At 33.6% G+C, this 51192-nt stretch overlaps 4 protein-coding genes and 1 long non-coding RNA gene across 5 annotated transcripts; 1 reads left to right on the top strand and 4 right to left on the bottom strand.

Moving 5' to 3' along the window:
* LOC109727783 (probable BRI1 kinase inhibitor 1) lies at positions 4068-6897 on the top strand. The gene is made up of 2 exons (XM_020257961.1): positions 4068-4072; positions 5539-6897. The coding sequence occupies exons 1-2, from the start codon at positions 4068-4070 to the stop codon at positions 6392-6394; spliced, it is 861 nt and encodes a 286-aa protein (XP_020113550.1). The 3' UTR covers positions 6395-6897.
* On the bottom strand, positions 10468-11042 carry LOC109726279. Its single transcript, XR_002220477.1, has 3 exons — positions 10970-11042; positions 10703-10790; positions 10468-10605 (listed from the first exon to the last, which is right to left on the bottom strand). It is a non-coding gene; the product is annotated as an uncharacterized LOC109726279 (long non-coding RNA).
* LOC109724032 lies at positions 14253-15435 on the bottom strand. The gene is made up of 2 exons (XM_020252642.1): positions 14894-15435; positions 14253-14708 (listed from the first exon to the last, which is right to left on the bottom strand). The coding sequence occupies exons 1-2, from the start codon at positions 15332-15334 to the stop codon at positions 14682-14684; spliced, it is 468 nt and encodes a 155-aa protein (XP_020108231.1). The 5' UTR covers positions 15335-15435; the 3' UTR covers positions 14253-14681.
* LOC109724647 (probable calcium-binding protein CML18) lies at positions 26979-27717 on the bottom strand. The gene has a single exon (XM_020253531.1). It carries the CDS (start codon positions 27635-27637, stop codon positions 27347-27349), a length of 291 nt encoding a protein of 96 aa, XP_020109120.1. The 5' UTR covers positions 27638-27717; the 3' UTR covers positions 26979-27346.
* Positions 30745-31659, bottom strand: LOC109706737 (probable calcium-binding protein CML18). Its single transcript, XM_020227711.1, has one exon. It carries the CDS (start codon positions 31262-31264, stop codon positions 30974-30976), a length of 291 nt encoding a protein of 96 aa, XP_020083300.1. The 5' UTR covers positions 31265-31659; the 3' UTR covers positions 30745-30973.

The raw sequence follows: 51192 nt of genomic DNA, 5'->3' as shown, positions 1-51192 counted from the left end.
CATACAAAAATCGGGAACCTACCTCTCTACACTCCAACTCTACTACCACCATCCACCACCATCCACCACCATCCACCTTATCACAAATTAGGTTCCCGATAATTATTAGTTTTTCATCTAGGTTACCGAATTTTGAATTATCGTAGTACTACCACTATGAATATTTTCATAGTATCGAGTTGAGAGAGAGAGAGAGAGAGAGAGAGAGAGAGAGATATATATATATATATCTCAGGCCGATGATATTTGCCCTCGAGGGCATGATATCACAACAAAAGCTAGAAGTCCGTAAGTTTAGTTGCTAGGTGTGGCAATTTTGACTAGATCCGATAAATTTCAAAAATCTTTATTTTAAAATATAAAAAAGCTGTAGCAAATGAAATACTAGTTTTGTAAAGTTTTAACAGTTAAAAGTTATCGATAATACTGCTCAAACCTCAAATTGCCACATCTTCTTAGATTTAAAGAAGTTTAAAACTATCTTTTATGAAATTTGATATATCTAATTCTAATTGTAAGAACTAGAACTTAAATTTTTAGGATACGAATTTAAAATTTCTCATAAGTTAAGGGTGGCAGGTAAAACTGTATTAAATAAATGATTCATTTGCTATAACTTTTTTTGATTTTAAAATAAGGATTCTTGAAGTATATGGGATCTAGTATAAATTGCCACAGCTAGCAACTAAACTTACGGGATTCTAGCTTTTGTTGTGATATCATGCCCTCGAGGGCATGATATCTATCATATCATCGGATTAAGATATATATATATATATATATATATATATATATATATATATATCTCACTCCGATGATACGATAGCCTTCATGCCTCGGAAGGCACGAAGGTAGAGCAAAAGCTAGAACGCTGAAAGCTTAGCAGCTAGCCAAGGCAATTTGAACTAGATCTCATAAATCTCATGGGTCTTTTATTTAAAATAATAAAAAACTATAGTAAACGGATCGCTAATTTACCCGAGTTTTAGTTGTTTAAAGTTACCGGCATCACTCGGCAAACGTTCAAATTGCCACATCTATATAGGTTTAGTGCACTTTAAAACTATCTTTTAAAAAATATGATATATTTTGTTCTAGTTATAAAAACTAAATTTTAAAATTACAGTATAATAATGTAAAACATTCTATAAATAAAAGTCGGCAACTAAAACTCGGGGAAGCAAGTGATCCGTTTACTATAGCATTTTAGTATTTTAAATAAAAGATCCATGAAGTTTATGAGATCTAGTTCAAATTGTCTCGGCTAGCTGCTAAGCTTTTAGCGTTGTAGCTTTTGCTCGACCTTCATGCCTTCCGAGGCACGAAGATTATCGTATCATCGGAGTGAGATATATATATATATATATATATATATATATATATATTGATCCAATGATATGATAGCCATCGTGCCTCCCGAGGTACGATGGTTTAACAAAAGCTACTACGCCGAAAGTTTAGCTGCTAGCCGAGGTAATCTGAACTAGATATGATAACTTTCATAAATCTTTAATTTAAAGTATTAAAAAGCTATAGTAAATGGATAGTTTGTTCATCAGATTTTAACTTACCGACTTTTATTTTTAGAGTATTTTTTACTACTATTTTCTAAATTTAAGTTCTAGTTTATATGACTAGAATGAGATTTATCACTTTTCTTAAAAGATATTTTAAAAGTAGCGTAAACCTAACAAAATGTGGCAATTTGAGTTTTGTGTGGTGTAGCCGGTAATTTTAACAGTTAAAACTCTAGAAAACTAGTGATCAGTTTACTATAGCTTTTTTAGACTTTAAATCAAAGGTTTATGAAAGTTATCACATCTAGTTCAAATTGCCTCGACTAGCAGCTAAACCTTCGGCGTAGTAGCTTTTGTTGAAACATCGTGCTTCGCGAGGTACGATAGCTATCGTATCATCGGCCTGAGATTATATCGTTTATTTTTATTATGTTTTCATTTTATATCATTTCACATTAAGTTTAAAAAAAGGGGGGTTCCATGTACTATATAGAAGTAACGAAGTTAAAAAAATCCGAGTTTATATCTTTTGAGGGACGTGAAATGGAGAACATAATTAACGGGATACGTATTCTCTTTTATAACGTAATTTATAGAATGATATAAAACATGAGAGTTTATCCGATCAATAAACCCTATCTGAAATCGTTATTTTAAAACATTTTTATTTATATTTCTGTTTCAATGGATATTTATTACATTATCTTAATATATATGCTTTATCTAACGAGTTATTCGATAGTCTCACTCCGACTATACGAAGGCTTTCCTGTCTCAGGAAGCATAAAAATTCAGCAAAAGCTATAACCCTAAAAGCTTAGCTGTTAGCCGAGGTAATCTGAACTAGATCTCATAAACTTCCTAGATCTTTTATTTAAAACACTAAAAAGCTATAGTAAACGGAACACTAGTTTCCTTTAGTTTTAGTTACCGATTTTTATTTTTAAAATGTTTTACACTGCTATCCTGTAATTTTAAAGACTAGTTTCTATAATTAGAACAAAATATATCATATTTTTTAAAAGATAGTTTTAAAGTGTACTAAACTTATAAAGATATAGCAATTTTAACGTTTGCCGAGTGATGCTGGTAATTTTAATAACTAAAACTCGGGGAAGCTAGTGATCGGCTTACTATAGTTTTTTAGTGTTTAAAAAGTATCACCCCCATGATACTTTTACAAGTATTCTAGCCCTACTCTATATATATATATATATATATGCGAATATAGTTTCATCAAATATCAAATAATATTAGACTGATTGCACTCCTAGCTCTACAAGTTTAAGCCCTGCGCTTCCGCCGTAGACCTCTAGAAAGTTTTTCGCTCGACTCAGAAAATAAAAATTAGGAACTCCAAAGTAAACATTTGTTGAATTAAACAATCTCATTATTTAAAAAAAAAAAAATTTTCTTCAACAGTGTTTTTTTTGTCAAATTCCTTTGCAGCAGCTATCCGAAGTGCTTTCTCTCTTTTTCTCTCGCAATCACACGCACGTGCGCACGAGCACATATGCTCTTGTGATAATTCGATTTTGGATTTGTCCATATTCAAATGCGTGTCAAGTGTCTTTTTTTATGCTTTTTTTTCTTTTTTTTTTTCCAAAAGGAGTAGTATCAAATACTAAGCGTTACCTGATTAAATAGAGAAACATGTATTTTTTAAAAACATAATAATAATAAATTGGAGAGAACCATCAAAGTTAATTATATTTTGTTAGAACGAAAATAAGTAAATAAAAACTATAAAAGACAATATAAACAATTTTTGTTTATATTTTTTACAAGCTATAAATCACTTTGGTAATAACAGAAAAAATATATATATAAACCTTGGTGTTTTTTTTTTTTATCTCTTTTTTGTTTTTTGAGAAACACCTTATTTTGTATCAGACAAGAACGCATTATAAGCTAATCAGTAATTAAACAAATAATAAAAAAGCACATATACCTTGTTAATTAATTAATTAATGGGAATTAAGCTAATTAAACAGGGGAGGGACCATGGGACATGCATTATGTGCTAAGGAACAAAAAAATGGTCGTACCATGGAAGGAGAATATCTCGTTCCCATGTGGACGTGGGGACGGCTTAGATTTAGTTCATGTTCATTTCTTTTTTTCCCTTTTTCTCAAAGAAATTAAATAAACAAATAATTAAATAATAAAACTTCTCTTTTAGAAGATCATCTTTAGCTAATTAATTAACACACTCGTGCTACTAATTAACTTGTCTTAATTAGATGCATAGATTAAAAAGTTTATCATGTGATTTCGTAATAATTAGATAAGTTTTAAACATAACCATAAATAATAAAAATAAGCTAGAGAAAAAGTTTTCGCCACAAAATCAACAAAAAAGCAATATGGCATGCATTTCGTTTGGGTGTTTTCTATATTAATAGTTTTATGCGTAGTTCTCAATAATGTGGAAAGTTCGAATCAAATTCACAACCTAACAGAATCGTCAGTACAGAATACGTTCTTATACTAAATTTATTAGAGAGATTAATTTGATAGAAAAAAACTAAAAAAGTTGTCGACTAGGCAATGACGTTGATTTTATGCGAGAAAAAAAAGGGGCAAAAATGAGAGGAAAAAAAAAAAAAGAAAGAACCCCACCACGGTTGTCTCACCAACCTGGCTTGATAATGGCTCGGGTGGTATGCGATTAAATAAATTTGAGGAAATATTATAAACCATGCATGAACATGAGGAAATTTAAACAATTAATTAAATTTTGGAAGTAAAACCATGCATGAATCTTTGGGTGCAAAACCATTTAGTACCAAGCAAAATTTACAAGCAAGCAAAAAAAATGTTTCTTTTTTTTTTTTGAGAGAGAGAGAAAGGCTAGCTATTTCATTCATTAGGTAAATGAACTTAGTTATATAGAATGAAGCAGCTAGGGCCTCAGAAAGACAAAACGAAGAAGAATGGGGTTAGAAAAAAAAGAGCGAAAAAGAAGAAGCAAAAACATTTGTCCGAACCAAAGGGAGTAGCAGAACCAACGTCACCCTACTCTGCAAAAATCGGTCCACTCTTTCGCCAGACCTTGAATATGGTGAGCAGTAGAGATAGCATTCATGGATATGTTTGGAAAACAAAATGTTTCTTGTAAATACAAAAAGTCAATAAGCAAAGAGATTGAGTGCACATTTTTAATTAGCATTGAGCGAGAATTAATTAAGTAAAAATAATTTGATTTTCCAATTGAAGTCCAATAGGCTGACTTTTGGGAACTTGAAACTAATTGGTTTGTAACTCTTCCTAGCTCCAATGAGATCACTTAAACACAACTGGGTCAATTAATTAATATATAAAAGCAAGGGGGGATTGGATTTGGAGAGTTCTTTTGTCATCATCTTTTTAAGCACAATTGTTAATTGTGCCTACATTGGGTTAGACTCAAGGGATCAGGAAATTATTCTTTTTAAGAGTACTTAATTTCTCTCTAAATTTGAACTAAATCCCTCCCACCATATCTCTCTCTCTATAGTAAAATTATGGCCTACACTCTGATGCATCTGTTGATTAGTGTAACACACCACGAGAGCAATATATACCCCCCTCCGCGAGCCCAAAACACAACACCAACACCAACACCAACACCAACACCACCAGAGAAGAAAGAGAGAGGGAATCAACCTCGAACACATTCAGGTACCTCTCCCTCTCCCTCTCCCTCTCCCTTCCCCTTCCTATTTTGTTCTCATTCCAAAGCAACATCTCTCTCAAATGTCCCTTGAATCATAATCGGGAACGTACACGAGCAACGCAACACGCTAAATCCTACTACGATACGATTAGTACTTCTCCACAAACCCGGCTCTATTCCTCTAACCTAAAATCACTTACTTTACATCTCTCTCTCTCTCTCTCTCTCTCTCTCTCTCTCATCCCTTTCTCTCACAACTACGAATGTACGTGGTTGGCATAAGGATGTGGACACATGATATTTAGATTAAGCAAAAAATAAAATAAAATTTATAAGCTTGATTAAAAATAATACTCTAACTAGATCATCCGATATNAGGGAGAGAGAAAGAAGAGACCACCACAACCACAACCACAACACAAAACCCGAGCGCCTCCCCCCTCCACCCCCTCCCCCTTCCTCCACCACCTCCCCCTCCCACGACTTCTCCTTCACCATCTCCCTCATCCCCTCACCTCCTTCTCCTCCTCCTCCTCCTCCTCCTCCTCCTCTCTCCGCCGCCACCACCGCATCCCTCGACTTATTCCCCGCCGACGACATCTTCCTCCACGGCCACCTCCTCCCCCTCCAATACTCCCTCCCCTCCACCCACACCGCCACCACCACTGCCACTACAATTACAACGGCTACTACAACAATAACGACGACGACGACGACAACAACCCACAACAACAACGTCGACGCCGTCGACAACAAAGAGAAGCCCTCCAAGCCCAAGTCCCTGTCCTCCTTGTTCGGCCTCGGCAAGCCGAAGAAGCTGGGCGAGGAGGAGGCGGACAAAAGCAAGAAGGACAGGAAACACAAGGTGTTCGACGTGGGCCGGCTGCTGAGGAAGTGCATGGTGGAGCCCATACGCGTGTTCATGTCCGGGGACAAGGACCGGAGGCGCGACCTGCGCCGCGGGCAGCGCCCGCACTCCTTCTCCGGGCACCTGAACCCGAGGGACAAGGAGCACTCGTGGCGCAAGAAGAGGCGCCCCGGCGGCCAGCTCTCGGCGCCCGCGTCGATGCGGACGTCGCCCACCAACAGCGGCCACCTCTCAGCCACGTCGCTGAACATGTCGTCGTCCGACGAGAGCACCATGGAGGAGCTCCAGAGCGCCATCCAGGCCGCCATCGCCCACTGTAAGAACTCCATCGCCGCCGCAAAAAAAGCATGAGAAATTAAAAATAAAAAAAATATACATATATTTATTTATATTTATACATATATGCAGGTGTTTTGGATTGACGTAATTACAGCTCGGTCGTAAATCGAATATATATTGTTCTCGTATTCTAAATGTATACTTAATTTTTTTTTTTTTGAAGATATTTTCGTTCCAAATTTTGGTACTTCGATTTACGACCGAATTGCAGCTGCGGCAATTCAAATGCCAATTACGGTGATGAGGAGATCGGAGTTTACTGGGGATTTGTTTTGGTGTGTAGAAATTCGGGAGATTTATATCATGTGGTATAATTGTTAACAATTAAGTGTGAATTAATTAAACGGTGTGCAGAATGAGTTTTGTATTTCCAAGTTTCATTTACGTTTTGCAGAGACATATATACTTTATTTTTTCTCGGAGTTTCATAGTTAATGGAAACTGTGAAGAACATCAACTCAAAAAAGCAAAAAAAAAAAGGCTATGAAAAATATGTTGTAACTTCAATTAAGTTTAAAGAATTAATTCTTCATTTTCCTTTTTTTTTATTACTATAATCTAGAGGGATTTTGCTGCTATGATATGTGGAATTTTTGGCACACATTGTTTTTTTTTTGTTCTCTTATAACTTTTGCCAACATGTTACATATTGAGTCAGGAAGATGGAAGTATAAATTTCACATGAAAAAAAAATTACTTTTAAGCTTGCCCAAAGTAGATATAAGTTTATTTTGGCGTCCTATTAGATATATTCTGTAATAGTGCGATTAGAAGAAACACTATTTGATAATCTTTTTAGTAGTTACTCTATGCATTATAATTAGAAATACGAAATTGAAACTTCTACTTGTAATAATCGAAATCTCATTTTTAGGGTCACACTAAAAGATAGAAGGTTCCAAATTTTCTTCTATTGAGTACGTACTTTAATTATTTACTAGAGACACTTAACTCTTGTTGCAAGCTAAAGCAACTGGGCCCACGTGACAGCAACGAGCCATAAAGCTGAGGAACTCCTTTAATTGGAGTGTATTGCAAAATCAATCCAATCCAAAGAAAGAACCAAATCTGCTTGTGTTGGATCAATCACTAAAACTAATGATTGATCCAACACAAGCTATATATTTTATATTTGGAATCACAAGCTTTTACTTATCAAGTCACTTAGGTTGCGATCGATGTTGTTAGAACTAGTATATTCTTATTAATGAGTTGCCAATGATTCAAATCAAGTATGAAACTAACAATATTTTCTAATCTATAATAATTTAGAACATGTATCACCTACGAATCTACAATGATTTTATTATTTCATTAATACCTTTTACAGCTACGAACTTGAGTTGAAAAATAATAATTTGAATATTTTCAATAGATAATATTGAGGATTTATTATCGAAATATTACAAGCCGTGGACCAAAATGACCCCCCTAATGGTAAACGAGAAGCTTATTAATCTGATAAGTGATAACATTGGATCAGATGGCGAAGTAAATTGGTCTAAGTTCAGAGGCCCATAGATCCATGAATTTAATTGCTTTAGACTATGAAAACCAAGAAAGCATTATTTATAGCTCATTGATTAGTACTGTGCACAGCTAAATGGAATATGTGGCTTTGGAATTTACAGGCAATTTGCATCACTTTAATAAGTATATCTTAACCACCTTTTTATGTAAGCTTTATGCAGAACATTATTAGTTATATATTATCATCACTGGTGAAACTTAATTACTATATAATATTTTCAATCAAAGATTTCGTATTCATGTAGATGGGCTTAAATGTCAAATCACTTAGAAAGTCAAAGATACAGGGCATCTTAACTGTTCACTTTTGGGGATCTAATCCTCCTAAGATTCATTAGTGGTCACAATTGAGTACCATGTTTGATCATGTCCACCCAAAATTAACCTGTCTCACAAAAGAAGGATGCTTCACCTACACATCTGTAGCATTTTGGGATCCATTCTCCCGGATTGAATTAGTGTACACTTCATATGCTTTTTAGTTTTAAGTAAAACAAAAGGCACCCACCATGGACATAAAAATAACCTGTAGAAGGAGCTCATTTTTCAGCTTAAAAACAACAAGGAAATTTGTCCAAATACTCTGTTTTCGTGTTCTGATTGAATAAATATGATAAATATAAGAACTTATTTGGATGCATGAATATCTTGTAAGTGAAAATGAAAGATATTTATAATAAATCACCTTGAAGATCTTCTATGCTGAGAATAAGAATTATGAGGACTTCACAGTTGGAAAACATTAAACTCCCCTGAAAAAACATGAAAAGATTCCAAACGAACAAAAGATATCACCAGATACTTTGTTCTGACAACCAACGGATCCGAAGGATCTTCACTAAATCCTGCAATAATGACCATAGAATGTACCGGTGGCAATTTCGAAATTACTTAAGCCATTTTTGGATGTATGAATATTTTATTTGGTATATTCTTTTGATTTATTCAAGAAGCATGTAATATTTAGTAGATAAGGAGAGTGATCGAATGTTTTGAATAAATACTGTATTCCACTTGCAAATTATTCATTTGAAATAAGATGAATTACTTCCTAAGTGAAATATACCATCCGACTAAATCATTAATACTATTTTTTTTTAAGGAGCAAAAACCAAACAACTAACTTTCAATTACACAGGAAAACTTTTATTAGGAATAAACTATCATTGGATATCTTATTTTGACAAAACAAACAGGGCCTTAGTATGCACCAGCGAGGTATAACAACACGAAAGAAAGATGCGAATGAGAGAAGGGTTTAGCACATGAAGATTTATGTGGTTCGGCATAGTGGACTAGAGTCACTAGATTATTATTAAAGATAACAATTATTGCTCACTCAGTTCATTTTCATTCCTCTCTCATGATATCGAAGAACTCGATATCTTCGCAACTGTTACCTGATTGCCTTCTTCAAATCGTATGCCATGATTATAAATAGATCTACTATTAAAACATGTTATTTAGTTATATGCTGCGCATCAAACTCGAAAGCAGTAACCTGATGCAAGGTTTATAATCAACATCTAACCTGACCCACTCAAAAACCTGTACACACCTTGAATGAGCTAAAGAACCAACATATGCCTTGGCATTATCAGGACAAAAATAATTGAATACCCCCCACAATGTACATATCCTCCTAATAAATGCCCTGTGCACAGAATAGTAGCAAACATTGGCATTGAAAAGCTATGCAACAGTTGGCACTGCAGGTGAAGATAACATATCTGGGGCCTCCTGCAATAAACTCAATTTGTGGGAGTAATTAATGGCTAAAGAGCCACCCCATCCCCTCCACAACCAACCATTGATTGCAACTACTCGTCAGAATTCAATCATGAAGCCATACACTGCTGCATCTGGACCTACTCATCAGAGCCGTCCGTTTCAGGAATACGATATGTTCAATGCACCGGATCCTTCCGGATGGAGGCCCTTCATACTGGAGCATGAGAGGTTAAGGATGTAAGCATGCTTCTTTCCGAAGCTAATGCAGAGGAAGTTTGTATTAGTAAGAAGTTAGGTGGAGTGTTACATTTAGTTCCTGAAATTAAGAAGTGTCATGGGGGAATGGTGCAGTAGAGTTTAGTTCAGAGTGGATGATAATCAGAGGATATTGGATTTGATCATAAGGTGAATTATTAGTTAATTACCACTGACTAATCTGTTTGGTGATTCCACAAGAATGAGTTCACTAAATAATTAAATTGACTATGATTCAACAAAAATTGAGCATGGCTCCAAAGAAAAGGAACCTTATGATCATGACAAACACCGTGAAGTAAGATGTTTCTATACTGTTTATTTACAATTACTCTGTGATATTATAATTAGTTGTACATCAGAAAGAACTCAAGTATGCAAGAGTTTGTATTATGATTTGCCAAACAATTGAATTTTTTTTTTTTTTCAATTGATCAAATAGCGCGCTTTTTTTTGACGCACTGATATTCCAGCGTAAACACTTTATTTAATCTGCAGAATCGATAAAAGTTAATATTGAAAATCTACAAACAATGGAAATTGAAATGCACAAGATAAACGATGTAGAATACAGTAGGAATAAAATAACATTTTAAGTTTGTTAATTTTCCATTTTTCAGTGCAAAAACCATCTAATACATTTTACGCAGGAATTATCACTTTCTTCATTATTTAGGCTACCCATCCAGCAGCAGAAATCTCTAGTCCTACAATAAGACAGACAGTGGTCTTCGCGTTAAATTGAGATGTTATCATGTCTAATGCAAAACAAATTTTCAATTTGGGGGATAAATTGATGATTACGCCGTCCATTTTAAGGTGCAATACTACAGTGGTCCTTGTGTTCATTGTGCTTTTCTTTTATAAATGTACTTGAAACCCCTTGTAACACCTGCAAATTCCGAGTTCAAAGCAATCAATTGACTAGAAAATTCATTATTTGGGACACTAAACAAAAACTATTAACAACTCTATCCTACAGAAAATCTTTACTGCTTGCGTCATGGCAAATCAGGAATTTAGCTGCAACAGTCATGATTCTTATGACAGGAAATCAAATTAACCACTTACATCAATAAGGAAACAGCAGATCTTCTGTCATATGACTTGTAGCAGCTAATCCGAATTCATTGTTACAAATGTACAACGTAGGTAGTTGATCTTAATGAAGGGTATAGGACTAAACAATGCTTCCTCATACTAGTTTGTTTACCTTTGTGTCCTTAACTTTCGACAAGTAATTCGATAGATCAATCTTCTTGTACATACCTTCCTTGCATTTACGTACTCTTCGATTTAATTAGTTGTCTTTAGTGTCTACTTGACCGCCACTCAATCGAGAGTATTTGATCTACCATCATTCCCAATTTAAATTGACCCTTTACTTCTTTTCATCAGAACCTGTTGTCGCCAATGTTAATGCCATCATATTGTCTCTATACGAGTTTCCTTTCCTTATTTGTCCGATTGAGCGAATCTCCTATATGAGGAAAATCAGACACTGGGTTAAGTCGGCACGCATTCATGTTTAATTTGTTACAAGCTACAAGAGGGAGAAGATTTGATCCTATTACTTGAGACACGCCTAATCCATGAGTTTCACAAAGAAAATAAGCACTTTCAGAGATAAGAATGGAAAAACCAAGTACTGTAGAGCTTAAAATTTGCTGTTATACGGATGAAAACTCGAAGAATAGCTATACTTAAAGCTGTGTAGTTAAAAAAAAGAAAAAATGGAAGGAAAAAAAGGCGGAAAAACAATAGCAAGACATGAAAGTAATCAGAATGCAATTTCAAAGGAAAAGGGAATTTCCAGGACACACTTAAAGTGACAGAATGAAAGGATACCCAATGTTACGTTCGAAGCGACAGTAAATATTGAATAACAAATATCTACAAAAGATACTAGAGTTTATAATGAAATTGCATTCACATACAACATCTCTGAAATTATGCCTTGCACTCGGTACCTCTCAGCAACGAAAAATAAGAGATTAAGCAACCCAAAAATTCCAGTTGCCTTTAGACACTGACATACAGAAGTATCCAAAGTTCTGAATCTTGCTCACAGATTAACATGACTGAAAATAAGATACTCGCAAAGATGGTTACATCAACATTTGCTTCCCTGCTTAACTAACTTCTGCAGCTAACTAGTATAATTCATCTTAAACTATGAGTTATGTGGAAGCTATACGAAATAAGCCGAAGCTGTTCTAAAATCAGAAACATCCTAAGTGTATCACAACAGATAATTTCACTCAACATGCATTTTTCTTTCTTGGATCAGCAAAACAGACACTGAACCAAATTGGCCAGTCGGAGAGGGTCCTACTGAAATAGAAAATTCAGCCGCTTAGGAAACGAAGTTTTCGTACACAAACATTGTTCTTCGCTTGCAAGATTCAGCAACCGTAGTGGAGATATAGTACAAGATCTGTTAGTACTACGATGGAGATCTCTGCTCTTCTGTATTTGTTCTTTAAGTCAAAGAACTTGTTTTTTACTTTGATCTGAATGACTAATTACTGTTTTTTGTCCAAACTTTTCAGAATTCTGCCATGAAAAACACCAAACAAGTTTTGTAATTGAGTTTTCTGAAATCCAAGAGAGAAAATGAGAACATTTATACCGAACTTGAATTTAAATGTGGCAGCTTATAGTTCATAGTGTAATTCTTATCTTCATATCAGAAACCATCAAAAGCAACTAGAGTTGAGTTCTCATTACACGCGCACACACACACGAACACAAAAAATAAAAAAATAAAAAAAGTAAAAAATAAAAATATCTCAAGAAGGATATCGACTGGTAGGAGTACACTTGTCCATAGTATAATTAAATAATTCTAGTGGACCACATATTATAGCATCTGCTCATCATAATATCGACTAAAACTTCAGAAACAAACAAATATATATGTCGGGCCTTCTCAATCCATTATGCCATTGTCACAAAAATTAAATTTTATTATGAAATTTCTGAAAATTTTGTTGGAAATTAATCTCCTCCTCAAAAGAAAAAAAAAAAGAAAGAAAGAAAAAAGAATGAAAAATACTTGGCAACACTAAAATCGCAAAGTAACATCGGATATAATTTTTCAGAAAATAGATTTGGAGAAATTGAGAAAACTTAAAAACAGGATAAATACTCAAACTTCAGTACGCTCGATCGGCATTGTACATTAATTTCACTCAAACCTTACATAGTTCCTAAATTTTTTTAGCAGTTTGATTTCTAACATTTTATAACAAATTAGAATTTCATTATTAAAATGATATATACCTTGAAACTGTTTTGAGTAAACTAAATGAATATAACAATTATATTTTTTGCAGACATAATATATTTTAATAATTAAGAACTACAAAATAATAAGATATAAAAGTGTTTTGTACTAATGTGTTAAGTGAAAATACGATGAACAAACGACATTTTTGTGGCTGATACAAAAAATTTTCCCAGAAATTTTAGAAGGCTGGGCATGATTAGAAAGATGTTGCTACTTGAAACATTTTATTTGTCAAATGGTTTATTGTTACAATAGATAAGTTTTTTCGTTTTTTGTTTTTTTTTTAAAATGGATTTTATAATAGTTCATGTGATTGTTTGATAGTTAAGTATTGAGGCATTAATTAGGGCCCATAAAATAAATTATTCTTGGTTCCTTGTTGCTTAAATAAATACACATATGAATTAAGACTTTGACTAGTCCAACCTATGGCGTACTAAGCTTGTCCTATGCAAGCTAACTGATAGCATAATAAACAAATTTGTTGTCCTTTAACAAAATTTATTGCTCTCAAAAGACAACCTAAAATTAGGATGGTCATCATATAAAAAGACCCTAATTAAACCTAATTAATGTAGAGTAAAAGAAGTGGTAGCTAGTTTCTAGTGCAAAATGTATAGCCACTAAGCCGAAGTTTCCGTAAATCCCGTAAAAGGAGGTGAAAGTTTTACATTTTGAATTCACATTATCATCATTTTTTCTTTTTTTTTTTAAGAAAAAAAAAGCTTTGGATTGATCGTTTTATTTGTCCTTTTCGGAGAGGAGTGGAGAGGAGGAGGAAAGAGAGGGACAATAACTGAGTAGAGCATAAATGAGCCCTTGCATTGATGATGAGAAACACCAAAGATCAAAATGTACAAAACTCCCTCACACACTGTCCCTTTGTCTCTCTCCCTTTTCCCCACCTCTCAAGTCTCAGCCATGAAATATAAAAGGAGCACTGTTCCCTACCACAAAAAGCCCAATTCAACATTGATGATCTCATAAAAGTACTCTCTCTCTCTCTCTCTCTCTCTCTCTCTCTCTACACATCTGTATAGAAGAGTTATCATACCATATTAATTTCCCAGCCCCAACCAGTATAATTATTACTATCATTATTGCATTAATTATATGAGGAGGAGAAACCACATGGGAAGAAGCTCAAATACAAAATCCACCCTGTGGGAAAAATACAATTAATTGGTCTTCATTACAGAGAGAGAGAGAGAGAGAGAGAGAGAGAGAGTTAATAGTACCACCATCTACCAACATCCAAGCATCCTTAACTCCAAAAAAGAAAAAAAAAGAAAGAGAGAGAGAGAGAGAGCTTTCCCTTTAGTTCCAGTCCCTACACACCCCATTCACTTCCTCCAACCACATACAAACATCAACAAGTAGATGATGAACAACAAAAAGGAAGCATCACTACCACCATTACTATGCCTTGTCCTTTCATTGCTAACTTAACTGAGTATCATGTGCCATGTTCTTGTCATGGCACCTTCGTTCTCACATCCCTCCATCACTTGGTACCTCCTGCATTAATTAATATTTTAGAAATTAGAGTAAATCACCTAAACTACTCAATATAAATTAAGTGATCATAATGCATGTCTGCGTCTTTTCAGGCATCAGAGTAAATAGCACTTTGAAAATGCACATATATATGCCAGTACATCAGCGGCCTTTTAATTAAATTAGCTTTTAGGAGAAGAACAGACCTCCTCGATGTACTTGGCAGGATAATTCTCGGGCACGCTGGCACCGCCCTTCTTGTACAGCGTGGAATGATGGGCCGGCTTCTTGAACCCGAGGAGCTCCTTCCAGCGGACGGAGCCCTTGGGGCCGGGCCGGCAGTCGTCGTCGTGGGCCTGCAGCTCCTCGCGCAGCGTCGTCATCGGCCTCGGAGCCATGGATCCGCTTTGCGGGCTCTCCTTGAGGGGGAGGATCCGGCCCTTGAAGAAGAGCTGGTCGGCGGCCATCATCGGGTGGCTGCCGACGGAGAATTCGAAGTCCGGATCGGCCGGCCCTGCCGGCGCCCGGTTCGAAGGCGGCGGTTCCACCGCAAAGTCACTGGAGAAGGAAATTCGCGGGCTGATCGGCGGCAGCGGCGGCGGGCACAGGCCCTGGTGGTCCGGGTTGAACATGTTGATGCACGCCATTCGCTAAATTCTACCTCTTTGGTGGATGAATGGGGCTTGTGTGTGTGTGTGTGTGTGTGTCTCTGTGTGTGTGTGTTTGTTTTTTCCTATGGCGAGGAGGGGTTAGTTCGTGTATATATAAAGAAGGGGGAGAGGAGGTGAGAGGAGGATTAAAAAGGGTGGTGAGAGATGCATGGCATGTAGTGGTTGAGTGTGGGTTTGAGTAGCGGGAACAATTCACTGGACCTGGTGCATCCATACAACTGAGCCATCTTTTTATCCTATCATTGGGGTCCTCTATTGCAGTGGTGATTGTTAATTAGCCACAAACGATATATATGCTGTCACAAATTTCGACGAAAATCAATTGTAACAAAAAGCTTCAGAAAAATATTTCTTGTCATTGTAATTGTGTACGTTGAGCCCCGCAGATCCCCACGCTTAACCAAATTATTACATTCTAATGCTTCTACTTAGATCTGCCATTGAATTTAAGGATCCATATATGCTGTTAATTAAATCCGGCCCCCAAGAAGCCTGTATCGGAGCACGCGCGTATTCAATTTCCCAAACTTTAGCCTAAATTACACGATTGAATTTCAAAATGATGAAAAGATGGCAGAACCGCCGAATCGTAGAATGAGCAGTGGTGCATGGCACCGGGTGCAGGCAATAACGCCTTACGACTGTGCCGGGGCATCTAGATCTGTCGTATATTGTTACTAATAATATGTATGCATTTGTTTATTAAATATCGTAACATTGAATATAGCTTGTGTGCGTCACAGTGTGCTGGATAAATGTGGATTAAAATCATGTAGAGGAAGAGGAGTCAAATTGGATTGGATCAACTCAGCGTGTGCACAGTGGTCCCCAAACACAGGAAAGAGTGAGGTGTCGGTGCAAATTAATTATGTGTTGTAGTAATATTCAGATGTGCGTGGCTTATGGATCAATTAATGCCAGTTAATAATTTGTTAAAACAATTAATTAATGATGTTTAAAGATCCAATATGATCATTCATCCTGTTTTAGGCAAAATCTATAGCTAATTTTTATTCCATATCGGATTATCTCTAAAATTATTAGAGTACGTAGAATGAGCAGTTCAAAGTGAGCTTCTGATTACGACCATTGATCTCACTAGCGTCTCTTCTATTGAGGCAAAATGTACACTATTCAAATAATAATTGATCTTAATTAGTTAGAGTGTATTTTATCGAATAAACAATTAGATATAGAGCTGCAGCATACATTGAATCTCAAACCAAATCAATATAAATATGGTTAGAGCAATATTCATATAAATGATTCATTTGGATTCACCATAAATGCGAGCTGGCCAGGTTAAATTGTTAATGAACTTTTCTTATCAATTAGAGCGGCATTGTCACTAATGATTGATCAATTGTACCATAATTTTTTTGCGATTACTAACTTAAACTTGATTTGGTAATTACATTTTCGATCATTAAATGCCTCCATTATTATTTCGGATATATGTTTCGTAGAATTAATTGTACGACTCCTCCCCAGTAATAACAATGTCTCCTATGCGAAAGTAAATACAAATAGAATTGATTCATGTTGGAGCCAGTGCACACACGTGCGTAGGGGGGTTGTATTTTGGTACAAGTGGAGTCTGAGACGGTGACACGTGTCTCGCACGGGGATGCGTACACGGTGGTGGGTTTTCCTGTTTCGTGTAGCAGGGATTTGCACATGATTTGGGCCCTTTGTGGGGAATGCAATTACACGTACGTACAAGGAAATTGAGAACTTTGTTGGGTACGTAGTAGCTTTCGTGGCGTAGATTCGGGACTTATTATAAGCTTCTGGATCTGCTAACGCTATGTTAATGGAGCGTACGTGCATGGAAATAGAGCTAGAGAGAGAGAGAGAGAGAGAGAGAGAGGTAGGTGACATGTATTGGAATAGAGAGAGAGAGAGATGTGACATGTTGGAATAGAGTTGTAAGNAGGGACACGTATTAGAATAGAGTTAGAGAGAGATGTGACATGTTGGAATAGAGTTGTAAGCTGAAACAGTTCCAGCATCTTGTCCCGTAAGTGGCGGAGATTAAATCGAATCGAACCACAGTTAAATTCGTAAGCATCGTGCTTTTATATATTTAAAGTGTGATAAATACATCATCTTCTTCTGATTGGCCTTATAGAGTTTTTTTTTTTTTTTTTGAGAAATAGGTAGCAAACTATCCGTTTCGTTTATTTCATTTAGAAATAAACTTAGCTAGAAATGTGAATCAATTAGGATTCGAACTTGGGTCTCGGGTACCAACCACCAAGCCCTTTGCTACTTACTCTAGAGACGGTCGGTTGGCTTTATAGTGTTCATTAGCGTTTACGATTCATAGTAATGTAGATTAAAAAACTTTCTTTAAAAAGCAGCCCACGTGTATATATATATATATATAAGAAATTTATAAGGAGAAATTACTGTGTAGACTAGGTCTACTATGTTATAATGGCCTAGAAATGAGTCTGGTTCAGTCATTGTTTTTACTCATAGTTGTAGCCGTCTCTAGTAAAACTAGCCATGAACATAAAATAAGATGGCTTTAATTATTGTCGCAAAAGTAGATATAAAATTTTACGTTTGACTGTGACATCCAAAAATAATTGGGATCAATGATTTAACCATAATGCTTTTCTTAATAGTTCTATGTACTCATGGAGTATTTCGCTAAACATGCAATAGCAAACTTGTGAGGACTAGTCTTAGCACTATATCCAGTTGTAAAACTTAAATATGTTTAGTACTGCATGTACTTTTTTGGGGACAATTAATCATTCGTTCTCTTTTAGGAACCCCTGAAAATTAAAGATGGACGAACTTTTTTTTATAGGTTCCTCTAAGTTCGCTCTACCAATTCGCTGTTAAAAATCAAACGTAGCGTAAATCATTTACGATTTATTAAATTATACTAATGAGAACTCGCTGAGAAGCTCGAAGCCACGCTCTCTTGAGCCATTTAAGCCATGCAATGTCGACGAGTCAGGTACAGGGATGGGGTGATAGACCCGGTCTAGGAGATAGAGAGATGGTTTTCTAAAAAATCACTTGTGACCAAATTAATTCTCATGGACCGTTGACCGGACGTTGACTGGCTTTAGGGTTTGTTATTCATGAGCAGTGTACGTAAGCGCGAAGAGGACGGGGACGGGCGCATGAGCTGGCGAACGCGACAGCTCGATAAGACCACGTGATCCCGAGAGATCCTCCCCCTTTAATTATTTACTCTTATTAGAAAAGATACAGCCAAAAAAGACAGAAAAGAACGCAGAACCCCTCAACTTTAGGCATTTTTCTGAAATAGGCCCTTCTCTTTACTTTTCAGTAATGTATTGGTATACTCTAGCATGATATTTTAGAGTGCCATTAAAATCTTTTATATTAATCAGCTACGGCAGACTGTCGGCATATTGACAATATATACAGGGTAATATTACCGACAAGTGGCAAAAGGCTTGATGGTTGGTATTCGAGACCCAAGTTCGAATCCTAATTGCTTCACATTTCCAGCTAAGTTTATTTTTAAATGAAATAAATGAAGCGGGTAGCGTGCTATCTATCTCTCAAAAGAAAAATGTTGGGAGAGAAGTATACTTCAAATACCACCCCCTGTGGTTTTATACTTTTTTATTTTAGTACCCTTTGGTTTAAAGTGTATCAATTTAGTACACAGTGGTTTCATTTTTCTCTTTTTATTATCTCCTTTACTAATTTTTTTCGTTAAATCAGTGACAGAGTTAAAACTAAAAGGTATTAAAGTGAATATTCGATAAACTTAGGTAGGATATTTGAAGTATTTTGTATATAATTTAACAAAATGTTAACGAAAAAGCTGACGAAAAGAGAAAAGTGAAACCACAGGATATTAAACTGATACATTTTAAACCACATAATACTAAAGTAAGAAAGTGCGAAACCACACTAGTAATATTTGAAGTTTATCCTTTCTTTTAAGTTAAAAATTTTTTTTATGGCTCAATTAGTTAATAGTTGTTAAATATATCAATTTTAATTATTCCCCCTAAAATAATTTAATAATATTAGATTTGATGAGATTATCGATAAATTTGATAAAATTTCTAATTTATTTGGGTAAAGTTACTTAATTTTAAAAAATCCAAAGTTAAAACAAGTTAATTAAAAAGAAGGACCAATTTCAAAGTAATGTATAGTAAGGGGCCGCCATGCGTGTTTATTTAAATAGTGTTTTTGCTAGCTCCTTTGTTTTCTTTGTTAAATAAATAAATAAAAGAAAACAATTTTTTTTTCTTTAAAAAGTAAATAGAAAAGTGACCTCGGTTTTGGACGGTGTGGAGCTTCCATGTGGCCTCATGAACGGCGCCCCTCTCCTCTCCTAGTCCTAACTTTTATTAACTGCGCATGTGAGGGGTTGTGACACTTTTGATTCGAATTTACAATTTTGCCCCCAATGTCTCTAAAGTTTGTCGTTTTTTGTGTGGGTGTTTTTTTTTTTTTCCGAAAAAAATATAATAAGCTATCTGTTTCATTCATTAATAAGATGAATCAGAACCGCCGTCCCTAGAGCAAATGGTAAAGAATTTGGTGGTTGATATCTAAGACCCAAGTTCGAATCCTAATTTATTCACATTTCCAGCTAAGTTTATTTCTAAATGAAATAAACGAACCAGGTAGCATGTTACCTATCTCTCTCTCAAAAAAAAAAAAAAAGAGTTAAATTAAAAAGATAAAGCAAGAAAAGCCTCATTTGGGACGTATCATCCAAAAAAAAACAATCACATTTTGATGTAGTAAAAGATAAACCATCTTCAGTTGTCTATAATCTATCTTATTATACACTTTTACTAAAAATAAAAAATAAAAAATCTTTTTTTTTTTTTTAAATTCTCGATACATAGTTGTTGTAGTTCGCTAAGCATATCTTTTAACAACACTTCGATATTAAGCACTTCTAAATTTACTAAGCATTTCTAAGGATTCTAGTTGATATTGAAAATTATTTAATATTATTGGATAAAACAGTATTAATATATATATATATATTTGCTTTTCAATGAGACTGCAAAAAATTTAGAGTAAATGAGATTTATTGTAGCACGTGAATGTAATATTACAACACAAAACAAATATAATATTTTTCGGATTTTTTCATTACATGTAATGCATTTCTTGAGGCTTCGTTTGGTTTTGGTATAAGTAAGAATTATTTATTCCAGTGATAGATACAGGTTTAGGTATAAGCGAGAACTAAATTAATTTTGTATTTGGATGAAAATTAGGTTGTTGTTGGAAATAAAAAAAAAGCATTTGAATAGAAAAGATGCAATAAGAAAAATAGTAGATAGATGAATAAAAAATTCTTACTTATACTTTCTCATTATATTTGAATTTATATTTTTAAATTTTATATTTAAATTTTTAAAAATTTTAACTTTTAAATTTTAAAACTCGAATTTAAAATTTAAAATTTAAAATTTAAAATTTAAAATCTTAACTTTTAAAATTTTAAATTTTAAATTTTAAATTTAAGATCAAATTTACATATGAAAAATATACAAATTTAAATTTGAGTAGGAATAACTGTTCCCGCTTCTGTTCCCACCCTTAAAAATTGTTGATTGGGGAACAAAGGTCCCCTTTATTCTTCAACCAAACGTGGTATCAGAGTTTCAAATGGAGCCTAAATATTTTGTATAACTCATTATTTTTACCAATAAAAACCGCACTTCTTTATAAAGGTAAAGTTATGTATTAATCTCATATCTAAATTTGTTCCTTCATTTTCCAAGGTTGAATCTCTTTTTGATTTTGATCTCCTGTTAACAAATCTCATGCAGAGATTTTGCAACCTTAAAAAAGGTAAAAAAAAAATTTCATAGGACGGTAGTTGTACATGATGCGCTTATCTATTTTTCTTCTTAAGTCACGCTCAACACAGCACAGTTTTTAACACAATATATCTATCTTATTATCACTCTCTCTTTGGCCCCCCCCTTTTTTTTTTTTTTAAGATTTGAAATGAAGCAACTGATTTTTGATTCGCTTCAATATCTCTTTTTGGGGACATGCCCCAAATGGACTTGAAGTGCAATAAATAAATAAAAAAAGAACAAATTGTTACTCCTTAAAAAGAGGTACACTGAACCAATGAGATAGCTTTACCGAGCTCACTATTTGCCACATGATTCATCTGACAAAACCAACGTGATTGTCTCATGCACGTACGCGTAAGTTTTAAAGGGGCTTTGTAGCATACATGTTTGTAGTAAAAGAATATATTATAATATTAAAAATGCCACTTTTACAAATTATATGTATATACCATACAAAATATATATACCTCCTAATAGGAGACAAATAATTCATTTTTTACTTTTGTGCAACAAACAAACAATACCAGAATAGCTCTTATAATATCAATCTAATAGAAAACAAAAAATAGTATTGTAGACTTCTCAAAATATTAATCTTACATATTAAGTATTAATATGTTAACTCTCAAGTCTCAAGATATATAAAATATTCATTGGTCAATACATGGATATACATTGTAATTACAAAAAAAAAAAAAAAAAAAAATTATAAGGCCCATGCATGTAGCAATAATTACTGTGCAAGGGTAATGTTGTAAAATATGAGAAGCCCAAGGGTTGAAATGTTTCGTTAAGAAGCTCATATATACGATAACTTTAGGAAGATGGTATTAAATTTCGTGCTAGGCTGGAGCTAGGATTTGACTATTTGGAAAAGTGGGCAGGGGCCGGGGAACTCAAACAGTATATATAAATGTGTATAAACCCTGAATAATAATGCACAAAAAGTGGATGGTCAGAGAACCTCTGGTGTGTATTATGCGGTATTGTTTTGGAAATTGTAAATCACTTTTTGGTGGGATGTCTTGTTAGTAAATTTTTATTTATCTCGAATTTTGAAGAGTTTCTTCCTTTTCCCTTGAATGAGGACGTCATTATAGTCTGGGAGAGATTGCAGAGAGGGGGTGATGTCCTAAAGATACAGACACTGGTGGCGGCAACATGATGGACTATCTGGCGTGAAAGAAATAATGTTATTTTTACAAATCTGTTTACAGACGCTACGTTTATGGCCCAACGCATTAGAAAACTGACAACAGAATGAACGAAGTGCTGTCGAGCTCGGTGATATCTCCATCTTTTTTAGTTTCCGATTTGACGCTGTAATTATTTTTAACCTTTTTATTACTCTTATTTTACCTTTATTTTACCTTCCTTTTTAGATATTTTCTTTTGATTTTTTTCTTTCTCTTGAGGCCCTTACTGTCTCACTCTATATAATTAAATTTATTATCTGAATAAATGAAGTAGGTAGCGTGCTGCTTTTTTTCTCAAAAAAATAATGCAAAAAAAGTGTTAGCTTTTACTATTGTTCCCACGCAAAATGGTACGGTTGTCACTCACATGCAGAGCCCGAAATTTGGGGGACACGTGGTACGGTGGGAGTGCTTCCACGTGGAGCTTTAAGGAGCGGTCAAAAGTGACTTAACCCCAATGGGATCTCTCTCTCTTGGTCTCCCATGTTGGTAGCACAGCTGCTTGTTTGTGGCGATGTTTAATGTTAATTATTATATATTATTATATTTGGGAGTGCTTAGATGCGTGTTTGATTCTAAGGTTACGAGCGTTATTTCTTTTTCTTTTTTTTTTTGCTTTTTCATTCTAGGATGGTTTTATTTGGTAGTGGTGGAACAGTGGAAGGAACAAATTATGTGTCAGACCAATTAATTATCAATTAATAGTACTACTAATATTCATGTTCTTATCTTAATTATGTCTCATTACATATCACTACGAAAGATCTCTCAAAAAAAAAACATATCACTACGAAAGAGAACCCCTATGAGCTTTATCTCTAAAGAGAAGAGAAACTATTGTTCCATATGTGTTTTGTTTTGAGAAAATGAATGTCACATATTTCCACATGAAATAAAATTTTAGAGCTTAATTAAAGAATTAAGATCTATATATNTTTTTTTTTTTTTTTTTTTTTTTTTTTCCAACATTGCCCTTTCTGTTTTCAAAGTGTGTCTACATATAAAACAACCATTATAAGATAATTTTTATAATTATTAACAGATTTAAAATTTTAAAATAATTTAAATTTTAACAAACCTGCAAATTAAACATAATCAATTAATCTACTATAGTTTTTTGCTATTTCTTTTTATCAAATCAGCTGACTGCAATCAAAGAAAATTTTAACCTAAACAATTTAAGATTATGATTAAATAAAATAATTTATTTTATCACTACAACAGAATTAGATTATAGCGATACATGTTTGGGACACTTTTGTGTAAGTGTTCCATTTATGCCAAAACTTAAAAAAAATCTACTAATGCTTAAGTATAAAGCCCAATCCAACCAAAAATAAAAGATTATTCTACTCAACCAATCCCATCCAGCCCATTCGGCCCGATTACAAACAAAAAAGAAAAAAAAAAGAAAAATCGATTGTCATCTCCCCTTCTCCCCTCGCTCAATTTACTGAAATCCTAGACGAAGAGCCCTTCCCTCTCCTCTTCCTCCGCCACCGCAGCCAACGAGGTGTGTTCCGGCGGTTGCTAAATGCTTAAATAAGTGTTAGTAAATTAGCAGCACTCTTTTTATGTTATAGCGACACTCTTTAACTGTTACTATATATCTAGCCACCCCATATATAGCAACACTTTTTAAAAGTGTCGGTAATTTAGTAAGCAGCACTTTTTTTTGACTTATAACGACATTTAAAAGTGTCACTATAGACCGTTTTTGTTGTAGTGGCGACACAATCAAATTCTATAAATGCATAAGTAAAATTATTTTTTAAAGTTGTTCGTTTTGGGGCAAAGATATATGCATTGTGTAAACTATTAAATCCAAATCTACAGTTGGAGTGGGCCCTAGTCCTTGAATTATGGTGAAACAAATATAAATTTACCATGTATGTTTTGTTATCTATGCAGTAGATACATTAGATTTGATCAAATCGTATAAATATACAAGCGGTTCTCTAATATAAAAGTCAATTATATTAATTACCCCAAGTACGAGTTTATTTACTTTTCACAAAAAAAAGGCATAAAGACCCCTTAAGCGTTAGCTCTTTTGCATTTAGATGCATAGGCTTTTAATTTAGGCAAATAGACTCCCTAAATTTTATAAAATATTTTAATAGACTCATTTTCTCGATCAAAGTTATTAATTATATAGCCGTTATTATTGCATATTATGCACATCATATTGTAAGACTAATTAATTGTGAAGAAACATTTTTTTTTCTCTTCGAACTTTGACAAGCATGAGGCTTCAAAGAATAGAATGAGCCTGCTTTTAATTTCTGGAATCTTTTTTTTTTAAATTAAAATAGAAAAATTAATCTTTTTTTTTGTATTTTAAAGTTTTATAAGATTGTATACAAGACATACGATCAAAACGACTAGTAAATTTGATTATACTAGGCATATTAAATTTTTGATAAAATTTACAAAATCTAATTGTCAAAATTAATTAAAAATTCAGGATCAACTCAAAATTGCCCATAAGAATAATTTTGTGTTGTAAAATGATTGCACCATCTCATAAGTGGGTAACAACTTTTTCTTACGTGTAAGAGAAGCACATATGAGGTTGCTTAAACGTAAAAAAAGAGACACAAACGACCTTGTTAATCACCCTATACATAGAAAATAATAGAGTGTAATTTCCAAGGAATAGTATATGGCACTATATATGGTGATTATCACAATACCTTGATTAAATTGTACCTAAGCAGGGACGGAGCTATGTTGAGGCCGAGGGGGGGCCATGGCCCCCCCAAAATTTTATAATTTGCATAATAGTCTTTTTTATATAAAAAAATTAAAAAATATTTTTTTTATTTAATTTTAAAACTATGATGAGTAACCTGTTTATTTTTAAAAAATTTAGCGCTAATATAATGCTCTCTCAACTCTGAGTTTATTTATTTATTTTTTTGTTTAGTACCTTCATAATTTCTAATTATTTTAGATACTTTTTTATTTAATTAAATTAAAGGTTATATTAAAGTTAATAGTTCTGTCAACTAATAGTCATTTTACTATTATTGAGTAAAATAATATAAATAAAATAATTAGAAGTTAAGTAAGTATAAATAAAAAATGGGTAATGCTTTTTTACACTAATTATTTAGTCAATATATTTTTTCATCAAAAATTTGACTAAGTAAATTTTGTTTATTTGCTAAAATTTTGATTTGTATATATTTTTGGCCTCTTTCATAATCGAGTGCTAGTTTCGTCCCTATACCTAAGTACCCTGGCTAGCCTAGGTACAAAGCTTTTGATGAAGTAAGAAGCAATTATTGGTGGTCAATAGTCAAACAAGTGATTTTGGTCGTTTAATATTTTGCGAAGTTTATTTGAATATCAAAAAGTAATACTACAAGATCAGTATTGAAAATGCAGTTGATAAGTTAGATTTTAATTTTTATAATAACATCCATTCGAGACAAACATGATCTCCGAAAAACTAATTTACAAGCTAGTTTTATATATAGTTTGTTATTGCATTATAATTAGAAACTGACTCATTAACTATACTTCTATGTAACTTTTTACAGATATAAAATACCCATAATATTAATTACCTGTGCCTTTTTGTGAAATAAAAGGCGGAGAAGTTGTGGATTGAGGGAAAAGCCCATTGGGCTATTCTTGTTAAAGTGTCAATCAATAAGCTTTGTTGTCATTAGGGGTGGCAATACAGCTCGCTGTTCGCGAGCCAGCTCGTGTTCGGCTCGAAATGAGCTCGCCATCGTCTCGCTCGTTTAAGTTAATTCGAGTCCTTACACGTTCTGTTTTTTGTTTTTTCGTTTTTGGCTTGATATTAGCTCGTATACATATATTTTATATTTCATATAATTTCTCTTAATTATTTATTTTTATTTGTAAGTATCTCATTCTATATCCTTTGTCTTTTTATTATTTTATTTTTAGTACAGTTGCACTATCAATACGAGTTTAATTATAGCAATACTCATTTTTATGTATCGTTTCGTCTCTTAGATCAAGTGTCTAATGGCTTGGTTGTTGGTACCCGAGATTTATTTTCTATATCCTATTTGATTCACATTTCCAGCTAAGTATATTTCNTATGTTTTTTGTTTTTTGTTTTTTTCAAATTAGTCCTTCAAATATTTGAGATTTCATAAAAGGTCTCTTAACTATTTATGTTCATTTGGAAGTATCTCAAACTACTCCTTTGTCCATGTAAGTCCCAATTTTGTACAGTTGCACCATCTCAGCTAAAAGCAATCTAACTTTTTGTATCCGACCGTCCCTAGAGCAAGTGGCAAAGGGCTTGGTGGTTGGTACCCGAGACCCAAGTTCGAATCCTAGTTGATTCACATTTCCAGCTAAGTATATTTCTAAATGAAATAAAACGAAGCGGGTAGCGTGCTATCTATCTCTCAAAAAAAAAAAAAAAAAAAAATTTGTGATTTCACCTAATTTCATTATGATCTACTTATATCTGCTTCAAGAATATTATATATGCATTAAGAGTTAAAGAACAAAAGTAGATGGATTATGATGATAACATTACCATTTAAGGAGAATAAAATGAAAGGGAAAACACAGTAATTAATATTCACAAAGTAAAAGAAAAACACCAACTTTATAATAGCAACTTAATCCACACATGGTACAAACCACACAAGGGAGAAAAGAGGTGATTACAATACAGTTAACCTATCTTAATTATAGCAGTTAGAGCTCTATTACAATCACAAATTCACCACACTAGGATTATATTTATTGTCTTGGAATTCTTATTTTCTTGCCCCAGTTACTTTAGATGGTGTTCCCAGCAAAGCCAATTTTAACTATTTACATACTAGATTCATTGAATCGTTCAAATGTACTAAACGTCTGTGAATTCAGTGAATCTCTCTGTTAATAGCAAATTTGGCTTTGTTAATAACACCACCGTAGATATTACTTACCTCGCATGATCTGAAAGTAAATTAATAGGACACGATCTTCACGCCAAGCCTCTTCTGGGCGAACTCCACGAGATTATCGATCTCATCCTCTTCGATGTATCCGTTACCATCTACATCGGCGCGGCGGATGCCACGACCGCACTTCCAGCCACTGAAGCGGCCGCGGACGGAGCGGATGGCGCGCTGTAGCTCCTCGCGGCTGATACGCCCGTCCTTGTCCACGTCGAACCTCTTTAGCCACTCCTTGAACTCGTCCATCGTCATGTCCCCGTCCACCGATCGGGGCGCATTGTTCACGTTCCTGATCGCCATCTCTCACTTACCGCTCGACACACACACAAAAAAACAAACCCTAAGTATCCCTTCGACTGTGCAGCACTAGTACTTACACTTCTAGGGATTTATATGCCGAAAAAGCATGTTGTGTACTTTATTCCTTCCTTATAAATCATATTTTTCGTTGATTGAGCCTCCATTAAGACAAGAAATTTGGCGAGAAAGCGAACGAAACGTACCGGACAAGCGAGAATCTGGGGGGAGTGGGCGGCAGGCAAAGTTGGAATAGTATACAATTCTATTTGATCATGCGGGAAAGATTGAGAATCATTTAAAGGAAGGGTTTTAATCACCACATGATCGATGATCATCGATGTGTGATGCCCACGGAAAGCCCAGTGGTGCTGGTACAAAAGCGTAGATTTGAAAAGTGGAGGGAGAATCAGATGCCCAAATTAGGTTGGAGAAAAAAAAAAAAAATCAACTTTAGGATTCTCTACTTTTGAAATGATTGGATTTTTGGGCAAGATTTTTTCTTCAAATTAGAGCACGAGAATACTTTTTCTCTCTCTCTCTTTTTTTTCTTTTTTTTCTTTTTTTTTTTTTTTTCATTTTGACTGGTAAATTACAATCGTGAAAAACGTTTCAGCTGGGCCTGGGTCAGATCAGGGATTAGGCTAAGTCCATTACTGGCTGATTAGTGTGTAGAACATTCATGTTGCATCTTATGTACCTGTTTTGGCAAAACACACTGATTGAACGAAATTTGCAGGAAAAAGATGACAGGGAATCGAGAATAATGAAAAAGATAAATTGTGTACTTATCTAGCCTTTGCATGTGTCCACATGAATTTGGATATGTCCTTTACATGTGTCCACATGAATTTGGTGCATATCCGATCAATTTTCGTCTGACAAAGTGGTGAGCTCCGGGCTTTCTGGACGGTGCAAGTAGTCCCTTTGAGATCAACAAGTCGATGAAGAATAGAGGAGTCGATGGGAGATTGCAAGAGAAACCGTCGAAACCAAGGAAGAAAAACACGCCGGCGAAAGAAGCGGTAGCATGCTACCTTTTCTCAAAAAAAAAACACGCCGGTGAAAGAGAAATCCAGGAGGTCTTAATTAGCGTATGTTTGGTTATCCAAAAATGATTGAAGTGAAAAAAAATAATTTTTATAAAAATAACTTTTTTAAAAGTGACTTTTGAGTTAGATTGTTTTACGGGAAAACTTCAAAACCCCCCCTGTGGTTTCGCACTTTTTCATTTTAGTACCCTTTGGTTTTAAGTGAATCAAGTTAGTACCCTGTGGTTTTGCACTTTCTCACTTTAGTATCCTGTGGTTTAAAGTGTATCAAATTAGTACCCTATGATTTTATTTTTGTATCAAATTAGCATCATGTGATTTTATTTTTATATCAAGTTAGTACCCTGTGATTTTTAAACCACAGGATAACCACAGGGTACTAAAGTGAGAAATTACGAAACCACATGGTACTAAAGTGAGAAAATGTGAAACTACAGGGTGTTCACTTGATACACTTTAAACTACATGGTACTAAAGTAAAAAAGTGCAAAACCACAGGGTACTAACTTGATACACTTTAAACCGCATGGTACTAAAGTGAGAAAAAGTGAAACCACAAGGGGGGTATTTGAAGTTTCCCTTGTTTTATTGACTATAAAATAAAACATAAAAATTATAGTTTTGTGATTTCAATTATTCGTTTACATATAAAGAAGTATAAATACAAAAAACGCGCGACTTATGCTCGTAATTTAAATTAAATATTTATATTTATATTCAAAATTTAAAATTTAAATTTAGACTTAAATCTGATTTGAATTTATAATTAAAATTTAAAGCATATAATTAAATTTAGATAATTCATAACTGAAATTAAAATAAAAAATCAAATTTCAATATAATAATTAAAACCTTAATTCAAAATTGAATTTATAATTTGAATTTATGATTTGATAAAAATTTTAATTTACTATTTGATCTCAAATTCTAAATTCAAATATGAATTCACAATTTGAATTAAATTTTAAATTTTAAATTAAAAATTGAATTTAAATCATAACTCAAATTGAGCATTTAAACTTATAATTCAAATTCAAAGTTCAAAATGAAACTCATTATTGAAGTTAAATTCAAAATGCAAACTTAAATTTGAATTTGAATTTTAAAGTAAAAATTTAAATTTTGAATTCAAGTTTCAATCAATAATTTGAATTTTTGAAATTTAAATTTAGACTTAAATCTGATTTGAATTTATAATTAAAATTTAAGACATATAATTAAATTTAGATCATTCATAACTGAAATTAAATTAAAAAATCAAATTTCAATATAATAATTAAAACCTTAATTCAAAATTGAATTTATAATTTGAATTTATGATTTGAATAAAAATTTTAATTTACTATTTGACCTTAAATTCTAAATTCAAATATGAATTCACAATTTGAATTAAATTTTAAATTTTAAATTAAAAATTAAGTTTAAATCATAACTCAAATTGAGCATTTAAACTTATAATTCGAATTCAAAGTTCAAAATGAAACTCATTATTGAAATTAAATTCAAAATGCAAACTTAAATTTGAATTTGAATTTTAAAGTAAAAATTTAAATTTTGAATTCAAGTTTCAATCAATAATTTGAATTTATAATTTGGAACAATTTGATTTCAAAGTTCAAATTAAAATTCCTAGCCAAAAATAAGGCTATTAATATAAATTTATATTTTAAATATTTAAATTTGTTGGGGCAAGAATAGTAGTAGAATGAATGAACTTGCTGAAAATTGGGTTGTCAACTTAAAATAAACAGTGTACTATCTTATAATGTTTATTTGTATCGATCTGAACAGCTAACAATAATAACTCGTTGGACTAATGTGATGTGGGAATCAGAATTATTTTTTCATCTGATGTGAAACTATAGGGATATAATATTACGCCTCGATTTGTTTCGTTTAATTTGCTCCTAAGCCAAACATGCATGTGAGGGTCTATTTGTTTTGTTAGGACGAAGGGTGTGGGGTTCACGCGTTTCACAATCGACTTTGCACGGTTGATCCAAATGCTATGAGTAGGAGTTCAAATGATCTTATCATAATCTTTTTTAATTCCTTAATAAAATTTTACGCAAAACAAATATGTTCTAAGTATCAGCCATACAATACATAGAGGATAGAGCAAAGCAAGTCGTCTATCATGCTATTATATTCGTTACAACAAGGAGGAAATTGGTTGTTTAAATTTTACAGGAGTATGTTTAACATAACAATATCTAGGTGCAAAACTCTTAAACAAAACAATTCCTTAATGTTTGGATTTTAAAAAAATATCAAGATTTTCCTTTTGTTAGTAGTAATCGTAATCGTTGATCTTCATATGAAGACGCTTCTGCGCGTATCCGACCAGCCTGCCGATCTCCTCCTTATCGACGAGCCCGTTCCGGTCGGCGTCGGCTTCCTTCACCCCCTCGCGAGCCTTCCACCACGCGAACCACGCGTGCAGGCTGCGCAGCGCCTGCTGCAGCTCCTCCCTGCTGATCCGCCCGTCGCGGTTCGCGTCGAACTGCTTCAGCCACGCTTTGAACTCTTCGATGCTCATCTCTCTCTGCGGAAGCACCCGGTAACACATGAAGGCCATGGTTAACTTCACCAATTAATGTTCTCTTAAGCTAATTGAGAATAGAGGAGAGGCCAATTGAGGCCTTTTATTAATTTAACAATCGAGCACGAACACGTTTTTCTCAAGTGGCGCAAAACCTGGTTCCCACAATTTAAAATCTCTAGTCCCTGAACTTTTAAATATGTTACATGTTAGTTTCGAAACATTAGATAATGTTTAATGATATTTAAAAAGTAGTCATTATTTTTTAAATCTTGGGCTTTGTAAGTGTTTATGTGAAAAGTATAAGAATCAAATTGCAAGTTTGGGTATATACAGAGAGAGAACAATTAATAAACAACTCTTGTGTGGTGGGCTTGACCGGATTTGGTCCTTAATTTGAACAAAGAAAATCGGGTGAGAAAAGGAACAGCAACTAATTAACTTTATTCTCCATTATCTTGTTTGCGTGCATCTTTTTTGAGATGCTGCACAACCCCGGAAGTGAAAGTCCATTCAAAAGTCCGCAGGATTTTTTTTTTTTTTTCTTTTTTCTTTTGTTAACTTTCCACCTCATGAATCGTTTGACGTGATATTTGCGTGAAGGCCAATATAGGATTATTCTATTTTACTGCTTAGGTGGAAAAGTAGTGGTAAGTTCAAATTTATGATTTAGGGTACCTCCATTTTTTTCCAATAACATTTGACTATGTTGTAACCCTAATTGATTCACATTTCCAGTTAAGTTCATTTCTAAATAAAATAAACGAAGCGGGTAACGTACTACCTGTCTCTCTAAAAAAAAAAAAGAAACATTTGGCTACGTTGGAGCTTCTACGGCGAATGTTTTCGTGTTGAGAATTATCTAAAGATCGTGATGACTTTTCCGATGATCAATGTCATGATAGTTTAGCCCTGCGCCTGTGCCTGTGCCTATGATAGTCTTAATTAGTTCTGTCGATGGTTGTATCCGAGATCTCAAGTTCGAATCCTACTTGATTCACATTTCTAGCTAATTAAAATTATTTTTAAATGAAATAAACGAAGCGGGTAACGTGCTACCTATCTCTCTCAAAAAAAAAAAAAAAAGTACTGTCGATGTCGCTGTCATTAATGAATTAAATAAAGTAAATATGGATTCATTTAATCAAGTGATCAAAAAGCTTCTTCCTCTAGAGAGTTACATCGTGATCTCAAAATTACACCAAACGAGGATGGATGAAATTAAACATAAACCCAAATCACGCAACTTGATTTAGATCTGGTCCTGGTTCGCCCGTTAACTTCGCGTGAGGTTAATTTGATCTTGTGCAAAATGTGTACAGTTACTGGGTTAATTAGGACCCAATTTTTCCGAGCCCACTCGCCAGGCTTTATTCTAAGCGTTGCGGTCTGCGACAACAACATCCGCCCATTTTCCACCAGCTTCCGCGATTATGATGCAGCCAACAACCACAAAATTGTACCACCCATAACGTGCGTATGGAATTGCACTTGTTTGATGTTAAATATTATGAATGAATAAGATATATCATGGCTAATTTCTCATAAGATTCTTTGAAGACCCACTACAATAAAAACGGTCTATAGCGACACTTTTAAATATAGGTACATGTCAAAAAAGTGCTGCTAGCTAAAATTACCGACACTTTTAAAAAGTGTTGCTATATGTGGGGTCGCTAGGTATATAGTGACAGTTAAAAAGTGTCGCTATAACCTAAAAGAGTGCTGCTAATTTACCAACACTTATTTAAGCATTTAGCAACCGCCGAAACTCTATCTTGTTGGCTGCGATAGTGGAGGAGGACAACAGTAAAGGCTCTTTGTCTAGAATTTCAGTGGATTGAGTGAAGAGAGAAGAAAAGATGGTAATTGATTTTTCTTCTTTTTTTTCTTTTCTGTTTGTAATCAGGCCAAATGGACTGGGTGTGGTGGGTTGAGTAGAGTAATCTTTTATTTCTGGTTGGATTGGGCTTTATATTCAGACATTAGTAGATGTGTTTTTAAGTTTTAGCATAAGTGGAACACTTACTCAAAAGTGTCCAAAATATGTGTCCCTATAACCTAATTCTGTTGTAGTTGTACAATATACACAAAACAAGAAAGAAAAAAGAAATAAAAAGAAAGGGAACGTAATCTCACTTTGCAGTAGAAGTACAAACACCAAATCGAAGCTTATTATATCCCATCGGAGAGAGTTCTCTCTGTAGTAGAAGTACAAACACCAAATCGAGGTTATTAATTAGTTTGATCATTTGAGTTTTATACAAGAAGTAGCAAAAATACCAAATCCGATAGGCTCCGTTTTGTATCGTTTCTGTTTTTAGTTTTTTTACTTTTAAAAACAAAATCAGAGTTTTCTTTTGAAAAAGAACATGCCTGATATCATATATATTTTTATGTTCTACTTTTAAAAATTATTCTTTTATTTTAAAATTATCGCCCTTCTCCTCCTCCTATCCGGGTTAATTAGCTTGTCTTATTCTCATTCTCTCTTTTTTTTTTTTCTTTTCTTTTTTCGAGAGATAAATAGCACGCTATCCGCTTCGTTTATTTCATTTAGAAATAAGCTTAGCTAAAAATGTGAATCAATCAGGATTCGAACTTAGGTCTCGGGTACCAACCACCAAGCCCTTTGCCATTTGTTTTAGGGACAGTTGGTCTCTCTCTTTTTTTCCTTTTTTTTTTTTGAGAGAGATAGGAAGCACGCTACCCACTTCGTTTATTTCATTTTAGAAATAAACTTAGCTGGAAATGTGAATCAACTAGGATTCGAACTTGAGTCTCGGATACCAACCACCAAGCCCTTTACCACTTGCTTTAGGGACGGTCGGTCTCTCTTTTTTAATTATTTGATTCTCGTGAAGGGGTGGGACCTGATCCTCGCGTCCTAACTTGGTTAAGATTTTTTTTTATTTCATCAAATCAATGAATAAAGCGGATAGCGTGCTACCTTTTTCTCAAAAAAAAAAATTATTTGATTCTCCGCTACAGCTATTAGATTTAATATTTTGTTATAAAAATAAAATAAAAAATATTTTTTAAGATTATTTTACTACCAAAAGCCAAAACATAAACAATCTAAAAGATATTTTTTAAAAAAAATAAAATAAATGCAATACCAAACTAAGCCTTAGCTTGCAAAACAGACAATCCGGGCCAAACAGAAGGATCTATTAGAGTTCTTCTTGGACTTAGTTGAGTGCTATTTCAGGCCCAAGGAGTTGCCTTTTTCTATTTGCTCCATCAATTTGAGAACATATTTTTGCCTAATTATTCCTTTTATACGTGGAGAGAAAATGTTGGAGAGAGGAAAAGAAAATTAATTCATGCTTTTCTCTACTTTTTCTTAATTTTGACGTTGCATCACTCACTATATATGTGGACACCATATATAATACCAAAGCAATTTCGCCACGAAATTATACTAAAATTCTAGCTTTTTCAGGAAACTGAAATATGGACTTTTGCATACATACACAGTAGGATGGGTTAATGGTTATGTTGGTCTAAAGTGACAAACAATCTGCTATGTGGCCAAAGATCAAATTTTGACCGAGCCACATTCAAAATGACAAGAGACAAGACTAGGCCAAGTCATATCTGAAGCGTGAGACTTAGGGATGTCAATGGATACGGATACCTGAATTTTATCCGAATCTGAATTCGAATCCGAATCCGAACGGAGCGGATTTTACCCGATGTAAATAAATATAGATTTTGATATGGATATTAAAAAAAAAATCCGACAGATTCGGGTTCGGATATGGATATTTAAAAAACATCCGAATCCGAACCCGAACCCAACCCGAACCTGAATTTGAATCCGAATAAATTTACTATAATGCAATATATAAAAAAAATTCAAACCATTAGATCTGAATTTAAATGCCAAAAAAACTCGTACTTTTATAACCGAAATCCTAGTAGTCAAAGCCTTCCCAAACCCTAATTGTAAAAGCCTCAAAAGAGAGGATGCTTGTATCTCCCTTTTAATTCCTCCCCATTCCCAAGAGGCCAAGAAGGTGGCCATTCTCTCGTTAGCTTCTTTAGCTTGTTGCTTCCTCACTAAGAATCATAAACTCAAATCTAAGAGAAAGAAGGTAAGAATTTTTTTAAAAAAAATTGATGTGGGTTTCTTACTTTCTTAGATTTTTAATATTTATGTGTTTTTTTTTTCTCACTTTTTAATTTTAATCTCTTAGTTTTTATGGATTGTTGGGCAATCGAACTTTATTTTCCTTTTTAACTTTTTAGAAATTTTTTATTTCGTTTTTTCCTTAGTATTTTTAACTTTAGTCTCTTCATTTTTATGGATTATTGGGGAATGGAACTATCAAATTTTTAAAATTTTTTATTAAATATTTAAAAATTGTATTACTGTTTTTAATTATTTAAGTTTATATTTTTTATATTTGGATGTAGTTATTATATGGCATAAATGTTTAATGTTGTATTTGAATATGTATTTTAGAACTAGTGTTTTTTATAATATGTTTCGAAATTTTGAAACTTGGAGAATCGGGTTTCGGGTTTTTGGTCGGGTTCGGAATTTTAAAAATCTGCCTCGAATCCGACCCGTTGACATCCCTAGTGAGACTAGTTAAGCCAAGTCCTCGAAACCCGAGAACGCTGTATCTGTATTTTTTAAATGAATAGTCGTATATTTCTAACCGTTCGAGATTTTAGGATTAATGGTTAGTACCAAATAATTCGACAGTTCAAAATCCAGGTTATAGCAATTAAAAAGTAAGGGGAGGGGGAAACCAAATGAGAAAGCAGGTTAAAAAAATTATAAGGAAAAAGTAAATATCCGATAAACTGGGATGCAAAGTTTAATATAAGCAACAGTGAACATATATATATATATATATATATGATATGCTCAGGCTTTTTTGAGCAACCACACATCACATACATACACTGCTACGTACCTTAAGAAGCAGCAACTAACTACGTACCTGCACCACGCACTTAAAACTATATAGTTCACACGCTACTTAGGTCAGACGTAGATAAAACCATGCAAAATAGTAGCTTAATTACTAACTGGTGACTAATCGAAGATGCGCGATTGTCTCCGTACGTGCGTTCACACGCATGCACGGATACTAGTTATTAGTGACCAGGACGATCCCCCAGTGCTTCTCCGCATGAGCAGTGAGCTTCTTGATCTCCTGATCGCCGTCGACGGCGCGGTTGTGGTTGAGGTCGGCTTTCTGGACCGCGAACCAGGCCCTGAGGTGGACCGAGTGCACCCCGAGCGTGCGGAGCGCGTCTTCGAGCTCCTTTCGGCTGATCTGGCCGTCGCCGTTGGCGTCGACGACCTTCAGCCACCTCTGGAACTCTTCCATCGTCATCTGGCGTTTGTTGTGCATGAAGTGAACCATGGCGGCCTCGAGGTGTAGTAGATTATATATTCGGACTAGAGAAGAAATATTAACTCAGATATATATATTTGCTTGTTGTTGTTTGCTTAAACGGCTAATTTGGCGCGATATTTATAGGCAGGATAGATATTCAGGATCAACTTTTGCTTGCGCCAAGTGCACCACGTCATCCCGTGCACCTTCCGTTAAAAATGCATCAGCTATAATTGCATGTATTTTTCTTAATTAGTTAGCTGTAATAGAGAATATTGCAAATAATTTATTTTATTGGTGATCGGGAACAGCTAAAAACTTATAAATCTCGTAATAGTCTTACATTTACATGACTAACGTGGTGCACCAAGTAGTCTAGGCATTAATTTCTCGATGCGCATGGTGAACTACACGAGTGACGAGCGGGAAAATGCAAAATCACGTAAGAAGAGGTCCACACAAGAAGTTATATTCCTTACGCAGATGGAGACTGCTGCATCCTCGATAGGTTGGTTAATAATTGACGTTCTTATTCCTCCTTATCCTATTTTACGGTACGGTCTTTGCAAATTGCACGTCCAAAGTTAAATTAATAGTCCCTCAAGTTCATTTTAACCTTTATGATTCGATTCAATCTGACCCTCATCTACGAGATAGAATGCCAACTATTAATTCAAAAAATCACTACAACAGAATTAAGTTATAGGGACACATGTTTGGGACACTTTTGAGTAAGTGTTTCATTTATACTAAAACTTAAAAACACATCTACTAATGCCTAAATATAAAGTCCAATCCAACCAAAAATAAAAGATTACTCTACTCAATCCACCACACCCAGTTCATTTGGTCTGATTACAAATAAAAAAGAAAAAAAAAAGAAAAATTAATTACCATCTTTTCTTCTCTCTTCACTCAATCCACTGAAATTCTAGACGAAGAGCCTTTACTGTCGTCCTCCTCCGCCACCGCAGCCAACGAGATAGAGTTTCAGGGATTGCTAAATACTTAAATAAGTGTTGGTAAATTAGCAGCACTTTTTTAGATTATAGCGACACTCTTTAACTGTCACTATATACCTAGCGACCTCACATATAGCAACACTTTTTAAAAGTGTCGGTAATTTTAGCTAGTAGCACTTTTTTGACATGTACTTATATTTAAAAGTGTCGCTATAGACCATTTTTGTTGTAGTGTTTGTACAACATTTTTCTAACTTTTTATGAATGTCACGAGCTGAATTATTTTGAGAAGATGGGGGCATGACGCACGAGGCATGACACACGAGGAATGACGCATTGCGCAAGTTCCCATTCAAAAGGGTGGTCTAAGGAATCTATTTAATTGAGCTTACTTTACAACAAATGATTTCTCAATAAAGATATTTCAGATATTATACATCAAATTTAATGAGTGGGTGAATATTTGTTTGTTTTAACTTTTAAACAATGATACGTCAATTGCAAATTAAATTCTATTAAAGATACCGAAATTACGAGCTAATGCTAGATAAGGTTAAGTTTTACCAAGTGTTGTAAGTGTAGATAGCAAGTTAGCAACAAGCTAATACTAAATCTATTTAATATAATCTCTCAAAAAAAAAATCTATTTAATATAAACTTCTACTTTATGGATATTGGTCTAAGTACCTTTATACTTAATAATAACTTTTACTTAATATATTACTACCTTTATATATAGAGGCACAAACTAAAATTCCAGAGTAGTTTGATCCATGCATTTTTCCTAAAAGAACTTAAAAGGAGTTCAATAGAAGTCTTTAGTTATATTAACTTGATACAAATGCAACATTTAGGAGTTGTTTGGTTCTTGGAAAAAGCGTGGAAAAATTTTTTCCAAAATTTTTTTTATGAATTTTCTTTTTCAATTTTCTGTACGTTTGGTTTAAAAAGAACTTACTTTTTTGAAAACTTTCCAAATTTTATGAAAAATTAGTATTTTCGTTTTTCTAAAAAAATTTGAAAAACAAAAATATTAATTTGTCATGAAATTTGAAAAATAAATTTTTTTAAAAAATTATTTTTTCTTGAAATTAATTAAATGGACGAAAAGCTGAAAAAGAGATTTTTCATGGAGAAATTTTTTTCGAAAAAATTTTTTCTACGCTTTTCCAACGAACCAAACACCTCTTTAGAAACTAATTTTCGAGATAAGCAACTGGATATTTATTAGTTTTTCGCATTGTAATATAAAATAATATTCCGAGTTTTTCGCATTGTAATATAAAATAATATTCTGAGTATTAAAAAAAAAATCATGTTTTTGTAGATTTCTAAAAAAATAAGGATTTAGTGTTGTATAAATCAATTTAATTACCACAATAAATTACTAAGAGGACTGGAAATGTAAAACGATGAGGTATCGACCAAAATTAAATTTAATTAGTATTAATTTCAACAAAATCATTGATATGGTGAAGTGGTGGATCACATCAACATGCTTAAGAATCAAAAAAGACGTAGGTGGACCTTACTTTCGGGTCCAACTAGATTATTCCAAAGGCACCGGATTCAATTACAACACTAAACCAAAATTTATATTTTAGCTTTTTTAAAAAAAAAACTTTGCTTTTAGTGGGGAGTTCGCTAACAACGCCTTGTTAACGAGTCCCAATACATCATCGCATATCACTATTATCTCTAGCCGAGAGTAATAATCCTTTCCTCTAATGTTTAAATTTTTTTTGAATTTTAGTATTTTCTAATACCTAATGAAACATTGGATACAGTCAAAACTAATACATGACAGCGAATCGAGGGCGGCTCTCCAACGAGGCATCGTTGGGGAGTTCCAACTGAAATTTTATCCGTATTTATCTATCAACTCTTACGCTTTTAGTATTCCATTTCTCAACTGAAATTTTATCTGTATTTATCTATTAACTCTTATGCCTTTAGTATTCCATATCTTTGAGAGTGATAGTTCACTCTAACCACTTGTTACTAGCGTGTAGATACCACCAACGCATGATTGGCCCTATTGGAGCTTTTATAGAAGTATTTTTCATGTAGAGTTATTTGAAAAATCTTAAAAAGTTCTATCCCTTTTCAAATCTTTCAAGTAGTTTATCATTCAAATCAAAATGTTCAAGTTCAAGAGATTTTGAATTTGAAGCCAGATATCTTTTTCAGCTCCCTATTCCAGTATAGATATACATCTGTAGGATTGAACTGGTATTGGATATTAAACGAAATAGAAACTATATTGATTCCTTTGGTGGAGTGTTTATTAATATCATTTTTGTAGAAGCAAATAAATAGCTAAATACCTCCATATTAATATGGCATATATCTAGCTAGACTGAAGCTTCTGCAAAAATATTGTTTAGATAGTAACTAATAAAAATTTAAGTTTGAATGAAGTTAAATGCACAATCTTCAATTACAAGCTTGCTTTTTGGGGGTCCAAATGCTCTTTTGAGCAACTTGATCGAACAAAAAATTTTAGAACTTTTACCAATTTGCTTATTCCTGCTTTTCCCGTAGACAAATGATTCTCTAGAATGCCCAAACAGGCACTAGTTAGATGCTCTTCAACAATAAGCCACTAAATATCATTAGCACCAAGTAAAGAAGATGCAAAACTAAATATAAAAAAAAAGAAGATGCAAGTGTCATTGACTTAGTCAAAGGGCTTTCGTTGGTGATTAATTTTTTAAAAGGATTGAATGGGAACTACTTAGGTAGCGTTTGGTTCGGGAACAAGGGAGAGAATAAGCCCTTGTTCCCTCCTTTGTTTCCATACGCAGGGATCTGTTTAGTTCAACATAAAATCATGAGAGATGATTTTTTAATGGAAAAATTTTTTTGGCTGAAAAATAATTTTACGTTTTGTAGAAAAAAAAGTAATTTTTTATCGATATTTGTTTAGTTGAAAAAAAAATTTACAGTTGTTTAGTTTGGTGGAAAAAAAATAAATGAAAAATCTTTTACACCGCTTGAGTTTTCGTTTTCTGTCGAAAAACAACAGAAAACGAAAATTTCAATTTTTTTCCAAATCAATAAAAATACTTTTATGGAAAAATATTTTTACATCGAACCAAACAAACAGAAATACATTTTTCATATTGAAAATAAATTTTCAGTTCATTTTACGCGAACCAGGCGCCCCCTTAGTTGATTGGACTAAGGTGTTTTTGTTATCTATAATTTTATTAGTGTTGAGGAATCTAATAATATCATTGGCAGAATAGTAATGCTGTTGGAAGATGCAGAGCACAGTATCTTCGTGTCGTTTTCCAAAGAAAATCTTTTCTGTAATAGTGATTTTACTTAGAATTTATATCTAATTAATCTTTATAAGCCGCGCGATAATAGCTGTAAATTGAATCGATGTCAAAGAAAATTAAACTTTTATCATATTTGTTAATAAATAATATGTTTGATTAAATATTATTGTTTTTAAATGAAACTTATCTTATATAGTTAGGGGTGTAAAACAGGCCGGGTGGCACATGGGCCGCCCGGCCCGGCATTGCCTCGGGCCGAGCTACACTACGACGGTACTGTAGCACCCGTGCCGGGCCAGCCCGGCCCGAACCTCTGGACCGTCCTGGGCCGCTCCTCTGCGGCCTAACGGCCTGGCACGGCCCGAACGGGTCTGGTCGTGGCGGGCCGAGGGGAGGCGGGCGGCCCGGCATGGCACGGCCCTTTTGGGCCGGGCCAGCACGGCCCGGACTCCTAAGGCCCAAGGCAAGGCCTTAGGGCATAAGCTCCTGGGAGGAGGGAAGCCCTCCTCCTCCTCCCCAGGAGCTTGAGGAGTAGCGCCCATGGCGCCTCCCGCGGCGCCTCCGCCCACGGCCCCTGCCCGCCCTCGCGCCGGCCCGCGGGGCCCCCCCTGGCCGAGGCCCCCGTGGCGCCGATGCCGGCCCCCGAGGCCCTCGCACTGGCCTCCCGCGGCGCCTCTGCCTACAGCCCCCGCTGCGGCACCGAAGGCCTCGGCCTCGGCCTCGGCCCCGGCCCCCATATCCAAGGCCCCACCCCGTCCGGCCATCCCCCTCCACCTCGTCCGGCCATCCCCTTCTACATCCCTGACCTCTCCCCCCGGCGGCCCCTACCTCCTCCCTGGCACCCTCCTCTGAGAACTCCCTACCGCCTTCCTCAATTTTTTTTTTTCAAAAAAAAAATACAAATTTATTATTTTTTAAAAAATTAAATATTTACTATATTATAATTATTTTTATAAATTTTTAAATGATTTAATCAAATTTAAAATAATTTTTAAAAAAAATTAAAAAATAAATATTTTAAGAGGCGGCCCAAAGCACGGCCCGGCCCGGCCTGAAATTGAAACTAGGCCGGGCCGGGGCGACTACTAGCCCGTTTCGGCCCGAAAAATGTGGCCTAGCACGGCCCACATTATACCCCAATATACTTTCTCTTTTTTCGTGTATAAGGCGACATGATGATAAAAGAAACTGGTTCAATTAATATCTGACTAAGTACTAGTTTGTTTCTCTGCTTCACGGTATGTATTTACTAATCCTCTTCCAATTTTATCTGCATGTATTCCACTAGAAAGGAAATTCTTGGAGTTACCCTCTGTGGTTTCGCACTTTTTCACTTTAGTATCCTGTGGTTTGAAATGTATCAAGTTAGTACCCTGTAGTTTCGCACTTTTTCACTTTAGTATTCTGTGATTTAAAATGTATCGGTTAGTACCCTCTGGTTTCGCAATTTCTCACTTTAGTACCCTGTGGTTTAATATTTATATACCTCAAAATGGATAATAAAAAGATAAAATTAAAACCACAGAGTACTAAATTGATACAAAAATAAAACCACAGGATATTAATTTGATACACTTGTAACCACAAGTTACTAAAGTGAGAAAGTGCGAAACCAAAGGGTACTAACTTGATAAACTTTAAACCACAGGGTACTAAAGTGAGAAAGTTCGAAACCACGGAGGGGTATTTGCAGTTTCTCCGAAATTCTTTAGATCTCCAACGAAGGGCCCTTTATGACTGGTTGATGTGCTTCGACCTGTCGACTAACTATACCTATAGCCCAATTAGCATGAACCTGAAGATAACACAATATGAGAATAAGTAGTCCACTATCTTCTGCTCACGTCCTCATAGAGCACATGTTTGGTCCACCGTTTCAACCCCGTTTTCCAGGTTATCGGTTGTTCGAACCATTCTCCTTAACACCAATAACATGGAAATCTTCACTGTGGTCGGGATTTCAGTTTCTAGATCCTCGTAGTGAGCCCATCTCTTAATCCATCGTCCGTAAGAAAGTCTTCTTTTTTTTTTTTGAGAGAGAGAAAAAGGTAGTATGCTATCCGCTTCGTTTATTTTATTTAAAAATAAATTTAACTAAAAATGTGAATCAACTAGGATTCGAAATTGGGGCTCGGATATCAATCACCAAGTTCTTTTACCACTTGCATTAGGGACGGTCGGTGAGGCGTCCGTAAGAAAGTCACAACGAGAAATAAATCAAAATTAGGTAGTTTTAGAGATGTAAGAAGTCCCAACAGATGCTATCTTATGTTCGCAGCTTAGTGAGGTTGTGGGTTGAATAGCATAGGCAAAGGTGGCTATGTAATCAATAACTTTTTTTTTTCTTGTTTTTTTGAGACCTCATTATCTCAACTATGTAGCCAAGTTTTGGGCATGTTTGGCCTAGATTCTAGAAAAATGATCTGTGCAGAAGTAACTTTGATTTGGAGAATTGATTTTTGTGTAAAGCTATAGAGCGTTTGGCTGAGTTTAGATAAAAGTGATTTTTCTAAAGTGATTTTCGAAAGCTGATTGGCAAAAAAATTTTGATGCCTGTATATATTAATATTTTTACTAAATTTTATTTTAAAATAATTTAAAATAAAAATTTAAATTAAAAATTTAAATTTGAATTAAAAGTATAATTTTTAAATTTCAAATTTCTACAAAAAATAAATTTGAAATTTCAAAATTTTATATTTAAAATTTGAATTTTTAAATCTAAATTTAACTTTTCAATATGAATTTAAATTTTGAATTTCAAATTTAAAATCTAAATTTAAAGTTTGAATTTTAAAATTTAAAATTTGAGATTTGAAACTTAAATTTAAAATTTAAATCTAAATTTTTAATTTTAAATTTGAAAAGTTGAGATTTAAAAATTCAAATATGAATTTAAAATTCTAAAATTTAAATTTAATGTTAAATTTTTACTTTGAATCTAAAATACAAATAAAAATTTAAAATTTGAATCCAAAATCAGAATTAGTTTTGGAAAAACAGCCTTTTTCTGTTTCTGATTTTGGATCTTTCAAAATTAGTTTTCTAATTCTGAAAAATAAAATCAAAATTTCTATCTGTCATTCCCAAATGCTCTACTGAGCTCAAAAGTGATTTTAGACTCAGAATCACTTTTGAGAAGTTAGGCCAAACATCCCCTTAATTAGTTATATATCTATTGAATAAAATAGATTGTGCTACATTTTTCTCCAAAAAAAAAGATAATAATCTAACTAACAAAACCTTTACTTCGTGCATGCATGCTGACACAATAGTACTCTTATTAGAGTATGTAATTTGCATCAAACAAAAAGGCATTAAGTTCTTATGTATCTACAGATCTTCATGAAGAATCATTTAGGCGGTGTTTGGTTCCCTGTAAAATGGGCCTGAAAAAAAAATTTCAGCAGAAAAATAAAAATCCAACGTTTGTTTGCTCGTAAAAAAAAATTTCGGAAAAGCGCTTTTATATATTCTCAGAAAAATACTCGTTTTTCTGAGAATATGTAAAACGAAAACAAGGGAAGAATCACAGCGTTCGGCATGAAAGGGGGCAGCGGGCGCACGCACAGTCCATTGGCCTCGTGGACCGCAGAGAGGGAGGTCCACGGTGGACCTCCCTCTGGTTTTATATATATATATATAGTATATAATTTTTATTATATAAATATATATTTATTTATTATATAAGTAATTTTTTTATATAAAGATATTATTATATAATATTTATTTATAAATTTATAAATTATTTTATTAATTATTGTCTAATTCATACTCTATATATTATTAATATTATTTATTAATATTTAAATATATATTTAATCTATATATAGAAACTTATAATAAAAATATTATATAGATCACAATTATATTTTATATATACGATCATAGTTATAATATATAATATATACAATATATATATAATATATATATATTATAAAAATATATATTAAGAGTCGGCTATGATACTTGTAAAAAATACGCAAGCATTTTGGTGGCTTGTAAATTTTTTACCGTTAAAGTCTCTGCATTTTGTCATTTTTAACCCCGTTAAATTAAACTATTTCAATCCAACGCACCCACTCAACCTAGGGCCCGCACATGATCCTAAGCCGTACATCCTTTAACCAAGGGCCGAAAACTTACAGCACCATGACTTGGTACTTTTAAAAAGCAATATGGAGCTCAATAATATATTATATATAATATTTAATATATATATATATATATATATATATATATATATATTATAGTATATATCATATATATATATATATATATATATATATATTTATATTTAAATATAATTATTGTGTAATATTATATATATCTATATCATTTGATAAATACATAAAATTTATTTTATAGTATTAAATATATATTATTATATATTATATTACATATTTATTATATAATATATTTTATTTATAAATATAAATTATAATAATTAAATATATTATGATAATTATTATATATTAATAATATATAATATATATATAATTAGAGAAAATATATATAATAATTATAATATATTAATAATATATATAATAAAAAATATATTAAATAGTTTTTTATCTACTTTTCTTTTTCTTTTAATCAAACAACTGTAATGAAAAACTATATTTTTTTTCCCACAAACTAAACACAAACGACGTAAAAATTTTTTTCACCGAAAATTTTTTTTCCACCGAAAATTTTTTTTCCTTAATTTTAGGTGGAACCAAACACACCCTTAGCCCCAAAGCAAGGGTGTATTGCTACACACAAGCTGCTCTTTCAGATAGTTGACGTATAACGAAACATAAAACGAACGTACGGTTTTGAGTGGTTCATGGATGGAGACATGCAGTTCGTCAAAAGTGACACACATGCTTATCATCTGCTTTTTTTAAGAGGTTGTTTCAGTACCACTCAAAATAGTCAAAATAATAGTAATAATAATAATAATAATAATAATAATAATAATAAGTGCTCACTTAAAAGTTAAAAGTACCCATCTCCATTAAACAAGTGTTTTCATTACATGGAGGGCACCACAGAGAAAAAAGCATACTACTAACAAACTTTTTTTTCTTTTCTTTTTTTTAACTTCAACATGCATGTAAAACAAGAAACGATGAAAAACCAGCATAGCATATGGCAAAGTAATTAACTTCTACTACATCTTCCATCCAACTTTACGTGCTTGTAGTAACTCCTACTTTGACCTGATATCAATTCCCCAGTGCTTCCTCGCATGCTCCACCAGCTTCTGAATCTCCGACTCGGTGTCGATGTAGCCGCTGTTGTCCGCGTCGTTCTTCTTCATCGCCCACCACGCCCTCCACCGTTTGCACCTGAGCCCGAGAGTTTGCAAACCCGCCGCCAACTCCTCCTTGCTTATGCGGCCGTCCTTGTTCCGGTCGAGTTGCCGGAGCCATTCCCGGAACTCTTCCTCCGTGATCGGCCACTTGCCGAAGTAGACCGTTCGGGCAGTATCAGCACTCATGGCACGGTTTAATAATTACTAAAAGTTGATCGAAAGAGTAGTACTGACCACGACCGCTCAATGCTTGAGTTTGTGCCGGAGAGCTATTTATGAAGGGGCTACGGTGCATATGGTGGCCGAAAAGTGTCTTTGAGCTCAATCTAACGCTATTAGATAAAATGGAGTTGAGGAAAAAGCATATAGAGATATGCTTCTGCGTTCTCTGGTGAGACCGCAGAAAATATATCGTAACTGACTCATCGCCATATGCAAAACACAATATTACGTACAGAAATAAACAGAGTATTTTTCCAACGTATTTTCTTGATCACCGCACATAACGCAATCTTCCTGTAATCCCAAAGGAAGCCTTACTGTTACAAAATAGCCTTGTTGGATGGAGAGATATTATTGTCTAGACCTAACCCACCATTTAGTTCTTCCACCACTACCAATTATTGTTCGTTCAGTCTTAATCAATAATCGAGTTGAATCAGCCTGGTCGACAGGTCCGACTATGACCGAGTTATAATACGGTTCGCTTCAGCCTTTTGAATCGGATAATTTAAAGAATCATTTTGAATCATTCGAACTGAACAGTGGTCCGGCTATAATGAAACCAGCCGGATTTTTTTTTTTCAAGTCATATTAAAATTCAAAGCCTTACAATCAACTTAACTGATTTTAATTTCAATTAACTTGGATTAATCTTATGAAAGTGAAACTAAAAAATTTCTATCTACTTAATGTACTGTAGCAAACAACATTTTATAATTAAATAAAATATTAGAATAATAATAAATGAATAATATTTTATGTAATTGAATTAAAAATAATAATTAAATATCTGGTAAGTTATACTGATGTCACCAATTTAATTAGTGCTTAATTCATTGGTTGAACCAGTGATTCTTGATCAGTAATAGTTTTGAACAGATATTTGATTCGATTTTTAAAACATTAATTTTAATTCAATAATAAAAGTACAAATCAACAACACGGTCTACCACTCATTTAATAGACCAAGTTTAGACAGTGATTGGTACGGATGTTCTGATATGGAATCTGTACCTGAAAAAAACTGTCGATTAATAGTTTTTATAATTTTGGATGCCACGTGGAGCAAATCACGTTAATATTATGTGACGGTATATTATGGTTGCTTTATTATTCCTGGACATTGTTCGTTACGTTACCTCGAGCCTTATCTCCAGTGGGAGTGACAAAAAAAAAAAAAAAAAAGGTGGTTATGGTTCCACTAGATTGCATAGTATACGACGCAAAAGTGATCGAAAAGTATGAGACAGAAACAATTTCGTCACAAAGTTGGTGTAAATTGGAAGATAGAATTGAGAACTTCAGCCAAAGTTGGTTGAGCCAGCCTGGTTGGATTGGATTAATTGGTTGGGATAATAACACTTTAATTTGATTCAGTAAAAAAATTTACGGAAACAGCCTGATGAATGAGTTCATTTTGATTTTTAAATGATACTTAGATGAACCGTCCCCATGCATTCTTATAATACAACAAATATCGACATTTCAGAAAATGTCCTCATATGAACCGTTTATTATATCAAACCAATTTATTGAAGAATAAACTCCACTATTATTTTCAATTTTTCTGACATTTTAAAGTATTAGAATATATTCTACTAACGCTTGACATAAGCGTCGGTACATAAGAGACGACTCTCGATATTTTCAAATTCAAATATGACGGTAAATTATATTGAGATGTTTTTAAGTATTATTAAGTACCGAAAACAGATGTTCTTAAATGTTAATATTCTTATAGTAATTATTAGTTCTGAATTTAGAGTACTATTGAATAACGCAGCCAACCTTATTCCTGGCGCATTAATTCCAACCTAGCTCTTGTTGACAAGTTAAATTAGCTTAACATTTTGATCAAACATCTTGAAAATTTGAGTAGTGTTAGATGCTTCGAATTTGGAGTAGATGGAAGTGCCTACAAATTAGTTCATGTAAATTTTTTGTTAGAGAAAAATGGCACGCCTACCTGCTTTCATTCATATAATATTAGCTAAAATTGAGTCTGATGAGAACGGTAGTGTAGCCATCATGACATACGGATCTTATCTATGTATGAGTGTGATTGGTCTCTGTATTTCTTCAATGTACTTGAAAGTTCATGGAAACAATTTTTGTATATATCTTTATAGTTCAATCATCCATCAATTCATTCTTGTCGCTGCCCAAAATTTACGGGATCCAAAAACTCTTAGATGAGATTAATTGTTTAAGATTCACATATCAATTTCGGGGAAAAAAAAAAAAACAGCAATATAGTAAACTTAAAATGATGCTGCTTCTTTTATTGGATAAGCATCGGTCAAATCCTACCCGTCCAATTTGTTTCCCTGGCTATAAACAACTAAGGGGCCGTTTGATTTGATATAGTTATAATAACAGTGTAGTTAAAAGTACGTGTAGTTGTAAATATTGCAGTTATAAATGTATCTAGTCTGTTTAGTTTTATACAGTTGCAACTGCTGCAGTTATATTTTTTCTGTTTGGTAGTCTGCAGTTGAGATTTGTATTTATAAGTTATGTCAATTTTTAGATAGAAATATGAAAATATCTCTTGCATAACGTAATTATGTTTTAATTATTAATTAAGACTTTTATATCTATATATAATTTATATATTATAAAATTATGTATGAATTTAATAAATTTTAAATGCAAATATATTATAGATTTGGTCAAAAATAAAAATTAAGATATTATTAAACTAGCATACTGAAAAAAAAAGAAGAATATGAAAAAAATTATTAAACCTATCAGATTTCATTAGTAGGTATTTAGGAAAAAAATAAAAAAAAAAAGAAACGTATGAAAAAAAAATCACACTTTGTTTTTTTTTTTAACGCGTGAGCTGACTCTGGCCCAACTGCTGCAGTTGGTACTGCAGCGTTGGGCCTTCTCGTATAGATGCAATTGCAGCAGTTGAGTCTAACTACACCGAATCAAACAAAAATTTAATAGATGCATGCATTTTCAACTGCAATGCAGTTAGAAATGCATGCAACCAAACAGCCCCTAAAACTCTGTTTAAATCTAACTGTAATATTAATTCCTTTAAAGCTCCAAATGTGGGTTTCTTTTCGTGGAAATTAAGCTTTATTTACAGATAATAGTGAAGGCTAAAAATAACAGGAAAACAAGGGAAAAGTGGAAAATGTTATTCCCATTCCTTTTGTAGAAAATTACTACTTACTTTTCTCTATTAGAAAGCAGTAATACCTTCCATTCTTTTACATTTATTTGTACGTTGGTCTATACTGTACTTCAAACCAATTTTCATGCTAGCATAGCAATGATTTTCGAAAGACGGTTACAAATCAATATGCTAAGAGGCAGATAATTTTTGGAAGAATTAATGAATACAAAAAGCATATGAATGAATTGGATCAGGCCCTGAAGATTGAATTGGCTAGGTGCTTTTAGTTTTGGATAAAAAGTGTATGATTTTTTTTGTCAGCGTCTGATCGCGTTCCGGTGAATAAAATTATCTTTATTAAAAAAAAAGGGGGAAAGCAAACAAATCTTACTATTGCGAATCTAAAGTTATAGAGGGTGAGTCCCAAAAATTTATAACTATTTGGATGAGCTCCATAGCCCTTAGAGGTGAATATGTTCCAAGTAGTGAAACTTGTACTTCACAATTAGTATTAGTATATTCTGTTGTGCTAACAGCCCAACACTTGGGGCTAGCTCTTTATTATTTATTAATCTGGAAAAGGAATGGAGACAGCATAATGTAGAAAGAGAAAGTAGTTCAAAAAAGATAAGGGATTCGAAGTAAATAATGATTAGGGATAATTGAATAACACTAACCTTTATTAGCCCTTATGTTTCCTACTAAATACTCTCTTAGCACGTACTAATTCATGTTGAGTCCGTAACTGTTTTGATACCGATTGTCGTAAATTCAGTAAGCCACTTGGATGCGAATAGTTAAAATTTCACAATAAAAATATTTAATCAGAATTTTTTATTATAAATTTGTCTACTGAATAAAAAAAACTAGTACAATCATAAAAAAAAAAAAACCTGTACAAAAATATAAAAAAAATAAAATTTACTAATAAAAAAGCGAATTAGACTCTTTTTCTTTTTTATACATAGTAGATTTAATGCAAGCCCTCTTTCTGAATATTTCTCTCTCTCTCTCTCTCTCTCTCTCTCTCTTGTCTTATAACTCTCAGAATGTTAGCTTCTCTCTTCCGTGTCCTACTCCTACCTACCACATCAAATCATTTGCACCTGCTCATACATCTCACCAAGGCACTTATATGTACTTATAAGGCTATAGTGATATTAGGATTTCTATTTCAGTGTAAATTTAAATTTTATATGTTACTTGTCTCCAACAAATTTAAGATTTAATACCATAATTAAAATTAAATTTAGACTTTAATTAACATTATTCAGAATAAATTGTGAAACAATAGTTTCAGACTTATACCAAATTATACTAGCTTATTTTTAAAATTCAAAAATTACTGTTCTTGACTACCAAAAATACCGTTTGAGAAAAAAAAAAAATTGACTTATTTTATCCTTGTTTCCAAACCAAATGCCCTCTAAGAAAACCAAGCAATCTTGCACCGCCAAAAAAAAAAAAAACTGCTACCTGTTATTTTGTTAGTGATGTCAACAATTTTTGATGCCGCTGAAATGCTCTCCGTTGTGATTCTTATTGACCGGGGTTGAACTAGAGGTACAAATGAGCCGAAGATTAGAGAGAGATAAAAGCTCAAGTTCCGGATTGTTTGATTGTATATTGTTATAGCCGCACTATAATTGTAATTATGTATGAATTTAAATTCGATGTTTAGTTGGTACATTTGAATTTAAA

The sequence above is a fragment of the Ananas comosus genome, linkage group 2 (assembly GCF_001540865.1).
Source record: "Ananas comosus cultivar F153 linkage group 2, ASM154086v1, whole genome shotgun sequence".
In the NCBI taxonomy this organism is placed as follows: domain Eukaryota; kingdom Viridiplantae; phylum Streptophyta; class Magnoliopsida; order Poales; family Bromeliaceae; genus Ananas; species Ananas comosus.
Note: the sequence above shows the minus strand (reverse complement) of the source record. Positions and strands in the feature narration are given on the sequence as shown.

Excerpts from the sequence above, each read along its gene's own strand:
- LOC109724032 (XM_020252642.1), bottom strand. The coding sequence starts at position 15,334 with ATGGCGTGCATCAACATGTTCAACCCGGACCACCAGGGCCTGTGCCCG. Across the intron at positions 14,709-14,893 it reads CTGCCAAGTACATCGAGGAG|GAGGTACCAAGTGATGGAGG; the intron begins GTCTGTTCTTCT and ends TAATTAATGCAG.
- LOC109724647 (XM_020253531.1), bottom strand. The coding sequence starts at position 27,637 with ATGGCGATCAGGAACGTGAACAATGCGCCCCGATCGGTGGACGGGGAC.
- LOC109706737 (XM_020227711.1), bottom strand. The coding sequence starts at position 31,264 with ATGGCCTTCATGTGTTACCGGGTGCTTCCGCAGAGAGAGATGAGCATC.